At 53.2% G+C, this 69,690-nt stretch overlaps 2 protein-coding genes and 1 non-coding gene across 3 annotated transcripts; 2 read left to right on the top strand and 1 right to left on the bottom strand.

The window, feature by feature from the left end:
- The first annotated feature begins 28,677 nt into the window (after positions 1 to 28,677).
- PPP2R2D (protein phosphatase 2 regulatory subunit Bdelta) lies at positions 28,678 to 52,488 on the top strand. Its single transcript, XM_081569962.1, has 7 exons — positions 28,678 to 28,709; positions 37,792 to 37,826; positions 42,814 to 43,310; positions 44,644 to 44,825; positions 44,872 to 44,977; positions 46,828 to 47,248; positions 52,350 to 52,488. The coding sequence occupies exons 4-7, from the start codon at positions 44,754 to 44,756 to the stop codon at positions 52,486 to 52,488; spliced, it is 738 nt and encodes a 245-aa protein (XP_081426088.1). The 5' UTR covers positions 28,678 to 28,709; positions 37,792 to 37,826; positions 42,814 to 43,310; positions 44,644 to 44,753.
- A 72-nt stretch (positions 52,489 to 52,560) lies between these two features.
- On the bottom strand, positions 52,561 to 65,734 carry BNIP3 (BCL2 interacting protein 3). Its single transcript, XM_081572892.1, has 6 exons — positions 65,567 to 65,734; positions 56,896 to 57,046; positions 56,558 to 56,642; positions 55,028 to 55,137; positions 54,807 to 54,959; positions 52,561 to 53,559 (listed from the first exon to the last, which is right to left on the bottom strand). Exons 1-6 carry the CDS (start codon positions 65,610 to 65,612, stop codon positions 53,514 to 53,516), a joined length of 591 nt encoding a protein of 196 aa, XP_081429018.1. The 5' UTR covers positions 65,613 to 65,734; the 3' UTR covers positions 52,561 to 53,513.
- A 2,994-nt stretch (positions 65,735 to 68,728) lies between these two features.
- Positions 68,729 to 68,835, top strand: LOC145540099 (U6 spliceosomal RNA). The gene has a single exon (XR_014078216.1). It is a non-coding gene; the product is annotated as a U6 spliceosomal RNA (small nuclear RNA).
- The last annotated feature ends 855 nt before the right edge of the window (positions 68,836 to 69,690 follow it).

Here is a 69,690-nt window from a genome sequence, read left to right as displayed (position 1 = left end):
GGAACACTCAGAGGGCGGAGAGAGACATGTCTGCTACAAAGCCCGTCTCCCTGTTCCGAGCCAGGTACACGGTCTGATTAGACAGGGAGCCCAGCCCTCTCCCACTCCCCCCAGGACTGAGCTGACCTCAAATGACCACAGGCATGGCAGCAGGGGGCAGGGGACACTCCACAGTCAGAGGCCGTCATCATGGCCATTCAGGTCCAAGGAATAATGACCAAGAGCCACAGGGGGCAAGTTTTTCAAAAAGTGTTTCTTAAATGTGTCAACTTTGTGCAACAAAGAGTGATCCCGGGAGGGATGACAGGCTCCAAAACCACAGGAGCATCTCAGTGGGTTTGCAAGGGGCCCCCCTGGGTGACGGGGACAGAGGGGGGATGGGCGAGAAGTCCAGGCTGCGGCCCAAGGACCTGAGGGTGGGCCTGCGGGCCTGCGAATGCTGAGCCATCAGCAGCTCCCAGCTTTAGGTCGGGGGGCCGCCAGTCAGGGTTCTCCAGAGGAACAGAGCCAGCAGGACGGAGGTGTATGTACTTAGGGCCGGAAGACGGACAGACAGATAGACAAGCAGACAGGCGGATGGGAGGGGAGGCGGGAGAGGGAGGGAGAAAAAAGGAAGACGAGTTTTAAGGGATCAGCTCATACGATAGGGGAGGCTGGCAGGTCCAGAATCTGCTGAGCAGACTGGCAGCCTGGAGCCCCGCGGGAAGGCGTCTGCGGGCAGGAGCCCCTCCCTTGGAGACCTGGGTCCTCTTCTTAATGCCTTCATCTGATTGGGGGAGCCGGCCCCTGACACACACACCCACACAGGGCATAATCTACCTAAATCTACTGATATAAATCTTCCTCTCATCCAAGGCACACCTTCACGCAACACCTAGAATAACATCCGCTCAAACACCACGTACCACGGCCCAGCCAAGCTGACGCTGACGGTACCGTCCCAGGGCCCGTGGTGACCGCGCCCCTAATAGGAAGCGCCGCGCGAAGGCCCGGGAGAGCCAGCATCTCTCTCCAAAGCCCAGGAGGGCGTGTGGAGCTCGCGCAGCTCCCAGGAACTCGGATAAGGCCGGGCCGCAGGCAGTGCGTCCACGTGGAGGGGAGCGGCCAGATGCACATCTGAGTTCTTCTTGTTAAAAAATCTTCCGCACGAGCAGGTAAGCGCAATGCCGCCTGAGTCAGAATCCTAAAGCAATCTTGCCCGTTTTCTTTGCTTAAAGAAGCAAAACGGTGTGTAAAATCACACGGAAGAAAGATGTCTGGAAATAGCTGAGAACATTTTTTTATTTAATCGTGAGATGGGAATCGACCTTTTCAGCTACAAAAACTTCCAGCATCGCCAGCGAATCCTGACCACAGGCCTGAACCCAGGAACCTGCGGGAAGAGCAAGGGCCCCGCAGAGCAGGGGAGACTGGTCCAGATCCCGACGGGAAGGCGGGCTGGGGTGGGAACAGCGGCTGGGCGTGAGCCACCACAGTCACCGGACGGAAGGGGAGAAATGCAGACCCTGTGCCCACCGGGGGTAAAAACTCACTTCATGTGGATGGAGACGTGCGTGGACAGGGTGAGAATAGAAGGGGTGACTGAAGACAACATTTCATCCTTCAAAGAGGAGAGACCTGCCCCCGTAAGACAACTTCTCTGGAAACCATAAAGGAAATTATAATAGTGTTTAACAAGTGTATAGCAGTTTCTCTTTTAAAGTATTTTTATATATCTTATCACATCATTATTTTCATCTTTTTTCTTGTGCAATTTACATACAGATAAAATGCATAACGTTTATATGTATAGTTTAATTGATAATTATAAAGAAAATTCATACACCTATCACCCAGATAAATAAACTACTCCTAAACAATAAAAGCAGATGCTAAAAAAAGTAACTGTCAGCTCACAGTAACAGTAGCAAGAGTGCATGGGGTGATTATGGTGAGTGGAGAGAGGAAAGGCAGGCAGGCTTTGCCAGAGGCTGGGAGCAGGGAGCTGGGGGTACTCTGCTGCGAGGCGCTGGACTACAGGGAAGGAGGTAAGGTGCTATTTGAAGGCAAACTCGGATTTGTTAAAAGCGTGTGTTGAGAACCCCTGGGGCAACCCACTAAGACATTTCTTGAAGGAAGATTGATGCCCTAAAAGAGGAGAGAAAACAGAATCGTACAAAACGCTCATTGAAAACAAGAGCCAGTAGGAAAAGTGTGAAGTCACTCAGTCGTGTCCAACTCTGCAACCCCATGGACTGTAGCCCACCAGGCTCCTCTGTCCATGGAATTTTCCAGGCAAGAATACTGGAGTGGGTTCCCATTTCCTTCTCCAGGGGATCTTCCCGACCCGGGGATCTTCTGCACTGCAGGCAAACTCTTTACCATCTGAGTCAAGTGGGAGAAAAGAAAGAAGAAAGGCAAGAAAGAGAAACTAGTTAAAAATGGTAGGTATCAATATTAGTTCAATAATATCAAACCATTTTAAATGTGAATGGTCTAAACACATCAATTAAAAGCAGAGATGGTCAGAGTGACTTTTTATAAAATGAGGCCTGACTAGCTATTGGCTACAGTAAACTCACTTTAAACAGAAAGACAAGGATAGGTTAAAAGTGAAGAGGTGGAGAAAGATGTACCACGGATCACTAGTCAGAAGAAAGCTGGATTGAGTCTATTTATTCAGATTTCATTCCCTGGTGGCTCAGATGATAAAGAATCTGCAGGCAATGCAGGAGACCCAGGTTTGATCCCTGGGTAGGGAAGATTCCCTGGAGAAGGGCACGGCAACCCACTCCAATATTCCTGCCTGGAGGATCCCATGGACAGAGGAGCCTGGCGGGCTACAGTCCACGGGGTCACAAATATCAGAACAGGGAGAATGATCGGGGACAAGGAGAGGCATTACATACTGACAAAGAGTCGGTTCTCCGGGGCACACGACAACCCTAACAATGAGGCATCAGAACACGTGAGGCCGACACTGGCAGAACCAGAAAGAGAGACTAGGGATCCCAGGGGGACGGATGCAGGCTTCATCGCCACGCCGCCACGCCTGACGGGTCCAGCAGGCTGAAAGCAGCAAGGACACAGCTGACCCCAGCAGCACCATCAGTCACCCGGAATAACTGACCCCTGGGGACTGTCTCACCCAATGGCAGCATCACGCACGCTTCTCACACCAAAAGAATGACAAAGGGCATTTTTTTTCCTACCTACCAGCAATGAACAATTAGAAACTGAAATTTTAAAAATAGCTCCAAAAAACTGAAATACTTAGGTGCATATTTGAATAAGAAAGCACTACAAGATCTGTCTGCTGAAAACTGCAAACATTAATGACAGAAATCAAAGATTTAAATGAGCAGAGGGATGTCTGTGCTCAAAGTCAGAAGACTTCGTAATATGTAAGGTGTCCAGTCTTCCCGACTCGATCAAGAGGTTCAACGCGATTCCAAAGTCACTTGGTAGATACTGACAAACTGATTATAAAGCTTTCATGGAGAGACAAAAGACTCAAAATTGGCCACTCTGAAGAAGGAGGACAAATTTGAAAGTCTCACTCTACCCAACTTCAGCAACTACTGTAAAATTACTGTAATCAACACAGCGTGGTTTTGGCAAAAGAACAGAACACAGACCAATGGACTGAATAAAGGCCTACATAAACATGGTTAGTTGATTTTTTAACAAAAGTGAAAAGACAATTCAAAGGAGAAAACATAGTCTTTTAAAGAATGGAACAATGATGCCCACATGCAAAAAAAAAAAAAAACCTACACACACACTTGACTTCTAATGGGAACTGGATTTCTCTTTGGCATGGTGAACCTTTTCTGGAAGTAGATGGCTTTGGTTTCCTCATCTGTAAAATATAGGATTTATCTCCTAGGAGAACTACAAGGATTAAAAAGCATCCACGTTGGGCACTGAGGATATCCTCTTACACAGAACAGTTCAGTTTAGTCTCTCAGTTGTGTCCCGCTCTCTGTGACGCCATGGACCGCACCACGCCAGGCCTCCCTGTCCATCACCAACTCCCGGAGCTTGCTCAGACCTGTCCATCGAGTCGGTGATGCCATCCAACCATCTCATCCTCTGTCGTCCCCTTCTCCCGCCTTCAGTCTTTCCCAGCATCAGGGGCTTTTCCAGTGAGTCAGCTCTTCGTATCACGTGGCCAAAGTATTGGAGTTTCAGCCTCACCATCAGTCCTTCCAATGAACACCCAGGACTGATCTCCTTTAGGTTGGACTGGTTGGATCTCCTTGCAGTCCAAGAGACTCTCAAGAGTCTTCTCCAACACCACAGTTCAAAAGCACCAATTTTTTGGTGCTTACACAGAACACCCCTCAGTAAATCAGCTGCCATCACAGTTACTGTCTCACCCTTTATAAATGCAGGCAGAGAAGCCTCTTTTGATGAGACAAGGAAAAACTTAATTGTCCTAAAAGGATTTTTTAAAATTATTTGTTGATAGACATATTTTCCCTTATTTTGATACCGACGTATTTTCAATTAAGAGCAAGGAACAGAAAGTAGTTAATAAATAAATGAAACAATCGTGGGCACTTTGTTCTTTCTGGAGGTTAAGGCACTGTCATGAAACGAAATGAGGAACAGAAGAGGGGGACCTGAAGAGACAGAGGCCACTTTGTGGCAAAGGCCTCCTCCGGGTGCCAAGTGCCAGATACCCTGATCCCGTGGGGGACTGCTCTAGGCAGGAACCTGGCAGAAGGCCTAGGACGCGGGCAGCCAGAGCAAGCATGCTCTTCCGGGGTCACTGCCACCTGCCTGAGCTCCTGGCTGCCCACCGGCTGCTCCGGGACCTTCCAGGCTGGCATCTGTTGCAAGCAGGGAGTGTGGGCCTTCTTTATGAGAAACTCCTGTTGGCAGACGCTCCAGGGCTGGGCCTTGGGATGGAGTGGCGTCTGGTACTCAGGATGGAGGACGAGGCCCACCTGCTGGCAGGTGCTCAGAGGCTGAGGGCTCTGCAGCAGAGCTGCCACTGCTGTGCCCCGACCCGAGGGGACTGAGCCCGTGATCACCCCCAGCCCATCGCCGAATCCTGCCCACACCTGAAAGGGACACGGAAATGCTACTGGCTGATCCACCATCACCCACGGGTCCCCAAGGGGCGCAGAGCATGGGGAGGCCTGAGAAGAGGCCAGAGCTGGGGTGCCCTGCAGCAAAAGCACTTCTCAGCTAAGCCGGAGCTCATCACCTGCTCATCCACTGGGTCAGGGCAAGGCCCGGGAGCTGGCGGTGGCCGCTCTGGGGAGCATGTGATGAGAGGGGGTCTGCGGCCCAACCCCCGGTCCGCAGGCCCCACGTCCTGGGCAGACCCTACGGGGCCGGGCTGGCCACGACACCCATCCCCGGGGGTCAGAGCGCCCCACATGGGCTTTGTCAATCGCCAAGAGCTAAATGCACATCAGGGCGGTTAGCATCACTGCTCCTCATCAGACTAACCAGCCATATTCCATGATCGCAAAGTGTTGCTGCAAGGAGCGGGTCAGGACACGAGTGCTCATTAAGAATTCCAAGTGACTTTACGCGGTTCTGCTGACCTTTGCATGAGTTCTCGCTTTTTCTCCCCTCATTAAATCCTATTGCTGGAGGCTTATTAGCTCCCCGGTCTCTCCCCTGATTAAATAATGACCCAAGATCTTTCATGCCAGTTTCCCGTTCTCCCCACGCGGCGGCCTGTGGCACCCCCACTTGGGACGCAGCCGGCTCTGCTGAGGGTGCTGGCCGGTTAGCAGGCGCCTCTCCATCCCCCGTCTGTGTGCACAGACCATGCCTCTCACACCAATTATGAAAAGCTTGCAACTTTCAGGGGGAGAAATTCACTTTTACAAATAATTAGGTTGGGATTTGATGTTCCCCGCACTAATGACTCCCACTCCATCAGCCAGGTTCTTACCCTGAAGTCTGGGACACGGCAGGGAGCTGTTCTCTCTGGCAGTGCAGAGGAGGCCCGTCCGGTTTCTTCTGCACTGAGCCAAGGCCACTCTGTTAGGTGAGCACCCACGTGCGCTGCGACAGAGCGTCTGTCCTCCAGCAGCTCCAGCCCTTTGTACACCCTGAGTGTTCATCAACGTAGATTAGAAACACTTCCCTGATTTCTTACTGGCGCAAGCACTACAGTGAAGATTTCCAATGGGTTTGAAGTTCAAGGTGGGTCAACAATAACAACAACAACAAAAACACTACACAAACCAAGAGAAGACTCTTGAGAGTCCCTTGGACTGCAAGGAGATCCAACCAGTCCATCCTAAAGGAGATCAGTCCTGAATTCATTGGAAGGATCAATGCTGAAGCTGAAACTCCAATACTTTGGCCACCTGATGCAAAGAACTGACTCACTGGAAAAGACCCTGATGCTGGGAAAGATTGAAGGTGGGAGGAGAAGGGACGACAGAGGGTGCGATGGTTGGATGGCATCACCAACTCAATGGACATGAGTGTGAGCTAGCTCTGGGAGTTGATAATGGACAGAGAAGCCTGGCATGCTGCAGTCCATGGGATCACAAAGAGTCAGACATGACTGAGCAACTGAATTGAATTGAACTGAACACAAACCAATTCAAAAGTATGCAAGAGTCTCAAATAGACATTTCTCAAAAAAAACCCAAAAAAACAGACCAATAGCAAATAAGTACATGAAAGGATGCTCAGCATTACTTATTATTAGGGAAATGCACATCAAAGTACAAGGAGATACTCATTAGAATGGCTATCATGGGGGGGCAGCAAAACAGAAAGCAGCAAGTTTAGGCAGGTTTGCTGAAACTGGAAACTTTGTGCATTATCGGCAAGGATGTAAAACGGTGCAGCCTCTGGAGACAACAATAAGGCAATTATTCCAAAAAAATCAAAACTGGAATTACCATATGAACTAGCAACTCCGCTTCTAAGTATAGACCTAAAAGCATTGAAAGCAAGGACTCAAACAGGTATCTGTAGACCTGGGTTCACAGCAAGCCTGATTCACACCCAGGGAAAGGCGGAAAGAATCCCAGCGCCTGTCAGAGGGTGAGCGGAGAAGGACGTGCAGTCCATGCACATCACTGGACGCCGTCCAGCCTCCAAGGGAAGGAGGTTCTGACATGAGCTGCAGCCCAGGTGAACCCTGAGGACCTCAGGCTGCACGCGCCCCGCCAGGGACCCCGTGTGATCCCACCTCAGGAGGTGTGTGGACAAGCCACACTCTAGAGACAGAGAGTACAGTGGACGTTACCAGCGCTGGGGGAGAGGGAGGAAGGTACTGCTTGATGGGGACAGAGTTTCTGTTTGGGACCATGAGACACTTCTTGAGACAGAACTCGAGATGGTTACACAACATTATGCATAAACTTTAATGCCACTGAACTGTATGCTCGAGATACGTTTCATGTTACATGCATTTACCACACTTTTTAAAAAGGAAAAATAAAATGCACTTTTTAAAAATTTCAAGGCCCATCCCGTGACAACCCTTAGACCAGCCTGGGCAGACTGAGACAGGCTGGGACCTGGGACCCTGAGCTGCAGTCCTTGTACCTGGACAAATGTCTCCTTGAGCAACAAATACAAAGAAACTATAAAGGGCAAAAAAAAATAACTTCTTGCCTGAGAAGTTGGCACAAATTCTGGACAAAAGACACTAAAGGACGAGAAAACTCAACTGCCGCTTCTGAAGAGCCTGGGAGCGAAAGCAGGGGACTGAGCACACCCCTGCACACAGCTCTACTGAAGGGGCGGCAAGCCGCCTAAGCCCGAACGACCCCTGGGCGCCCCTACCCCACCCCACGGAGGGAACTGGCTCCCCGCCCCGGGGGAGTGAGGAGCAAGGGGACCTGTCCTTAGTTCTCATCCCCCGATGCTGCAGGGCCTCCGGTAAAGCCTTGTCTGAACTTCTGTCTGGCCTCTAGTCAATTTCTGTTGACTGGGGAGACCAAGGAGCCTTTCCATATCAAGACAACAGGCAACTAGTCAACAGACAAACACCCGCCCAGAGCTGTGAGCAGCGCTGTCGGCCCTGGGAAGAGAGGAAGTCTGCAGGTGGGTCTGCACCATCTGTGCCCAGACCCCCTGAGCCCTGAGAAGGCATCCATCAAGCCAGCCTGGGGAAAGAAGGAGCATCACTAATGTTCTAACAATAATAAACTGAAACTTTAACTCAATTCTATTGAAACTGTCCCATATTTATAACCCACCACATTTTGAGATCGCGGCAAAACAGACTCTGAGAGTTTCTGCTGTGACTGCTCGGCTTCTGCCCTTTTGGGCCACAGAGCACGCTTGGAGGCCCAAGGCTGCCCTTTCACAGAAGGGACTGCAGGATGCTCTGTGGTCTGAAAAAGGCCTCTTTCTGAGATGTTGAAAAGGTTCTGTACCAGCCTGAAGACCTAAGCAGGAGACTCATGTGAACTCTTTAAGGATCATTAACATAAGCAACATGAAAATAGATGAACAGCAAAAAGCCTTCCAAGCAGATCTTTGGACCCTAAGGCCTGGTAGATGGGTTGGCTTCCCCATCCTCCACACAGAGCAATGCTGTTGCCGCCCTGGGGCTCTGGGAAGGAATGACTCTAGGTTTCTTGAGAAGGTGAGGACAAATGGGATACAAGTCACCAGGGGCTCCCTGATAAGAACCATTGTGAATTCTATCCTACACTCATGAGTGTGAGAAGATTTAGAGGAGGCGTAGTCAATAGGAGAAAGATGGACTTGCCAAGAGAAGGCAGTGGTCATACAATGCCCCCTCATCTTCAAAAGCCCTTCAAGATAGCCCTATTCTCTCAGCATGCATGGGGTGGCTAATACTCCCCTGATCCTGGGATTCTCCCAGCATACACAGGGATGGCCTGGACTCCCCTGATCCTGGGATTCTCCCAGCATGCACAGGGATGGCCTGGACTCCCCTGATCCTGGGATTCTCCCAGCATGCACAGGGATGGCCTGGACTCCCCTGATCCTGGGATTCTCCCAGCATGCACAGGGATGGCCTGGACTCCCCTGATCCTGGGATTCTCCCAGCATGCACAGGGATGGCCTGGACTCCTCCTGATTCTGGGATTCTCCCAGCATGCACAGGGATGGCCTGGACTCCCCTGATCCTGGGATTCTCCCAGCATGCACAGCAGTGGCTGGACCCTCGCTGGAGGTGGAAATGCAGACCAGCTGCCCCAGAGGCTCCTTTGTTGCTGTTGTTCAGTCACTCTGGTGTGTCTGACTCTTTGCGGCCCCATGGACTGCAGCACGCCAGGCTCCCCTGTCCTTCACCATCTCCCGGAGCTTGCTCAAATTCATGTCCACTGAATCAGTGATAAAGACCAGGGGATGAGTTCTAGGCCTCCTACTAGAGTTTATCACCCAACACAGTAGCCATTAGTCACATAAGCTATTTCAGTTAAATTTAAATGAATTAAACTTAAATAAAATTTAAAACTCAGTTCTCCAGCCACACTAGCGACGTTTCCACAGCACCATGTGGCTAGTGACAACTGTAGTGGACTTGCCAGGTGGCTTGTGGTAAAGAATCTGTCTGCCAAGCAGGAGACGTGAGTTTGATCCCTGGGTTGGGAAGATTCCCTGGAGGAGGAAGTGGCAATCCACTCCAGTATACTTGTCTGGGAAATTCCATGGATAGAGGAGTCTGGCGGGCTACAGTCCATGGGGTCGCAAAGAGTTGGACACGACTGAGCTGCTAAACGGTAGCAACAGCAAAAGTAGTGGGCAGCGCAGATCTAGAACAGTCCATCTTGGCGTGAGGTGCTATTTGCGGAGTTCTCCTGTCGGTGGCCGTCTGGGTATGGAGGTCACCTCAAGGCTCAATTGCGTCACATCTACTCAGTGGCCCCTGAGCACTGAGCAGTTCCAGAAGCAAGAGGGGAAACTCCAGAGGGCTCCCCCTCCTGCCCACGTGCTCAGCGGCTGTTTCTGGAATATTCCCCAGTGTGTAAGCAACAAATGAAGCCACAGCCATGTTGGTGTCCCAGGAAAACAGAGGGAAGCTTGAGAAGCCTGGTCCCAGAGAATGGCATTGCCACCCCCCTGCTGGGGCATACTCTTGGGTGACAAAACCCATGTTTAGTAATTAAAGCTCCAGCATTATCCATTTAAGGCACGGAGCTGACTTTTCACCTCCTAGAGCCTCCACAATCGCTTTTATTATTATGCCGGAATTGATCTCAGTTGAAAGTTTCTTTTTTTGCGTTCTACTGTAAGTGTCAGTAAGCTGTATTTAAGACCTCACCTTGCAATTATGTTGAGCAGACTAAATAAATCAACACTGGCTCTTCGTCCATTTAAGGGAAAAACTTGACCTGCTGCTAATTTAACACACACTTGGAAAGTCAGAGCTGATGAACCTTTTAACGCTGTCCAAAGTAAGCATTGTTGATCTACGGTGATAAGCATAGGGTGGCATTACCTGCAGAGCCCTGTGTCGGGGGGCAGGGGAGGTGAGTGGCTGGGCCTCGTGCTGGGACAGAAAGACGGGGTCACAGGAGAGGAAAAGGCACCGGGGTGCTTGGCGGGACCCAGCATCCGAGGTTCAGGGACCCGCCCGCCTGTGCTTCTCCTTGCGTTTATGAGCCCACGGGCTCGTCATTCCCAGTGAGGAGGCTTCTGTCTCCCCTGGCCAGACACAGTGAGCGCTGCCTCGGAGGAGGGCACGGCAGCCCACTCCAGGGCTCTTGCCTGGAGAAGCCCTCGGGCAGGGGAGCCTGGCGGGCTGCCGTCCGTGGGGCCGCAGAGGGGCGGACACGACTGAGCATGCGTGCACGAGCGCTGCCAAGGGATGGAATAAGCCCGGAGACTAAAGTCTAAGTCGGCTTCCAGACAAAGCTTCAACACTCGGACGGTCACATGTCCAAATACCACCACCAAAGGCCTGAGCCGCTGAACCGGGGGACCCCCTCCTGGCTGGTGGGCAGGAAGGAGAGGGGCAGGGGAGGCCTGCCAGGCACCAGGCCACATCCCCTCGGCTGCAGGAAGCGAGGCCATCAGACGCTGAACCGCTCCCCCAGCGTCATCCAGGGAGAAGCCAACCATGCCAGGTGGGATGGCACCTAACCCGAGGCCGCTTGAACTTTCTCCAAACTCAGAGACAAGGAAGCTCACCACACCAGCAGGCTCGGGTGTGACCTGGGGCTGCCTGCCGCACGCAGAAAATATGCAATTTTATTCACTGTTTTGCAATTCCAATGTTTCACTCTATCTAGATACGCTTTTGCAAAAGGCCAGCAAACATTCAGGACCCTGAACAGAGGCGGCTCCCCGCCCTTTAAATGAGGTGCAAGGGCGCCACCCGGTGGCAGCCCGCTCCCGTCAGCCGTGTGCAGTGGGATTTGGTTCCGCAACCCGGGCTGAACCCAGGCCCAGACAGTGGGAGCGCCCCAGGGAATTTCCAGCATCTTCCTCCTAATTTTACTTATTTGGGTTCCGGTGACGTCCGCACACCACCCCTCCAGCATGTAATCCGGCCAGAAGTGTCCGGGGGAGCCAGGTGGTCAGCGGACAGCTCCCCAGCTGCTCCCCGCCTTCCTTCTGCCCGGGGAGCCCAGATCCTGCCCCACCCTGGCCAAGGGGGCATCCCCCGAGAGCGTGTCTCTGGATGGCTCTCCCCACGGGGCCCGCCCAGAGCTCCGGCCACGGAGCCTGGAGGATGGGTGCTGGAGGGAGCTCCCTGGTCAGGGAACTAAGCCCCCACAAGGCACACTGCCTGCTGCCTGTTAAGTCCCTTCAGTCGTGTCTGACTCTTTGCAGCCTCATGCACTGTTGCCATCAGGCTCCTCTGTCCATGGAATTCTCCAGTCAAGAATACTGGAGTAGATTGCCAGTTCCTCCTCCAGGGGATCTTCACAAACCACACAACACAGCCAAAACAACAACAACAAAAAGAAAAAAAAAATTTCTTCAGAAAGAACATTAGATCCACGTGGCCCCAGGCATTTATGTGAGTCTGTGATGACCCAGCCTGTGTTCCCGTCTGGATGTTTATTGACTGTACTTTGATGGCACACAGTCCCTTTGGATCACAGCAAGGCTGACTTGTACGCGTGCTCTCCTCCTCACTACATACACGGCCTGACCGTCCTGCTTACCCTTGACCCAAGCCTGGGGCAGGCTCCCCCAGGCCACTGAGCTGACCTCACTGGCACTCACACGGGCCCCATTTCCGCTAAGGATGTCTGGCGGCTTCCTCCCGGCGGCCTGCCTTCCTGGGTGGCCCTGGACTGGACCCATATGTCCACTCCCCGCTGGGCTAGGAGCGCCTTGAGGATGGAGACCCCTCCCCACCCGACGTCTCCAGCTGTGGAGCCGATCTCAGAGCAGAGCAGGGCCCGAGCCGATGTGCGACAGTGGGACCCCAATTCCCGCATGTCTTGCTTTAGAAGGAGGTCCCAGAGGCACGCCAGGAGGGACCCGTCTCTGCTGGGCACCTGGGCCCCTGGGCCCCTGGGCAGAGGAGAAGCCCGGCTCAGTAGGAGGGTGGGGCTGGCGGGCCCTACACGCCATCACGAGGGAGGCGGAGAGAGGCCGCCACACAGAGCGGAGGCCGTGTGGGGCGGAGGCCGAGACCGGAGCGGGCGCCAGCAGCCCCTGAAGCTGGGGCGGGCACGGACTCTCCCCTGGGGCTCTGGAAGGAGCGTGGTCCTGCCGGCATCTCACTTTGGTCCCCGCGGTCCTGATTCTGGAGCTGGGCCTCCCGGGCTGCGAGTGAGCAAATTCCTCTTTTTCCAGCCAGCAGGTCTGTGGTGCTTTCTCACGCCGTCTCGGGGCACCCGCTCGCCCCCCTGTCTAACTTGTCTGGACTCCTTTGTGCTTTTCGGATACAAGTCCTTCACCAAATGTTTCTTTTGCAAATACGTTCTCCCAGTTGGTGACTTATCTTTTTATTCTCTTAATAGCGTTTTTCACAGAGCAGAAGTCTTCTTTTATTCTAGTGAAGTCTACTTTATCCGTTTTTCTCCCATCTGCTCTGTAGACGCCCCTTCCATTCCCCCTCTGCTCTGGGGCCCTTCCTCACCCCAGTCAGATCCACCAACTTCCGCCCATGAGCGCCCCTCCACCGCCCGCCCTTGACCGCTGCCCCATCGCTCTCAGGCCTCCTCTGCCCAGTGCCCTCGGCCACGTGAGTCTCTGCTTTAATCTGGAGAAGCACAGTGGATTTAATCAAACCACTCTTTTCTTTTTCTAAAGGAAACATTTCCTTTCTAAAGTAGACTTCAAAATTGCCCACTATATGCTGGGTGCTGTAATACCTTCGTAGGCTTGTGCATCTGTGGGCACCTTCTAGGTACAAACAGGGGCCTGCATTTTGCCAGGACTCAGGACACCCTTGCCCAGAGCGAGCTCCTGGGGTCTCAGGAGGTGGTGGAAGGTGGCCTGGATGGGTCCCCAGCACCTCCAGAGCAACAAATGTGTCGGGTCCCCAGGACACCCCTGCCCCAAATCCCCCCTACCCGCCTCCCTCCGGGACTGACACCCTTGTAGGGGTGGCAGACACCCACAGGGAGGTGGCAGGCGGCACCAGCCTCCACTGTTGGCAGCAAAGCCACCTCCCGGGGGCTCAGAGACCCTGATCTCCCTCTTCCTTGTCTCACGGGCTCACCTTGTGTGTCCCCTGCCCCAGATCCAGGGAGCAGCGCCCCCCTTAGCGGGAGCGGATGCTAAAAACCAAGAGCAGACACAGGGGCCCCAGGCCGTTTCTGTGGGCGGGCCAGGAAGCACCTGGGGGGGGGGGTGTCTGTGTGTCTGTGTCTGTGTAGGGTGTGTGCATATGTCTGTGTTGTGTCCGTGTGTCTGTGCAGGGTGTGTGCATATGTCTGTGTTGTGTCCGTGTGTCTGTGCAGGGTGTGTGCATATGTCTGTGTTGTGTCTGTGTGTCTGTGTAGGGTGTGTGCATACGTCTGTGTGTTTGTGTGTCTGTGTAGGGTGTGTGTATATGTCTGTGTGTGTGTGCATATGTCTGTGTGTGTCCGTGTGTCTGTGCAGGGTGTGTGCATACGTCTGTGTGTGTGTCCGTGTGTCTGTGTAGGGTCTGTGCATATGTCTGTGTGTGTCTGTGTCTGTGTAGGGTGTGTGTATATGTCTCTGTGTGTCTGTGTCTGTGTAGGGTCTGTGCATATGTCTGTGTGTTTCTGTGTCTGTGTAGGGTGTGTGCATATGTCTGTGTGTGTGTCCGTGTGTCTGTGTAGGGTGTGTGCATATGTCTCTGTGTGTCTGTGTCTGTGTAGGGTGTGTGCATATGTCTGTGTGTGTCTGTGCATATGTCTGTGTGTGTGTCTGTGTCTGTGTAGGGTGTGTGCATATGTCTGTGTGTGTCTGTGTCTGTCTGTGTGAAGAGCACATTCATAGGGCTTCCCTGGTGGTCCAGTGGTTAAGAATCCACCTTGAAATGCAGAAGACACTAGTTCAATCCCAGGTCCAGGAGGCTCCCACATGCCACAGAGCACCTAAGCCTGTGTGTGCAGCAACTACTGAACGCTCGCTCTAGAGCCTGGGAACCGCAGCTACTGAGGCCATGCACCCTGGAGCCTGTCTCTGCTCCCCAACAAGAGAGACCCCTGCAAAGAAAGCCCATGCCCTGCACCTGGAGCGCAGCCCCACTCTCCACGACCAGAGAAAAGCCCGCACAGCAACGAAGACCCAGCACAGACAAAGATAAATAATTTATTTTAAAATCCTTTTTAGAAGACCACATTCATAAAGATACAGCTTGACTCTCAGGTTTGCATTTAACGTCTTCAGTTGACATTTGCATCTCACCTTGGCTCTTACCAGCTCTACCAAATGGCTCATCTGCTTCGTCCCATGAGGAGGGGCCGTGGCGACCGCGGGCTTCCAGCTCTGCTCCCTGGCAGGGACAACCAGGAGGGGAGGTGGCGTTCCAGAGGACAGGCAGCCAGCACCCTCCAGCCCCCCACTCCCACCCCCTGGCCCTTCAGACTCCCCACCCCCACCACCACCACCCCCGAGCCGGGGCAGGGCTCGAACCCTCCTGATGAGCCTTGAGAAGACATCCAGGCTGCGTTTGGCCTCAACCCTGGGGCAGCGCAGGTATCACAGAGAGAATGGGGGCCTGGCTCCGCTCCGCCCTTCTCAGCCTGAGCCCTGAGCCTCGTACAGAGCAGGGCAACTCACACCTTCTCCTCCTGCGGTGCGCACTTGATTTTTAAAATTTAAATAAAAGTAACTGAAAGGATGTGTTTCCTCCCAGAGTGGCTCACATTCATCAAAATATCAGACTCACAAACACTCTGCAAGACACTGGCCGTGGTGCAGCCCCGGCTCTCCAAGCAGAGGCTCTATTTCAACCAGTGACCGAAAGACCAGCGCGGCCTCCCACGGGGCTAGCCGCAGCCCTGAGCTCAGAGACCCCTGAGGAGGGAGGGCTCTGCTTCTGCTTTGCTGTGATGCTTCAGTGCCAGTCAGGTGAACCGTCCACCCCAGGCGGGCCTGGTCCTCACCACCGCCGGGCAAGTCCACCCTCAACAGGCGGCCCCACGGCCTCTCCCTCCATGGCGGACGCAGACACAGAGCTCTCTGAACCTGCTGCTCGACCACGGTGCTCACCGGCCCAGCAAGCCGAGCCCCCCGTGTGAGCCCCGCCCCGAGGGTCTCCCCATTTCCAAGATGCTTCTGGGGTCACAGTGCCCAGCTCCAAGAGCAGCCCCAGGCTTGTTCCCCCAGCGGCCTTGCGCTTCCCCACATGGCCAGCAGAGGGCAGCCCCGGAAAGGCCCAGGTCCAGCCAGGACCACCACCAGCAAGCGGCCAGGGACCCTCGCCGCATCCTCCAGCTGACCCCACTTTGCAGTAAGGGCTTGGGACGGGAACATGGTCGCCCTCTCTCTAAAGCTCAGTAACAAAAACCACCCACAGGTAGACACAGCGACAGTTTGCAGAGCTTCCATCTGTCTTTCCTGTGACCTTGTGACCTCCGTGGCCGAGTGGGGATGACTGCGCCCGTCTGCCAGGAGGAGGAGACAGACTCGGACTGGGAACCCTGAGCACCTGCGGCCGGAGTTGCAGGGCAGGCTTTGGGAACTCATGACCCAGAGTCCGAGCGCCTCAGCCCCGTGTCCCCGGGGAGGGACGGGTGGACACCAGCACCCACCCTGGGGCTGAGCACCCGGTCACCAGGCTCCCAATGCAGGGGCCGCCTGGGGCGCGCGTTCACCCCAGCTGCAGCTACAGTGCTTTGGAGTCATTCCTGGAGTTGCTGTATACTAGGGGTCCATGCCCCAAGTTCCCCACCACGTACTGGGACTTGTTCTCAGAGCTCAGACTGGGCTCCGGGGAACGGGCACTGTCCAGAGTGGGTCCTGGGAGGGATGCCCTCGCACTGTGCATTTCCAGTTGGTGCTGGAACGCAGCCTGAACTCCTGGGCGTCAGGCCCAGCTGTGTGCCCGCGAGTGAACCCCTCTGTGTAATCTGTGGTCTGCACTGGGCGCCCCGCGAGGCCAGCGCCTGAAGTTTACCATCGCCCCAGCAGAAAGAAAGCGGTCAGGAAGAGGGAGTCCATCAGGAGGCAGCAGGGAGCTGATGCAGGAGACAGAGGAAGAGGTGCAGGGTCTGGGCATGGGGTCTGGGTGCAGGGTCTGGGCATGGGGTCTGGGTACAGGATCTGGGTGCAGGGTTTGGGTGCAGGGTCTGGGGCACGGGGTCTGGGTATGGGGTCTGGGTGTGGGGTGTAGGAGCAGGGTCTGGGGTGCAGGGTCTGGGGTGCAGGGTCTGGGCACGGGATCTGGACATAGGGTCTGGGCATGGGGTCTGGGCATCGGGTCTGGGTGCGGGGTTTAGGTGCAGGGTCTGGGGTGCAGGGTCTGGGGCGCAGGGTCTGGGCACAGGATCTGGACACAGGGTCTGGGCATAGGGTCTGGGCATCAGGTCTGGGTGTGGGGTCTGGGCACGGGGTCTGGGCATGGGATCTGGGCATTGGGTCTGGGTGTGGGGTTTGGACACGGGGTCTGGGGTGCAGGATCTGGGCGCAGGATCTGGACACAGGGTCTGGGTGCAGGGTCTGGACATGGGGTCTGGACATGGGGTCTGGACACAGGGTCTGGGTGCAGGGTCTGGGTGCAGGGTCTGGGTGCAAGGTCTGGGGTGCAGGGTCTGGAGTGCAGGGTCTGGGCGCGTGGTCTGGGGTGCATGGTCTGGCACAAGGTGTGGGCACGGGGTCTGGGCATGGGATCTGGGCGCAGGGTCTAGGTGCAGGGTCTGGCGTGCCAGGGCAGGCGGCCCTCCTCAGGGGCCTCCTGCAGGCTCCAGCCACCCCATCAATCAGGGAGACTGGCTCCCACAGGAGACCAGGAGACTCAGATTGTCAAGGAGCCTTTGAAGAACAAAGATCTTTCTCAATATACAGAATTCCTAAGTTACTGAGATAAATGGGGGGAGATTTGACATTTACTGCGCATAATTTAAAATTCAAAACAGCTCCCAGCAAAGGAAAATCACCAGATATTCTCAACTGCGTGCTTTGGAATCTGATCCCTCTGCTGACAGGAGGGCTCCATGTCGCCTTAGATCTGCCTTAATTTTTATAATCTAGAGAACAAAAACCACATTGCAGAATATCATGAAGTTCATGTTTTTGCTTTTGAAAGGAAGTTATCCCCATTGTGAATTATTTCTTTAAAAGAAAAAACACAGTGAGCAAGGGTTTTCTCAGGTTTAAAATCTGATTCAGAGAGAACGCCGCGTGACCGACGGTGAGAGCGCCGCGCGACCGACGGCGTCCAGAACACTGAGAAACACACAGGTGCAGGTGGGTGTCTAATTCAGAGAGGGATTATTTTTTCACCCCAGGAAAATGTATGAAGTTTCTCCCAGACCCCGCTGTTCAGGGACACTCGGAGACGGAGGGTCCAATCACCTCACACCCATGACCTTGGTCTGTTGCTCCAAAAAACACAAAGGGCAGACAAGCCCCTGAGTATTTCTAGACAAGACCATGGTGGGAAATCCCCCGGCCGCCTCCAGGTCTGGGGGTCTGGCCAGGCCGGGTCCCTCTGCATAGGCTGGACTGGCCCGGCTGCCCCCCAGGTCACAGGGTGCAGGCGCTGGGCTCTGGCTCCTCCCTTGTCCTGAGCTCATCCCCTCAGGGGAACCCACAGGGCTGGGGGCTCCCAGGCAGGTTAAGCTACAGGGAGCGTTTCCTCCTGTGAACCTTTGTCATGGGCGTCTCCTGAAAAAGTTAAAGAACCAGAGGAAGAGAAGAGAGCGATTGATTCCGGCTGTGAGCAGGGTGCTGGGGGGGTGGGGGGGGCGGACAAGTGTGAGCCCCTGGCTCAGAGGAAGGGCTTGGTGACCTCTGACCCGGCAGTGACACGCATGTCTCCCCAAATGTCACATTTTCTGTAACCTGCCTGCAGTGTTGCCGAGATGCTGTGACACTTGGCCTGTCCTATAGCTACAGAAGTAGCTGTGCTGACTTGGGACTCACTCGAATCTGGGGCACACCTAAACTCCCCCGAATCAGGATCAATGATGACTCTGTCTCCCATCAGTCTGGACCACGAAACACATCGTCTGCTAAACACAAACATGTTTGCTCCTGCCAGTCCCTGAGAGCATGGCCTGATGCACCTGTGTCCTCGGCGCTGCCGGAGAGTGCCGGGTGGGGAACCCGAAAGAGGAGTCCACGCCCCAGACCGGGAAGTGCGAGTGTGACCTTGTTTGGGAAAAGGGTCTTTGCAGAAGGGATTACATTGCAGATCTAAGATGAGGTCATCCTGGCCCCCGAGTGGCCCTAAATCCAGTGACAAGTGTCCTTACCAAAGAGAGACAGAGGGAGATCAGACAGAATGGGGCGGGGGGAGGCATATGATGGAGGCAGAGGCTGGGAGGATGCCCCACAACCCAGGGACGCTGGGGCCAGCAGAGCCAGGGAGGCAGGAAGAACCCTCCCCTGGAGCCTTTGCAGGCAACGTGGCCCTGCTCACACCCAGCCTCAGGCCGTGAGCACAGGGTCAGTCGTGTGGAGCCTGTCGGGCTGTGGTCATTCCATACAACCGCCAAGGAAGCCCTGTGATTGCCTCCTCTGGGCTTCGTGCTCACAGAATCAGCCACATCCCAGACCTGCTCCTCCAGGTTCAGCCATTTGGCAACCTTCCCTTTGACTGTCTCCTCGCTTCCTAAGTTAGGTGATGACAGCCCTGCTTGCCTGGGGCTGCCTGGTTCCAGGACTGAGAGTCCTGCCTCCCCTGACAAGTAGGACAGCAGGTCAGAGTATCAGTGAGGCTCCTCCAAAGTGGGGCCAGGAGGTGATGGCAATAGATAGATGGATAGATAGATAGATAAGAAGAAGACTCTTGAGAGTCCCTTGCACTGGAAGGAGATCCAACCAGTCCATCCTAAAGGAAAGCAGTCCTGAGTGTTCACTGGAAGGACTGATGTTGAAGCTGAAACTCCAATACTTTGCCCACCTGATGCGAAGAGCTGACTCATTTGAAGAGACCTTAATGCTGGGAAAGATTGAAGGCAGGAGGAGAAGGGGACGACAGAGGATGAGATGGCTGGATGGCATCATCGACTCAATGGACATGAGTTTGAGTAAACTCCGGGAGTTGGTGATGGACAGGGAGGCCTGACGTGCTGCAGTTCATGGGGTCGCAAAGATTCAGACATAACTGAGCGACTGAACTGAACTGAACTGAATCAGGGGTCTCCCCGGGGGCCTGGTCTCAGCTGCTCGAGGCTGCCTGCACTCTTTCCTGTTCTTCCGACATGGTCCCTCCAGCATGGACAGGTCAAGGCCCTCACACACCTCGAATCTGACTTTCCTGTCTGTGTGTCTCTGACTCCAGCTGGACAAAGTTCTCTGCTTTCTTACACCCTGTGTGGTTAGACTGGGTCCACACACTTGGTCCTAGATTATCTCCCTGTGCTCACGTCTGTAGCCTTTTCTTTCTCTTTGTTGTTACTGTTGCCATACCTCTCAGCTTGCAGGATCTTTCCAGGGACTGAACCCACACTCCCACTGCCCAGGGACTGAACCCGCGCCCCCTGCAGTGGGAGCACAGAGTCCTAACCACTGGACAGCCAGGAAGTCCCTAAAGTCTGTAACAATTCCATCTGCAAAGTCTCTTTTAACATGTAATGTACCATAGTCCTTTGACTTCTCCTTCCTTCCTTAATCATTTTGGGAAAAATCCAGGGATCCAGTCATTGGTGGGAGTAAAGACAGAAGATGGAATGACCTGGAATGCTAGTGGAGCTCCAGCAGTAAGGAGGCAGCAAGTTACGAAGAGTCAGGGATGTTTACATCAGTTTTATTCATAATTACCGAAATTTGGGAACAACTAAGATGTCCTTTCATGAGTGAACAGATTAGTAAACTGTGGTCCATCCAGACAAAGGAATATTATTCAGCAATAAAACAAAATTATTTATCAAGCCATGAAAATATATGGAAGAACCTCAAATGTATACTACCACATGAAAAAAAGCTGACTATAAGACATTCTGGAAAAGGTGATACCATGGAGACACTGGAAAGATCAGAGGTTGATGCAGGAAAGGAGGGAGCACAGAGGATTTTTAAGGCAATGGAAACACATGGTGTGATGTCACAGTGATGGACAAGTCACGACGTGTTCATCTAAACCCACAGGACGGACAACATCAGGAACAAGCCCCAGTGTACACTGTGGACCCTAGGAGGTGATGTATCAACATGGGTTCATCCTTGGTCTCGTATGTACCGTCCTGCTGAGAGATGCTGACAAAGAGGGAGGCTGCACAGGTGTGGGAACCCAGGGTATAGGGGAAACCAGCAGTTTCCTTATCAATTTTACTGTGAACCTAAAGTTGCTCTTACAAAGCTGTCTTAAGAGTCAGAGCCACAACCCAGCTGCTGCACTCTGACCCAGACGTCACCCCAGGGTCACATGATGAGCATGAAGGGCCCAGGGGATGCACGCTGGGGCTGCTCCCACAGCCCGCCTGGCCCCAAGCAGTCCAGGGGAGGAACCAGAACACCCAACCCCAACGAGTTTCTGAGTCCAGCATAGCCTAGAGGAAGGCTGCTCTCCTCCAGTGGGGTGTATCTCTGGGCTGGCGACTATGTCTCAGCTGGAAAGCAACTCTCATTTAGCATGTTAAACAGCATTTAGTCCCTGAACTCTGAATAGCTCAAAGAAATTGTTTCTAAAAAATATAAGCCTGCAGGGAAGAACAATTAACAGGGCATGTTTGTATATGATTTCTTCCAAACTTTTAAAACACAAAGTCCTCTTTAGGCTTGGTGAAAAAGTAGATATATTTTATTGAGATATAGTTCAGTTCAGTTCAGTTCAGTCGCTCAGTCGTGTCCGACTCTTTGCGACCCCATGAATTGCAGAATGCCAGGCCTCCCTGTCCATCACCAACTCCCAGAGTCCACCCAAACCCATGTCCATTGAGTCAGTGATGCCATCCAACCATCTCATCCTCTGTCGTCCCCTTCTGCTCTTGCCCCCAATCCTTCCCAGCATCAGGGTCTTTTCCAATGAGTCAACCCTTCGCATGAGGTGGCCAAAGTATTGGAGTTTCAGCTTCAACATCAGACCTTCCAATGAACACCCAGGATTGATCTCTTTTAGGATGGATTGATTGGATCTCCTTGCAGTCCAAGGGACTCTCAAGAGTCTTCTCCAACACCACAGTTCAAAAGCATCAATTCTTCGGCGCTCAGCTTTCTTCACCATCCAACTCTCACATCCATACATGACCACTGGAAAAACCATAGCCTTGACTAGATGGACTTTTGTTGGCAAAGTAATGTCTCTGCTTTTTATATGCTATCTAGGTTAGCTATAACCTTCCTTCCAAGGAGTAAGCGTCTTTTAATTTCATGGCTGCAGTCACCATCAGCAGTGATTCTGAAGCCCAAAAAAATAAAGTCTGACACTGTAAAGATGTCCTTTTCATTATAGGGGACTGGAATGCAAAAGTAGGAAGTCAAGAAACACCTGGCGTAACAGGCAAGTTTGGCCTTGGACTACAGAATAAAGCAGGGCAAAGGCTAATAGAGTTTTGCCACGAGAACGCACTGGTAATAGCAAACACCCTATTCCAACAACACAAGAGAAGACTCTACACGTGGACATCACCAGATGGTCAACACCGAAATCAGATTGATTATATTCTTTGCAGCCAAAGATGGAGAAGCTCTATACAGTCAGCAAAAAAAAGACCAGGAGCAGACTGTGGCTCAGATCATGAACTGCTTATTGCCAAATTCAGACTTAAATTGAAGAAAGTAGGGAAAACCACTAGACCATTCAGGTATGACCTAGATCAAATCCCTTATGAGTATACCGTGGAAGTGACAAATAGATTTAAGGGACTAGACCTAATGGACAGAGTGCCTGATGAACTATGGACAGAGGTTCATGACATTGTACAGGAGACAGGGATCAAGAAAATCCCCCTGTAAAAGAAATGCAAAAAAGCAAAATGGCTGTCTGAGGAGGCCTTACAGATAGCTGGGAAGAGAAGAGAAGCGAAAAGCAAAGGAGAAAAGGAAAGATATTCCCATCTGAATGCAGACTTCCAAAGAATAGCAAGGACAGATAAGAAAGCCTTCCTCAGCGATCAGTGCAAAGAAATAGAGGAAAACAACAGATTGGGAAAGACTAGAGATCTCTTCAAGAAAATTAGAGACACCAAAGGAACATTTCATGCAAAGATAGGCTCGATAAAGGACAGAAATGGTATGGACCTAATAGAAGCAGAAGATATTAAGAAGAGGTGGCAAGAATACACAGAAGAACTCTACAAAAAAGATCTTCACGACCCAGATAATCACGATGGTGTGATCACTCACCTAGAGCCAGACATCCTGGAATGTGAAGTCAAGTGGGCCTTAGGAAGCATCACTACTAACAAAGCTAGTGGAGTTGATGGAATTCCAGTTGAGCTATTGAGATATAACTCACACACAATAAAACGGACCCACTTGCAAGGGCAAGGTTTGGTGTTTGATGAGTTTCGACGGCTGCATACGCTTGTGTAATCTCTTCTCCAGTAAGACCTGGAACATCTCTACTACCCTAGAAAGGTCTCTCTTGCTCTTTCCCAGTCAACCCCCTCCCTGCTCTGCAACTACCACCCCTATCACTAGAGGGTTGTTTAGCCTGTTTTATTTTTCAACTTTTTATTTTGTATCAGGGTATAGCCAATTAACTGGAGGAAGAAATGGCAGCCCACTCTGGTATTCTTGCTTGGAAAATTCCAGAGACAGAGGAGCCTGGTGAGCTACAGACCATGGGGTCACAAGAGTCGGACACAACTGAGCGACTGAAAAACAACAACAACAACAACTGTAGCCAATTAACAAACAACGTCGTGATAGGTTCAGGTGAACCGTGAAGGAACTCAGCCATACATGTACAGGTATCAATTCTCTCCCGAGCTCCCCTCCCATCCAGGCTGCCACACAACACCGAGCAGAGCCCCCTGGAGGTTCAGCCTGTTTCAGAACTTCAGGGTTCTCCAGAGAAACAGAGCCAACGGGATAGATGAGACACATTAAGAGACTTATCTTAAGGCAACAGCTCACCTGATCACAGGAGCTTGCACGTCTGAAATCCCTATGGCAGGCTGGAAACTCACACAACAGGGGATGTTGCAGTCTTGAGGCAGAATTTCTCCCCTGAGAAACCCCAGTATTTGTTCATAAAGTTTTCAACTGATGGGGTGAGGTCCACCTACGTCATCAGGGGTCACTTTCTTCCCTTAAAGTCAGCTGATCCCAGGTGTTAACCACGCCTACGAAATACCTTCACAGCAACACCTAGATTTCCATGTGACTTAATGCTGGTCCTGTGCCCTGGTGAAGCGGATACAGAAGACTCAAATCATCCTGTAGACGGAATCACACAGCATGTGCTCCTCTGTGTCTGGGTCCTTTCCTTCTGCGTAAAATTTCTGAGTCGTCCCTGTTTGTCTCAGTAGTAGGTTCCCTATTATTAGTATTGATCTCCTTTAGGATGGGCTGGTTGGATCTCCTTGCAGTCGAGGGGACTCTCAAGAGTCTTCCCCAACACCACAGTTCAAAAGCATCAATTCTGCGGCGCTCAGCTTTCTTTATAGTCCAACTTTCATATCCATACATGACCACTGGAAAAACCATAGCCTTGACTAGACGGACCTCTGTTGGCAAAGTAATGTCTCTGCTTTTTAATATGCTGTCTAGGTTGGTCATAACTTTCCTTCCAAGGAGTAAGCGTCTTTTAATTTCATGGCTGCAATCACCATCTGCTGTGATTTTGGAGCCCAGAAAAATAAAGTCAGCCACTGTTTCCACTGTTTGCCCATCTATTTACCATGAAGAGATGGGACTGGATGCCATGATCTTAGTTTTCTGAATGTTGAGCTTTAAGCCAACTTTTTCACTCTCCTCTTTCACTTTCATCAAGAAGCTCTTTAGTTCTTCTTTGCTTTCTGCCATTACAGTGGTGTCATCTGCATATCTGAGGTTACTGATATTTCTCCCAGCAATCTTGATTCCAGCTTGTGTTTCTTCCAGCCCAGCATTTCTCATGATGTACTCTGCATATAAGTTAAATAAGCAGGGTGACAATATACAGCCTTGACATACTCCTTTTCCTATTTGGAACCAGTCTGTGGTTCCATGTCCAGTTCTAACTGTTGCTTCCTGACCTGCATAAAGGTTTCTCAAGAGGCAGGTGAGGTGGTCTGGTATGCCCATCTCTTTCAGAATTTTCCACAGTTTATTGTGATCCACACAGTCAAAGTCTTTGGCATAGTTAATAAAGCAGAGGTAGATGTTTTTCTGGAACTCTCTTGCTTTTTCTATGATCCAGTGGATGTTGGCAATTTGATCTCTGGTTCCTCTGCCTTTTCTAAAACCAGCTTGAACATCTGGAAGGTCACGGTTCACATATTGCTGAAGCCTGGCTAGGAGAATCTTAAGTATTACTTTACCAGCGTGTGAGATGACTGCAATTGTGCGGTAATTTGAGCATTCTTTGGCATTGCCTTCCTTCAGGATTGGAATGAAAACTGACCTTTTTCAGTCCTGTGGCCACTGCTGAGTTTTCCAGATTTGCTGGCATATTGAGAGCAGCCCTTTCACAGCATCATCTTTTAGGATTTGAAATAGCTCAACTGGAATTCCATCACCTCCACTAGCTTTGTTCGTAGTGATGCTTCCTAAGGCCCACTTAACTTCACGTTCCAGCATGTCTGGCTCTAGGTGAGTGATCACACCATCGTGAATATCTGGGTCGTGAAGATCTTTTTTGTAGAGTTCTTCTGTGTATTCTTGCCACCTCTTCTTAATATCTTCTGCTTCTATTAGGTCCATACCATTTCTGTCCTTTATTGAGCCCATCTTTGCGTGAAATGTTCCCTTGGTATCTCTAATTTTCTTGAAGAGATCTCTAGTCTTTCCCATTCTATTGTTTTCCTCTATTTCTTTGCATTGATCGCTGAGGGAGGCTTTCTTATCTCTCCTTGCTATTCTTTGGAACTCTGCATTCAAATGGGTATATCTTTCCTTTTCTCCTTTGCTTTTCGCTTCCCGTCTTTTCACAGCTATTTGTAAGGCCTCCTCAGACAGCCATTTTGCTTTTTTGCATTTCTTTTTCTTGGGGATGGTCTTGATTCCTGTCTTCTGTACAATGTCACAAACCTCCATCCTAAAGGAGATTAGTCCTGGGTGTTCATTGGAAGGATTGATGTTGAAGCTGAAACTCCAATACTTTGGCTACCTGATGCGAAGTGCTGACTCATTTGAAAAGACCCTGATGCTGGGAAAGATTGAAGGCAGGAGGAGAAGGGGACGACAGAGGATGAGATGGTTGGATGGCATCATCGACTCGATGGACATGAGTTTGGGTGGACTCCAGGAGTTGGTGATGGACAGGGAGGCCTGGCGTGCTGCAGTTCATGGGGTCGCAAAGAGTAGGACATGACTGAGCGACTGAACTGAACTGAACTGATTATTAGTATTCTCTAGTATGAATACTAGAGAGAAGGAATACTTGGAGAAGGAAATGGCAACCCACTCCAGTGTTCTTGCCTGGAGAATCCCAGGGACCGCGGAGCCTGGTGGGCTTCCGTCTATGGGGTCACACAGAGTCGGACACGACTGAAGTGACGCAGCAGCAGCGCAGCAGTGTGAATACAGTAAGCTAGGTTCTAATACACACCAGCCATTTCACAATTTAGCCATGAGATCTACAGATAATAAAACAAGAAAATTGCTTTGTGATGCCCAGGGACTTGTAAACACCAGTTAGAATCCACCAGAGTAACTCGCTGGATATTTATAAAGTTCACTGGCATTATACACCAGAATGGTTTAAAATCTCTTAATATCAGCTGAAGCACAATGGGACACAAAGGAGGCAGCTCATCCCTTTCAGGAAAACATTCATTTTGTGTTGTTTTTGTTGTTTTAGGATTTTAATTTAGTGGCAGCTAATTAACCAAAGAATACAGTCTAAACTAAAACTAATTCTCTTGTGGTCACTTCAAAAGACTTCTCTTCAACACACATTAAAGCAATTGCATACAGGAGAGTCTGAGGGTGAACTTGGGTTTCCAACTGCCCGGGGAAAGATCGGCTAAATCTGTCAGTTAAAGAGGAGGTTACCGCCCACTTCTCCACTCCGCCTCACGAAGGGCTGCTGCGCCTCACGGCCTCCACTCTTCTCTGCCTTCCCTTCAACCCTCTCAAAGCAGCACGCACCGGCCACCCTAGAGTGCCGGCTCTCAGGTCAGTGAGAGCACGCAAACTGCCACAACCACACGGGCCTCTCTCAGAGCTCCTCCCCAGGGGTTTGCGAGCGGCCCCTCCCCGCCCCGTCTGCGCCCCGCTCCTCCCACGCGGCTCCTCCTCAGCCTCCTCCTGGGTTCTGCTCTCCCTCCCAGGGTGAGGGGCTCAGCGGGCTCTTCCGGCCTGAAATGCCTCTACCTGCCAGTGCCTCCGGAATCTACACCTCCTAGCCCTCCTTCCCCGAGGCTCCAGATCTGTACCTGCAACCTTTGCGACCACTCCGCAAGTTCATGACCAGTCTCTCAACCAGTCTGCACACCGGCACCGGCCCACCTGGGGCCATCTCGGGGCGGGGGGGGGCAGGAAACTCGCTCGTACGGGGCACTCAGACCAGGGAGTGCAGTGTCCCTGAGTCCCTTCTCTCTCACACTGCACCTACTTCACCACAGCCCCAAGCGCTCCGCCTTCAAAATGCCGATCTCTTATATCTGACCAGTTCTCAAGTCCTCACCGTACAAGCACCACATCCACGATGGCTCAGCCCTCGTCCCTCTGCCTGGAAGACCTTGGCCCCCTCCAGTGTAATCTCAGCAGCCACAGTGGCTCTGTTAAATGCCAAGTCATCCATGAGCCTTCTCTGCTCATGGCCCCACAGCTTCCTGTCTCGCCTAGACTCCATCCCGCCTCCCGCACACGCTCCTCCGGTCAGCGTGGCTTGCTCCCTCATCCTCCTGAGGTCTTCCCCAGGCACCATGTTTAAAACTGCCATCCTCCCAACAGGCGCTCCCTCGCGATCCTACCGCCTCTATTTTTCTGTCCAACTCCATCTGATCTACTACATGCTTTGCTATATTCCTATTATTTTCTGTATCCCTAAACCAAGATGCATCTACCTGCAACCTAGGAGACCCCGGTTCGATTCCTGGGCCAGGAAGATCCACTGGAGAAGGGATAGGCTACCCACTCCAGTGTTTTTGGACTTCCCCGGTGGCTCAGCTCGTAAAGAATCCGCCTGCAATGTGGGAGATTTAGGTTCAATCCCTGGGTTGGGAAGATCCCCTGGAGAAGGGAAAGGCTACCCACTGCAGTATTCTGGCCTGGAGAGTTCCATGGACTGTATGGACCATGGGGTCGCAAAGAGTCGGACACGACTGAGAGACTTTCACTCACTCAAACCAAGACGTGCGCTCCCTGAGGGCAGGCATTTGCTCTGTTTACCCTCACGTCTTCCGGGCCGTGAGCAGGGTGGCACACAACAGGAGCTGATCAAAATATACGATTTGTGGGGGGTAAAAAAGTACTATTTGTGGACAAATGTTCCTGATGTAGGAGGACCATCTTCTAGCGGTGCCACACGGTCACCATCAGCTTTACAACATCACTGAAAGTTATGATTTCAGACACATAAACCCCACAAATGAACAATCTCTGTGCAGCCCACAGCAAACACACCCACGAATGAAGGAAGGCTGGGCCGCGTTGCGTTGCCACACCACTTCCCCAAGATCGTACACTGACGGGGGCGGGGAGGCCGAAGGAACCCAGGCAGACCGGGCTGCCGCCAAAGGTGGACACCGACCCCCGGGCGCCGGAGCCGTGCGCGAGCAGCGACCCGCGGCGCGGCCAGAGTCAGCGGGCCGGCAAGATGCCCTCAGGTGAGGGATGCCCCAGGTGGGCCAGGCGGGCCCGGGGCCGTCTCGCGGCGCCCAAAGCTGCCCAGAGGGGCTGAGGGCCAGCAGCAGCCCCGCAGCGGACCCTCAGGGAAGCGCCAGGCTTCGAGGAGCAAGCTCGCGCGTCAGCTCCAGCGCGCGCGGCGGCGCTGCTGAGCCCTCCCCTCGGGGGGCGGGGCGCGGCGCAGCGCGCGCAGGCGCAGTCCGAGCTCCCGCGGTCCCAGCGCCGGTGAGCCCCGCCCCGCGCAGGCTAGCCTCCCGGCGGACCCGCACCGGCCCGGGGGCCTGAGGAGGCGGAGACAATGACGTCACCGCGCTGAGCGCCATTTTGGAAAGGTATAAAAATCCCGCCGCGGCAGCTGGGCTGAGGTGCTTGGGCGGAGGCAGCGCGGCGGCCGCGGCAGCTGAGGGTCCTGCGGCGCGGGGGCTGGAGCGCCTGAGGGGCGCGGGCGGGGAGGCGCCCGGTGTTTCCGCGGGAGCCGGAGGCTGCCCGGCGGGCGGCACCGACTTGCCGTGGGGCTTCCCGCAGGTCCAGGGGGCCGTGGACAGGACGTGGCGGACGGTGAAGCCGCACACCTGGCGCGGCGCCCCCGGGCCCGCGGAGTCCGGCCCGAGGGGAGGAGGCGGCCGCGGGGTTACCTGAGGAGCCCAAGATCCCTCGGAGCGCGAGGGGACCCCGGGCTCTCTCCGCTGGAGGGGGCTGCCGCCTGCGCTGGGCCGCTCGCTCCGGGTTTCTTGTCCGTGCTTCCTCCTCCTCCAGGGATGCAGTGTCAAGTTCCCACTCCAGGCTACACTCCTGGACCTTATGGGATTACTTGAAGCCGGGTGGTCCTTCCCTTAGTCCCGGCTCAGAGCTTTAGGGCGGGGGGCGCTTCCCGCCGCGCTGTGTGTCCTCCCAGACTGTCCCCCTACAGGGGCCGCGGTTTAACTGGAGTCGTGTAGTGACTGTGTTATGTGCAATCATGTTACTCAACCTAGGGAACCTTCGGCTCAGTTTAGTCTCTCAGTCGTGTCCGACTCTTTGCGACCCCACGGACTGCAGCACGCCACGCCTCCCTGTCCATCACCAACTCCCCGAGCTTGGTCAAACTCATGTCCATTGAGTCGGTGATGCCATCCAACCATCTCATCCTCTGTCCTCCCCTTCTCCTCCTGCCCTCAGTCTTTCCCAGCATCAGGGTCTTTTCCAGTGAGTCACTTCTTCGCACCAGGTGGCCAAAGTATTGGAGTTTCAGCTTCAGCATCAGTCCTTCCAATGAATATTCAGGACTTATTTCCTTTAGGATGGACTGGTTGGCTCTCCTTGCAGTCCAAGAGACTCTCAAGAGTCTCCCCAACACCACAGTTTAAAAGCATCAATTCTTTGGCACTCAGCTTTCTTTATAGTCCAACCTTGAAGCATCTTTTTAAAAAGTATTTGTCTTTCCGTGAAATATACCTTCTTTGCCCCAAGGAAATAACAGCCTCTGTTCAGGTGTCTGGTCCCTCTCCTCCACCTTGCCCCCTCCCATGACCTTTGGCTGCGTCCTTCACTCTGCACCTCTCCCTGGTAGAGTGACATCTGGACACCCTTGGCCTGGGAGCAGAACAGTGCCCAGATTACTAAGCAGGTAAACCTGTGCTTGGGACGTTTGTGAAGATCTATGTGATTTGAGATCGAACTGTTTCTTTGTATTCATTTAACACATTTTTCATTTGCAGTCTCAAATAGGTAACTTCAACTTACTGAAAATTGCTTTTGGGAGTAAAGCAAAACCCATTTGTTTACAGCTAGAGAGGTGGGACCCACTCCAGTACTCTCGCCTCGAAAATCCCGTGGATGGAGGAGCCTGGTGGGCTGCAGTCCGTGGGGTCACTAAGAGTTGCACACGACTGAGCGGCTTCACTTTTACTTTTCTCTTTCATGTGTTGGAGAAGGAAATGGCAACCCACTCCAGTGTTCTCGCCTGGAGAATCCCAGAGACGGGGGAACCTGGTGGGCTGCCATTTACGGGGTCGCACAGAGTCAGACACAACTGAAGTGACTTGGCAGCAGCAGCAGAGAGGTGGGAGGGCTTGCTGTCTGTCTTAACTTCTGGTTTCTTCTCTTTTTATAAGAAGGTTTAGTTGATAACCTGAGTGAATTAAAATTTAAGTCTAACTAAAACAATCTATTTTAAGTGTTGATGTTATACTTTGAAAATGGTGTTTTTACTTGTAAAAATCTTGACAAAAATATTTTATTCTCTGAACTAAACTTGGGACTTTTTTTTTGTGACTCATCCAGTCTGGCATTTTGCATGATGTGCTCTGTGTACAGGTTGAACAGGTGACAGTAAGCAGCCTTGTTTCTCCTTTCTCCATCCTGAACCAGTCAGTTGTTCCATACAGGGTTCTAACTGTTATGTCTCGACCCTCATACAGGTTTCTCAGGAGACAGGTAAGATGTCTGATATTCCCATCTCTTTAAGAGTTTTCCACAGTTTGTCATGATCCACACAGTCAAAGGCTTTAGCGAGTCAATGAAGTGAGACTCAACCTTGGTGAAGAAATGTTGATAAGAGATGGTTAATGGCAGATTCGTAATTTAAGGGAGGTTATTGTACACTGATCCTTGGACTTTTGGACTAGAGGTGCAGTGAAGTTTTTTGTTCAGATTTGTGGCTGGTGAGTGTTTTGTTCCTTGAGGTTTTGTCCTGTCCCAAGCTGTACTTTGAAGAGTCCTCTGGTAACCTTCGAGTACGGAGGTCGTTCTGCTTTCTGCTGCCGTGGAGGACAAGAAGGGGAGACTGAGGTGGACCTCTCTTGCGCCAAGTGAGCGTGAGGCTGCGGGCCAGTGTGGGCTTCCCTGACTTCTAAAGGCTGAAAGGTCGGTACAGTGGGGAGAGGCTTTTGATTTCCTTTCTGCTTTTGAAACTGTTAGTTTTGGGGGACTCCTGAAGAAAGTCTTGTGATGTATAAGATTTGATGATGGCTTTTTTTTTTTAAATAACAGGGTATTGTTTGTGGGTCAGCTCAGCCATTGTGCTCCCCTCAGGCAGGGATAGAGGTGGACTCAAGAGGAACTAGTCCGTGTCTGCTGCTGGTGACAGGCTATGTGAGTGACAGTCACTGGTGGCCTGCCCTCTCTCCTCCCCCTACAACAAGCTGGCCCTGGTGGTAGGCATCACCCCTGAAGGTGGAGTAGGTGAGCAGGCGTCAAAGTAACAAAGCCAGGAGGAGGCTTCCAGAAGGAAGTGAGGAGAGCTGTCAGCTTGTGGTCCAGGTCCTTACGCCTTAGACAGTGACTGCTCTTGGGAAGTTGTTCAGAACTGGGGCAGGTTCTTCACACACGGTGTTTACTCACCGCCTCCCAGCACCCTCCCTTTCCTTGGGCCACTCTCACCGCGTGAACGTCTTTTGCAGGCGTCCCACATGTTACAGCTCTTTGCTTGTCCATCTCCAGTGCTGTGCGCTCTACTTAAAGCTGGAGGCCTAGGTGCCCCCTCCCGCACCCCACCACCTTACAAAGCCGAGTCCCCAAGCTTTTTTGGCAGCAAAGGCCGGTTTTGTGGAAAACAGTGTTTCTGCAGACTGGGGGTGAGGTCAAGGTGATCCAAGCGCATTACATTTATTGTGCACTTCATTTCTAACCTGATGCCACCACTGGTCTGACAGGAGGTACTGGTGCGTGACCCGGAGGGTGGGGACCCGTGTTGTAGAAGACCCAACCCAGAGGTACAGACGGCTAACGGTTGTTGAGTCTCTTATGTTCCAGAGCTTGCTTCACGTGCCTTGTGTCTGTTCATTCAGCCTTCACACAACCCTGGGAAGGAGGGGCTCTTGTTCTTCTCAGGTTTAGACACAGAAGCCAAGGCACAGGGGCAGGAAACTTGGTCGGCAGGATGGCCAGGCCAGGGTTTACAGCCGGCCCGCTGGCTCCAGAGCCCGCGCCTGCTGGCCTGTGTCCGCGGCTGCTTGTGGTCAGCACTGATGAAGCCCCTGCTGTGGGGATGTGGCTGCCCAGCTTTGGGATTGCCCCGCCCTTCAAAAGCTCAGGAGAGATCTCCCCGCCAAGAACTGTAGAAAGTGACCTCTGAAAGAAAATGAAAATGAAATGTCGTTAAAGGAGGTTCCTATCAAAATGATGTGAGATGAGTAACAAGGGTTTCAGAGAGGCCATTCTCAAAGTCCTGGGAGAACACACAACACAGACGCGTCAGACGGGTGACAACATAACCTCTCCTGCCGAGTCCTCTCATGGGAATGTGGCTGCCCTCCTGGAGGGAGCTCTGTGTCTGTGCTTCCGTACGTGCACTGCTTTCCTGATTTTCTGGAGGAACAGTGGGAAAGAGGTAGAGGAGGGGCTTGTCATGAACCGGTTCAGTTCAGTTCAGTTGCTGAGTCGTGTCCAGCTCTTTGCGACCCCATGGACTGCAGCACACCAGGCCTCCCTGTCCACCACCAACTCCCGGAGTTTACTCAAACTCATATCCATTGAGTCAGCGATACCATCCAGCCATCTCATCCTCTGTCGTCCCCTTCTCTTCCCACCTTCAATCTTTCCCAGCATCAGGGTCTTTTCAAATGAGTCAGTTCTTCGCACCAGGTGGCCAAAGTATTGGAGTTTCAGCTTCAACATCAGTCCTTCCAATGAACACCCAGGACTGATCTCCTTTAGGATGGACTGGTTGGATCTTCTTGCAGTCCAAGGGACTCTCAAGAGTCTTCTCCAACACCACAGTTCAAAAGCATCGATTCTTCGGTGCTCAGCTTTCTTTATAGTCCAACTCTCACATCCATACATGACTACTGGAAAAACCACAGCCTTGACTAGATGGACCTCTGTTGGCAAAGTAATGTCTCTGCTTTTTAATATGCTGTCTAGGTTGGTCATAACTTTCCTTCCAAGGAGTAAGCGTCTTTTAATTCCATGGCTGCAATCACCATCTGCAGTGATTTGGGAGCCCAGAAAAATAAAGTCGGTCACTGTTTCCACTGTTTCCCCATCTATTTGCCATGAAATGATGGAACCGCATGCCATAATCTTAGGTTTCTCAATGTTGAGCTTTAAGCCAGCTTTTTCAATCTCCTCTTTCACTTTCATCAAGAGGCTGTTTAGTTCTTCCCTTTCTGCCATAAGGGTGGTGTCATCTGCATATCTGAGATTATTGATATTTCTCCTGGCAATCTTGATTCCAGCTTGTGCTTCATCCAGCCCAGCGTTTCTCATGATGTACTCTGCATATAAGTTAAATAAGCAGAGTGACAATATACAGCCTTGATGTACTCCTTTTCCTATTTGGAACCAGTCTGTTGTTCCATGTCCAGTTCTAACTGTTGCTTCCTGACCTGCATACAGATTTCTCAGGAGGCAGGTCAGGTGGTCTGGTATTCCCATCTCTTTCAGAATTTTCCACAGTTTATTGTGATCCACACAGTCAAAGGCTTTGGCATAGTCAGTAAAGCAGAAATAGATGTTTTTCTGGTACTCTCTTGCTTTTCTGATGATCCAGTGGATGTTAGCAATTTGATCTCTGGTTCCTCTGCCTTTTCTAAAACCAGCTTGAACATCTGGAAGGTCACAGTTCACATATTGCTGAAGCCTGGCTTGGAGAATTTTGAGCATTACTTTACTAGTGTGTTAGATGAGTGCAATTGTGCGGTAGTTTGAGCATTCTTTAGCATTGCCCTTCTTAGGGATTGGAATGAAAACTGACCTTTTCCAGTCCTGTAGCCACTGCTGAGTTTTCCAGGTTTGCTGGCACATTGAGTGCAGCCCTTTCACAGCATCATCTTTTAGGATTTGAAATAGCTCAACTGGAATTCCATCACCTCCACTAGCTTTGTTCATAGTGACCCTTCCTAAGGCCCACTTGACTTCACATTCCAGGATGTCTGGCTCTAGATGAGTGATCATACCATCATCATTATCTGGGTCATTAAGGTCTTTTTTGTACAGTTCTTCTGTGTATTCTTGCCACCTCTTCTTAATATCTTCTGCTTCTGTTAGATCCATACCATTTTTGTCCTTTATTGAGCCCATCTTTGCGTGAAATGTTCCCTTGGTATCTCTAATTTTCTTGAAGAGATCTCTAGTCTTTCCTGTTCTATTGTTTTCCTCTATTTCTTTGCATTGATCACTGAGGAAGGCTTTCTTATCTCTCCTTGCCATTCTTTGGAACTCTGCATTCAAATGGGTATATCTTTCCTTTTCTCCTTTGCTTTCCCTTCGCTTCTTTTCACAGCTATTTGTAAGGCCTCCTCAGACAGCCATTTTGCCTTTTTTGCATTTCTTTTTCTTGGGGATGGTCTTGATCCCTGTCTCCTGTACAAAGTCACAAACCTCTGTCTGTAGTTCATCAGGCACTCTGTCTATCAGATCTAGTCCCTTAAATCTATCTCTCACCTCCACTGTAAGGGATTTGATTTAGGTCATACCTGAATGGTCTAGTGGTTTTCCCCACTTTCTTCAATTTAAGTCTGAATTTGGCAATGAGGAGTTCATGATCTGAGCCACAGTCAGCTCCCAGTCTTGTTTTTGCTGACTGTGTAGAGCTTCTCCATCTTTGGCTGCAAAGAATATAATCACTCTGATTTTGGTGTCGACCATCTGGTGATGTCCATGTGTAGAGTCTTCTCTTGTGTTGTTGGAAGAGGGTGTTTGCTATGACCAGTGCGTTCTCTTGGCAAAACTCTATGAACTGTTACCTGGATTTAAATAGTTTTTTGTATAATCAGTTTCTTAATCCGTAGTCTAATCTGTTCCTTTGAATTAGGCATTAATCTTTTTCTAAAGAAATAGTGCTTAACAAAATTAAAGGTTCATCTGCTAAGCTCAAGCCGGAGTCTGGGAAGTTGTATAAATCATTATGGGTATCTGGGTAATCTGGTATGGCTAGCCTTCCTAAATGGGTTTGCATAGATGTTATGAAAGAAAGAAACATTTAAATTGGGGAAGGATAACAAAAATTAAGAGCACTGGGGCATCAGTAGCAGGAATGTTCAGTATGTTTCATCGACAGATACATGTGATTTCACAGCCGCTAAAATGAGAGGAAATGGGCTCTTTAGAATCAGTGAAATACCATATTTGTGAAGGGAGAAGTTTTCAGTCAACGTCATTATTTCTGGAGTATTGAGTTGTTTCCTGTGAAAAGAAAACAGAGATGTAGTGTTTATCATTGATCTTTTTTTTTTAAGTCACAGTGGGACACCTTGTCTGATTATTTGAATCGTTTTCAGTCTGGTGTCTACCTTCCGTTTCAGAATTCCCATTTACTTAATATTTATACCTGTGTCACTAAAAAGGCCTTCAGGAAAGCATCTTGTGGGGAAGGCCATCAAACAAGAAAACAATCTGGTAACATTACTGCAGTTTCATTTAGGAGATTCTGCCTTTAGGAAATCAGAGATAGATGGTTTCCTTAAGATTGAAGCATTCACTGTGCCTGCTGAGCACAGCGCCCTTGTCAGTGTCTGCAATCAGGCTGTGCAGTAAGGAAGCTGGACTGATCCTAGTTGTACAATCAGGTGCAGGTTTACAGGATTCATGGTAGGGTCAGATCATATCCCTTGACTTTTAAAATCTGTTCTTTTGATGGGAAGTTCTGGGTTCAGTTTGTATCTGCTATTTATCAAGTTTGAAGGCCCTTTCTAAAACCTCAGCTTGCTTATCTGGAAATCACATAATAAGGTGTTTGTTGAGATCATACAGTGCGGTGCTTTTGACCCTGTAAGGCGTTGGAGTGTCAGGTCCAGCTGTTCGTTAATTCTCATGTATTCTAAGGTGTTTGGGTTTGGTTGTACCTGTTTTTAAATGTGAAAGTAGCAGCTTCTTATTTTCCCTGACGTCCCTCCCCTCACCCGGGTCCCTTCTGTGGGGCCTGGCCTCTTGGTTTTTCTGTTGTTATTTAATGATCTTTCCCATCCCTCACTCTTGGCTCCTGTTGCTTTCCCAGTGGAGAATGCTCGTTTCCCCTGCCATCCTAGCTGGAAGAGCCTGTCTACAGAGCCCATCCCATCTGCAGAGCCTTCCGTAAACAGAAGTGGTATGAAGGGAAAAGGCAGTTGCTTAAGACACATGTTGCTGACAGAGGCACAGAGGAGCCGAGGTGGAACCCCGACACTCAAGAGTCCAGAGCTCCGCTGCCTGACACTGAGGTGCTGAGTGTAGTTCCTGGAGACGGAGCTGCCGGGGCCCCCCTGCTCAGGGTGTGCCGCCTGTGTGATCAGTTCCTGCAAAACAGCCGCTGAAGGCTTTTTTTTGCAAAAGTGAAAATCTTTGGGTATCTTTGTTAGCAAGGACAGGCTATTGATGCAGGGCTTTTGTTAAAGTGAAATGATATACAGCAAGCTTTCAAAAAGTGGGGAGTTTCTCGGGAATTCCCTGGTGGCCTAGTGGTTAACAGTCCAGGCTTTCACTGCTAGGGGCTCAGGTTCGATCCCTGGCCAGGGAACTAAGATTCTGCAAGCCAAGTTGGGTGGCCAAAAAAAAAAAAAAAAAACCGAAGTGGCGGATTTCTGTACTGTTTAGCTTCCTGTCTTCATTCCACACCTGCTCATTCGTCTACGTCCGTTTCAGATTCCACTTTATGAATCACTGCCCAGCTGCTCTTCACACCCAGCGTTCTGTCTCAGAACCTGACCTTCCTGTCACGTAGCAGGTCATGGTGTTTAGCACTGGCTGTATCCTGCTTGTTTTCCAGTTTTATCTTATAGGTTAGGCTTGCTCTTCAACTTGGTGTTAATCAAGATGCAGACTTTGGTACAAATCCCTTTCAACTTTCTTACTAGCTTTGTGTTAACCTGACAGGTTACTTACCATCTGTTCCTCATGTGTAACACAGGAGTGCTGTTTCCTGTGTCCCTTACAGGTTTGTTAGATTCCAGATAATGCAGGGAAAGCTTCGGCAAACTGGCTCACAGTAACTGATAACTGTTAAGATGTTGGTGTCTTTTAAAAAAAATTTTATACAATTTTTAAGGGTTACTTTCCATGGACAGTCATTACAAAACGTTCACTGTATTCCGCATGTTGTACAGTACATCCTTGAGCCTGTCTTTTACTGAATAGCTTGTGCCTCTCACTTCCCCGCCCCTAGATCCCCCTTCCCCGCCCTGTAACCACTAGTTTGTTCCGTTAGTCTCCTTAATTTTTGTTACATTCATTAGTTTGTTGTATTGGTTAGATTCCACATGTAAATGATAACATACAGTGTTTGGCTGACTTGCCTCAGTAAGCGCAGTGCCCTCCAGGGCCGTCCGTGTCGCCGCAGGTGGCGGCTCCCATCCTCTGCGGCTGAGTCATCCTCCGTGGAATGTATGCGCCTCGTCGTCTTTGTCCGTCCCCTATGAATGGACACGTAGGTTGCTTCCCTATCTTTTCTATTGTAAATGATGCTGCCGTGAGTATCGGGGTGCGTATATCTTTTCAACTTAATGTCTTTGTTCTTTTCAGGTAGATACCCAGTGGTGGAATTGCTGGATCATATGGTAAGTCCATTGTTAGTTTTTTGAGACACCTCCTTGCTGTTTTCCACAGTAGCTGCCCCAATTTACATTCCCACCCAACAGTGTGTAGGGTTCCCTTTTCTCCACACCCTGGACATTTGTTGTGTTCTCTTTGATGATAAGAAAATGTTGATTTTTTTTTTTTTTTTTTAAGAGACCCTCTTGCACAGGAGAATAACTTACTCTGGTGGTGATTTAGTCACTAAGTTGTGTCCGACTCTTACAACCCCATGGACTGTAGCCAGCCAGGCTCCTCTGTCCATGGGATTCTGCAGGCAAGAATACTGGAGTGGGTGGCCATTTCCTTCTCCATAACTTACTCTGTTACTTAATAACTTACTCCAGGAAGCCGGCCTGGGAAAGTGAAGGGTGTTGTGGGGGCTGACTTCCAGCTTGCTTCCGCTGCACAGCTCGAAGCGGAGTCCTGAAGGGCTGCTCGTGTTGGGACAGAGAGGCCCAGTGTCCGCCTCGGAACCTCCGTTTAGACTGGGACTGGCAGGCAGATGGGTCCTTGCCCCACGGTGAGGGCAGTGTGTGCAGAGGGAAGGTGCTCATGTGCCTGGTACACAGACTCCGGTGGGGAGTGAAAGGGAGCCTGGGTGTCAGGAGAGGGAGGAGAGCGTCCAGGCTGAGGGCTGAGAATGGAAATTGGAGATGGTGAGGTGCATGCATTCTGGGAAGTGGGACCTGGAGTATTTGACAGGAGGGGAGGGCCCGAGGGGTAAGGGGGCGCCTGGAGTTCAGTGTTGAGGACCTGGAATGTGCTCACGGACCTTTCAGATGCTAAGCAGAGGCGCAACATCAGCTTCACGGAAGGTCACTCTGGCCTTTGGCAGATGGGTGGTGATGGGGTGAGAGTGGATGCTGAAATGCCTAGGGCTGCGTTACTGCAGCAGTAAAGGCTGGGGATGTGGGCTTAGTCTAAATCAGGTTTCCAGTTCTTTTTAAAGGGCCAAAGAGTAAGTCTTCCAGACTTTGCAGGCTGGTCTTGTCTTTGTCTCATCTGCTCAGTTCAGCTATGCCTTTGTAGCAGGAAAGCAGCCGCAGGCCCCAGGCGCATGAGGCAGGGACCGTGAGCCAGTACCACTGCTTCCAGACCAGCAAGGGCGGGGCTGTGGGCCAGTACCGGTATCTACTGAGCAGCAAGGGCCAGGTTTTGATTTCAGGTGGTGGTTGCCTGCCCTGTGCTAAGCCAGTGTTCTCAAAGCCTTTTGGTTCCAAAACCTCTTGGTTTTATATTCTTAGTAATTTTTGAAGACCATAAGAGTCATATCTATCAATATTTACTGTGTTGGAAATTAGGACAACTGAAAATATTTACTATTTCCCTGTGATAATCTATTACATTATTAACATATTTTAATGCAAAACAGCTTTCTCAAAACAAAGATAGAGATGAGTGCCTTTGTCTTATACGATGCAGGCATTTTAAGTGTGGGGCTTAATAGGATGCAGCTGGATTCCCAGATCTGCTTCTGCATTCAATTTGTTAACAGTTGTTTTATTAAAATACATGAAAATTTGGCCTCATACATGTGTGTTGTTAGAAAAGGGAGGGATGATTTAATAGCCTTTTCCTATGATTATGGGTATTCCACTTTGTTGACTTGTTTTATATTTTGACCATGCTGCATGGCATATGGGATCTTAGTTCCCCGACCAGGGATTGAACGTATACCCCGTGCAACGGAAGTGGGGCGTCTTAACCACTGTACTTCCAAGGAAGTCCCTAATACTCCACTTCGCTACCAGTACTGCAACAAAACCGGGCACATGATGGCTTTAAGTTATACTTTGGATGTGTTGGTATTCATTCACATCTTCTAAGTGTTGATATAGTTCATTGTACAAGATTGAGACAATGAATACTGATCTCATCAGAAAAGTCTTAAAAGTGGGAAGCTGTCAAAGTAGTAGTAGTCGAAACACATTTTCAAGAATTCTGATTCTCTCAAAAGCTTGGATTTTATCATTGGCAACAAACACTGTCCAGTTCCTGTGTAGAGGGTAGCTCACTTTGTTCATTTTTCAGAAAATTTGTGCCAGGTGTCAACGTCTGCCGTTTGAGACAAGCGGCGCTCTGAGCGGTGGCCGCAGACTGCGGCGCTGCCGCCATGCCGGACGCCCCCTCGAGCCTGGCGCTGTGCTCGGGGCTCGGTGCACAGACCGCGTGCAGATCGCACGGCGGACCGCAAAGACCCTGGGGAGCCTCACGCTCAGGCACTGGGATTGAGAAAAGCAACTCGTTTGACAGGTCATTAAGAATGTTCCTGAGTAAACTGGCTTTTTTCCTTTCTTCCTGCCGTGGGTGAGGTGACCAGCAGCACTGCTGATGTGTGCTGGACCCCGGCTCCAGCCACTGTTGCTGTTGGTCATTCACGCAGCTGACAACACAGGGAAGCTGGCACACGCGGTGTGCACGTTATCCTGAAAATCGTTGTGACCGCGTAGCCCTCAGAGAGGTTCTTGGGTGCCCCCGGGGTCCCCAGACCACACTTTGAGAACGACTGCTTTAAAGCTGGCCTCTAGCAGTAGGAGGAACAGAACAGGGCAGACGTCAGGATTGTCTGCTGCCTCTCGTCTGTCCTGGAGTTTGTTGGTTTTGTCTCAGAATACCACAGCAGAGCGCTCACTGTTTAAAGTAACTCAGACGACGCGGGTGTGAGAAAGAGGGAAAGCAGACATTCCCCTCATCCCTCCCCAGGGGTGACTGCCCTGAGCAGGCTGTGTATGTTTCTTAGAGCATTTTCTGTTCATGTATCTCTGTGCACTTTTGCTTTAGAGTTGAGTTTGTGTGTGAGCAGCGGTTTCTAAGTCCCTTACACAGTGTGAGTCCTGCTGTAGGTGGTGTTTTGCTGCTGCCCGTTTGCACCCCCAGTGTGTGATGTGAGATGTACAGTGACCCAGGCTTGGTTCTGAGCTCTGTGTGCCCTCTGCCCATCCGACCCTGCATACAGCCCCGGAGACCGGAGGGCTGCTGTTGCTGTGTGTACAGACGCACGCTGGGGATCTCAGAAGGTGCGGTCGCCTGCCTGGGGACACGCAGCTGGTGGTGCTGAGGGCAGGGTTTCAGCCCAGCTGTTCCGGGGCCAGAACCCAGCTGCTGCTGCTGCTGTTGTTCAGCCGCTAAGTCGTGTCCGACTCTGCAGCACACCAGGCTCCTCCACCCTTCACAGTCTCCCGGAGTTTGCTCAGTCGTGTGCATTAATGCCATCCAGCCATCTCTTCCTCTGCCACCCCCTTCTCCTCCTGCCCTCAATCTTTCCCAGCACCAGGGTCTTTTCCGGTGAGTCAGCTCTTAGCATCAGGTAGCCAAAGTATTGGAGTTTCAGCATCAGTCCTTCCAATGAATATTCAGGGTTAATTTCCTGTAGGATTGACTGGTTTGATCTTGATTAGAATGACGTTTAATTACCCAATCCAGAAGTGACTTCTCATGTAAGAATGACGTTTTAGAAGACAAGTTGTGTGCAGAATAGTCAAAAATTAGGTTATAGGTTTCTCTAGAAAGTGAGGGACCCCTGTGATACCCTGCATTCTGGAATGACGTCTGCTTGGCCAGGCCGTAATTGCGGCATCTCATGCATCACGTTTATTATTTTTGTCCTTTTGCTTGGTGTAGTTACTCTCTGTATGAAGCAGCGCATGCAGCGCTGGCGTCCCTGTCCTGCCGGCACCGGGATGAAGTGTCCCTGCGGTCAGGAGGGTTCCGAGGCCTGGGTTCACTCAGTGACCTTGGCGTCAGTCGGTGGGTCTCTTCCAGCTTTTCTCTTCCTCTGTAAGCTGAGGTGCTGGTGGAAACTAGGAGAACAGCTGCAGGCTCCCAGCTCCGCGCCTTGTTCAGAGCAGCGCCCCTGCACTCAGCCTCCGTCTCTCCCATGCTCCTGACACCTTTCCGTGCCAGGAGTGCCCTTCACAGCCACAGGCTCCACGGTGCACGTGGCCTTGATGTGACGCCTGCTCTTGGAGCCGCAGGTCACTTGCAGTGACCCCTGTGGACATGCCTTCGTGTGCTTGGTCAGACTCGGTGCTCAGGCCTAGGACTGGGTGCAGGCTGTGCACCCAGATTCCCCGGCTGCCTGTGTGACTGGGTGCTCCCCGCAGTCGGTGAGTGTTTTCAGCAGAACATCGGAGCTCTTAGAAAAATCATTTCTCAGTTCTGTGAAACCAAACTGGCCTTCGTTTCTTTGTTGGTGAGTTAGGATGTCGTCTGTTAATTGATGTCTATTTCTGTGACACTTTTAGTGTCCTGTATTGTCTTCTCTCCTGTTGGAAGCTCACATTGTCTCTCAGTAATTTGTGAGGACTGTCATTCATGAAGGGTTTGTTTATGCAGTCGCATCTATCGCGGTTTTGGTAAAGAGCCTGTCCCCCATCAGGATTCAGATGCCCTTCTGTGACCGGCACGTGCTTCCCGGGGTCTGTTGGTGCTCCTGTGCCTTGAATCCACTCACAGGGGCGAGCTGCTGCCCTGTGGCTCCTCGCCCCCCTACCTGACTTTCAGCCAGTGCCCAACCACGCCCCTTGGCAAGCTCTCTCGTGAGCTGGGTCACCGTTCTCTCATTTTGGGGGTGGTTCCTCCCCCAGTCGGGGGGCGTCCTCGAAGGCCTGTGCCGACCAGTCCTCCGGAACCCATTGGCCGCTCGGCCCTGTGTGCCCCGTGTGCTTCCCCGGCTCTGGGCTGGCCTGGTCCCCACCCTGCTCGGCAGCCTGGCGATGCCCACGGCCGAGTGCTGGGCGGTGTCGAGCTCCGGCACTTCGGGGCCCTGCACGTGCTCTCTGGTGGCTGCAGACCTGCTGCGGGGCCACCGGGGCTGCCGGCCTCCTGGTTGCCGTTCGTTCCTCCTCTCCTGGCCTGGCCCACGGCCAGCTTCCACTATTCCTCATGTGTTCAGTTGAGCGATGTCTGCGTTTGGCAGCCTGCCGTGTGACCTTGCTCTGACAGCTTAGAGCACGCTCTTGATATCAGATACTTCGACTCTGTCGGGATCCTCTGGAGTCTGGCAATACTCCTGGATCTGCAGCATTTCGTGGCCGTTCGTGCGGGACTCAAGTGCAGTGGGCACTTGCCTGCTTTTTTTCCGTATCTTTTAATGTGTGTTATGTTGCTTTGAAAGTCTTTCATAGAAGGCTAGCAGTCACAATGAGGTGAAGGCAGCCCCCTCTCCCCGGGCGTTGCTGGATCTGATTAGTACATTAACATAGATCCTCTTACCTGGCAGATTAGTGCCTGTAATCGCTTCCTTCATGCCTAAGCTCTTAAACCTCCTGCCTGGAGCCCTGCCTTAACCATGCACTTCCAGACATGGTGGACGGAAGCCAGCCAACATGAAGGAGCTGGTGGAGGTGGTCACAGTGGCAGAGCCTGACCCCATCCAGGGCAGTGAGCCCGTCTACAGCACCAGCAGGAGGGCTGTCCACCCCTTCGACATGCGGTCCTCCGCCCTGCGCTGCTGCACGCCAAGGGTAAGTGAGGGTGAGCTCACGCACCTCCCGTCCGGAGCCCGCCTTGTCCGGGCGCTCACCCACCTCCAGAGACCTCGCGGTGCCTCCTGTCACCCACGTGCCTGCCTGCGCGGAGGCCCTGCTTCCTGGGTGGCTGCGGTGGGACCTGCAGATCACCCCAGCCAGCCCTTCTGTGCACAGGGACCTCTGCTGAGGCCAGAGACCGTCTCCCTCCTCGGGATGGGCTCTGTCCCTGCAGAGCTCTGCTGGCCTGGAAGCCAGTTCCCTCAAGAAAGTCCAGGCTTTAGCCCACTGAGCCTTGAAGTTCTTCTGAGGGAGGAGAGCTTTGGGTTTGTTATTTTTAGTCATAAGGAACAGGCCCTACTTTGTAGAAAACCAAGAATTCTGTGTGTCACATGACACACAGCCTGTGTCCTGGGAACCCTGCCAGCACGCCCCTGGGCACTGAGCGCTGACGGCATCCTGGCCCAGAGCGCCGTGGGTTCTCGTGTTCTGGACATTTTGTCCTGCAGTGAAGTCAGTGTATCGGTCAGTCTGTCCAGAGCATCTCCCGCTGTAAAGTGGAGGCAGCTCCGGCAGAGCCTGCACATTTGGCCTGTGTTTTCAAGACAATACTCGAGTAAACAGGTTTAGAGTCCAAGAATGGTTTTATTTGTCAGCCAAGTTATTTATGTGAGGAAACGCTCAGTATTGCCACTAGGTTGCTTAGGATCAACTTCAGATGCAGAGTCAATAAACATATAGGTTCCTTGTAATACATATATTCTTTAAAAAGCAACAGCTGAAAATGAAAGGAAGTACAGACCTCCTTGCCCACAGTTCCCCAAGCCAGGACAGGCGCTGGGGTCTGGCACCCGGGCAGGCGGCGGGGAAGACGGGCACTCGACTTATTGCTGATAAAGCGAAAGTGTTGGAGAAAGAAAGGTCTGCCCAGGAAGTCTTTAGAATCTTTCTGAAAACAGTAACTGGGTTTTGCTGCAGTAAGTCTTGCCCATCGAATAGTGAAGGAAAACCCCTCTCCTGAATGGCCGTGGCAGGTGGGACTGTTCTGGGTGGAGTCCAGCCGTCCTCAGCTGAGGGCTGGCCCTGCAGTGCCCACAGCTCGGGGTGGCAGAGCAGCCCCGGGCCCACGTTGGCTTGTGTGGTGCCCTTCGTGTGTCCGGCGCCGAGTCTGCCGGCCAGGGTGCACCAGGCCCCGGCCCCCGTGGAGCTGCAGGCTATGCAGGGCGTCTGCAGGGCGCCCCGGCAGTGCTCCGGGTTGCAGGCCAGGGCCAGGTGAGCCTGGGGGTCTCATTTGCACTGCAAAGTGGGTTATTCTCTGGTTTTTAAACAGAAGTGGAAACACTGTGTTTTCCGGTTTTGGAAGAGCCCAGCCGTAGGTCTTTCTCAGAAATTAGCTCCTCCATGTCCGACGTGAAATTCAGCCACAGCGGTCGGTAGGCGATGACCCGGGACTACCTGTTGGTGGAGGTGTGGGACCTCAACACGGAGCGCCAGCCCGTGGAGACCCCCCAGGCAAGGCCGCAGGCACCACCGCCCCAACCTTCCTGTGCTTCGTAAGGTCCATGCGTACCTTCGAAGCAAGCTGTGTTCTCTCTACGAAAATGACTGCACCTTTGACAAGTCTGAGTGCTGCTGGAGTGGCTCCGACAGGGGAGGCCTGCGGGGGGACCCAGCCTTCCAGGGTGGAAACAGGGTGTCTGGGCACGTTCCTCACCTTGCTTGCAGTTCCATCCCAGTCTGAACAGCAGGCACAGTGCTAGATTCACACTGGCTGTTCCTGAAATGCTTAGTGGATAACAATTTCTTATTTTCTATTATTTCCAAAAGGAGTGAAAGGAGGGGGTGAGGAGGCTAGTGTGGGTGGGATGGCTTTTGCTGTGGGAACGAGTGGAGGACAAGACCCCAGCTGCTGGGCGCGGGTGGCAGCGCGGGGGCTGGCATGGCGCCCCGCTCTGACGGGGCTGCGGCCGCTTCGATGCCTCTGGTCGTCTGTACGCACGTGCCTTAGACGTGCCGACCGCACTGGTTCTGCCCAGAGGTCTGTGTTTAATGACATTTGAAACGTCTCCTCTCGTGAGATGGGAGGAGATGCTGCCGCGTGGTCTGTGATGGGATGCTGTGCCGTGCACGTCTGAGCCAGGGACCTCCCGGTGGTGGTGAGGGACTGACAGACATCCCGAGACGCCCTGTGGCACAGACACTGGGAACTGCTGACCGTGACGCCGCCATCCTCTGTGTGTCGGGTTGAGAGTGAGGAGGGAGCGGCACTGGCCTCAGGGGCTTGGCTGGACCCAGAAGCCTGGAGCCTGGGCTGGGGGAAGCTGCGGCTCTGGACCCACAGAGGTTGGCTCTTGAGACAGGGACCCTCGGGATCTGTAGAAGGCACCCATCTGTGTTAGATGGGCCCCAAGGGAGACGTGTGTGTGAGAGACCTTGGACTGGGGTGGATGATGTCCCCTGAGACTTGTGACCGTGAGCATGGCTGTGTGTGTGTGAGTGTGTTGATGGGGGGAGCACGCCCAGCAGGCCGCTCCAGGCATGTGGGGAGTGGACGTGTCAGGTCTGGGCTGCCCCCTCTTCACAGGCTGACATGCCCCGCGTGGTGTCCGTGGCCGGGGAGGGTGTGGCGCCTGGGGCAGGGACAGGACTCCGCCCTCAGGCCTCGGCACAGCCGCCTGGGCACCGTCAGAGCCCTGGAGGGGCCCAGTGTCACGGCAGCATACGGAGCTCGGGGTCCCCCCGTCTTCAGAAGGTGGAAAACACGGATGCAGCCTGCAACGGGCCCAGGTCCAGAGCCCTCACGAGATGCTTTCTCAGCAGGCCCGCTGAGGGCGTGCAGGGCGCCTGGTGCCCACAGAGCATTTGCCCTTCCCAGGGCACCAGGGCCCAGGATTTCCCTGGGTTAAAGCCCGTGAAACCAGAGCTCACAGGCACAGAGGGCCAGGCACGCGTAGGAAAGGCAGCGTACATGTGCCACTGGAAACAATAGAACGTGGAGCTGAGAATCCAGCTACCAGAGTCACGTGCAGCAGAGTGTACCCGGGTGTGGGGAGGAGCTGGGCCCGCCCCGCGCACAGGCACGAACGTGGCCCCCACACTGGGACGGCAGCTGCGTGCCCGGAAACCCACTGCATTCAGCACAGTGTGGTGAACAGTGCAGCTGAAGAGATCTTGAATTCACTGAAGATGAGAAACATTCTAAGGAGAAAGTCAAGGTTTTTACCTTTTTCAAAAACACATTAATATAATTAACAGTGTGAATTCATTTTTTTTCCTTTTTAATTCTGTTGTATTCGTTTTTACTGAGAGACTGTGTATGAGGCTCTGTCAGACATTCTCACCGCGGTTCTCTCCTGGCCGTTAGGATCTCCCGTGTCTGATGTCTGAAGGGGACCTGTGCAGCGCTGGGGTGGGCAGTGAGCCGCTTCATCCGGGTGTGCGGGGCCTGCAGGGCAGGGGGCGGGGGTTCCTCGTCGCTTACAGGTCGTCGTCTTTCACGCAGCGCCGTCCTGACGGTCCTACAACAGCTTCTTCGGGATGTCGGATAGGTCCACCTGGAGGGACGTGATGCTGGAGGCCTCCAGGGAGAACAGCAGGCCTCAGGCCAGCCTGCAGCCTCGCGGGCTGTGTGCGGGCGGGAAGCGGAAGGGCGAGATGAGCCTGGACAGCCTGGACCAGCAAGAAGACCCTGCACACGCGGGCACCCGGCCGAGTGTGGCCGCTACCAGCCACTTGTACACCTTCCAGGATGCGGTCAGGGTGGCGGCAGAGGGTCCAGCGTCTGCAGAATCGCGCCTGCACGCTGTCAGAGCACAGGTGGCCGCCTCTCCTCTGAGAAGCAGGGACGCCCTCCTGCCCCAGCGCAGACTGCCTGGGGCTCCCAGTGGGGACCCCAGCTTCTGCCCCAGGGAGGAGGGCCCTGGGTGCTTGCTCAGGTGAGAAGCCAGCTGGAAGCGGAGTGACGGGCAGGCCTCGAGAGGCTGTGACTAACATAGACGTCTTTATTTAGGTCTGAGCCTTCCTTCCAGTTTAGAGACCAGACATTCCCACCCAAGAGAAGAGTCGTCAGGTGCAAGGCCCTCCTCCTCTGCCGTCACCTGGGCCTCCAGGCGTGCAGCTCTGTCCGCCACCCACCCACCAGCCTCGGCGGCTCTGCGCCCGGCGGGGCCCCAGGCAGCTGCACTCCCCCACTCCCACATGCACCGTCACCCCTTCTGGGGCAACCGCTTAGTCAAAGCAACACACTGTGAAGAGTGTTTTTAAGTCCAAAATAAGCTTCGTCTTTTTATCTGCTTTCGTTGCGCATAACGAAATTATGCAGAATTAAGACTTTACAACTCTTTTATCCTTGTTGACAGAATGGTGGAAAGTGTGTAGTGCTTGAGGCTCTGAGCTTACGTACCCCCAAACTTCTATAACCTTTTTTTCTGTAGAACTGGTACCCCTGACCCAGCAGGTAAGGACTGGATGAAGCCTTAACAGAGAGAAAATCACAGGGAGGTAGTAACAGAACCGCTGCTGAGAAACCAACACGGGGTTTCGAGCGCCTCAGATGCTCTGCAGCTGAAAACTTTTGTGCTTTTTCTAAACCTTTTTTAAAAGTACTAGGTGCGGGGTGGAGGGATAACATACTTTTTTAAAATGCTAAAATTATACCCTGGATTTCACACTTAAAGGCAGCGAAAATTAAACCATTTTAATTTCTATCCCTTGATGATTTAACAGTACGATGTTTGGTATCAGAAATCAAGATTTCCGCCCCCCCCCCAAAAAAAACAGAGGTAACAGTAAGTCCCTGGAGCTTGCTCTGTGGAATCCCATGCTGGAGCCGGAGCCCCAGTCCTCCGGGGGGCGGGCGGCTGGGCCAAGCGCTGCTCGTGGAGTCACTGTGGTGGCGGAGGCTCCGTCAGCGCACATTTAAGTTGCAAATTGAGAACCAAAAGGTATTAGGTGGGTGCAAACATATTTGCGGTTTTTGCATTGTTGAAATTTGCCATTTGATACCGGAATACATCCTTAATGTGGTTATGTTATGTATCATTTCTTGCTTTGTGTTTTTTTGCTCATGACTGATTTGCCATTCCAGTACTCTTGCCTGGAAAATCCCATGGATGGAGGAGCCTAGTAGGCTACAAGTCTATGGGGTCGCAAAGAGTTGGACACAACTGAGCGACTTCACTTTCACTTATATTTATTTTAGACTACAGAAATGATGTTAGACAAAAAGCAAATTCGAGCGTTTTTCTTATTCAGGTTCAAAATGGGTCAGAAAGCAGCAGCGACAGCTCGCAACATCTACCACGCTTTTGGCTCAGGAACGGCTAACAAACGTACAGTGCAGTGGGGGTTCAAGCTTTGCAAAGGAGATGAGAGCCTTGAAGACGAGGAGTGTAGTGGCCGGCCATCAGAAGCTGACAGCGGGCAACTGAGGGCCATCATCCAGGCTGAGCCTCTAACAACCACACGAGAATCTGCCACAGAACTCTGTCAACTATTCTACAGTCATTTGGCATTTAAAGCAAATTGAAAAGGTGAAAAAGCTCGCTAAGTGGCTGCCTCATGAGCTGACCAAAAACTTAAAAAATGGTCGTTTTTAAGTCTTGTCTGTCTTCTCTTATGTATGCAAAACCTATGAACCATTTCTCAGTTGGATTGTGATGTGTGATGTGTGATTGGATGTGTGATGAAAAGCAGATTTTATACAACTGGCAATGACCAGCTCAGTGGCTGGACTGAGAAAAAGCTCCAAAGCACTTTCCAAAGTCGCATTTTCACCAAAAAGAGGTCAGGTCACTGTTTGGTGGTCTGCTGCCCCTCTGATCCACGACAGCTTTCAGAATCCCAGTGAAACCATTACATCTGAGAAGTAGGCTCAGCAGATCAATGAGATACTCCGAGAACTGTAGTGCCAGCTAGCACTGGTCAACAGAAAGGGCCCAGTTCTCCACAACACCCAACCACATATCACACAACCAACACTTCAGAAGTTGAACGAATCGGGCTATGAAGTTTTGCCTCATGCACCGTGTTCACGTGACCTCTCACCAACCGACTACTCTTCAAGCAGCTTGACAACTTTCTGCAGGGAAAACATTTCCACAACCAGCAGGAGGCAGAAGATCCTTTCCAAGCGTTCGTCAAATCCCAAAGCATGGATTTTTATGCTACAGAAATTAATTATAATGATTTATTGCTCCTTGGAAGAAAAGCTATGACCAGCCTAGACAGCATATTCAAAAGCAGAGACATTACTTTGCCAACAAAGGTCCATCTAGTGAAAGCTATGGTTTTTCCAGTAGTCATGTATGGATGTGAGAGTTGGACCATAAAGAAGGCTGTGTGCTGGAGAATTGATGCTTTTGAACTGTGATGTTGGGGAAGACTCTTGAGAGTCCCTTGGCCTGCAAGGAGATCCAACCAGTCCATCCTAAAGGAGATCAGTCCTGAATGTTCATTGAAAGGACTGATGCTGAAGCTAAAGCTCCAATACTTTGGCCACCTGATGCAAAGAACTGACTCACTGGAAAAGCCTCTGATGCTGGGAAAGATTGAGAGCAGGAGAAGGCGACAACAGAGGATGAGATGGCTGGATGGCATCACTGACTTGATGGACATGAGTTTAAGCAAGCTGCGGGAGTTGGTGATGGACAGGGAAGCCTGGCGTGCTGCAGTCCGTGGGGTTGCAAAGAGTGACTGAACTGACTGCTAACGATTTAAAATTCATGGTCTGAAATCACCAACCTAATATACTTACTTTAAAGGTAATTCTTTTACTCTGTGTTGATTGTGATGCAGTTCACAAATCTGAGATATTGAACAATTAGTATCAAGTCAGCCCTGGTCCTTAAGCATTTCTGGAAAGATGGGGTTGTATATATTTGTTTAACTATTTTCGCCAAAAGTTTAATAAATTTCAAATGTTTAGCTGGATTTGTCCTGTGTAATTGGACAGTTTTTTCCATATTTCCTTCAAGACATATTTCCCACCGAACAAGGAAGCAGCCTTCTGCCTCTCAGGGCCCTGAGCTGGGGTGTGCATGGCCAGGCAGGGGCTCCTGTCTTGGGCTGACGGCCCCCGGAAGTGCTCTTGAGAAGTATGTCATCTAAGAGAGTCCAGCACTTCTCCCGTGTTCTTTCAGTTGACTCTTCTGATTCCATTTAAGCCTTTTCTCCTCCTGATGACGTAAACATCTTGTGGTCATCGGACGTAAGTTCCCATGTTTATATTGGCTGCACTGGCTCTTAGTTGGCCGTGCGCACGCTTCCTCTGCCTGTGTCGAGCGTGGGCTCAGGAGCTGTGGCCCGCGGGCTTAGTTGCTCCACAGCATGTAGGGTCTTCTCAGACCAGGGATCGAACCTACGTCCCCTGCATTGGCAGGCAGGTTCTTAACCACTGGACTGGCAGGAAAGTTCACATTCTCAATAGTCAGCTTCCCTTGTTATCACTGACTTGAATTAATGACTTGGGCACTAAATGAAGCAGCACCCTGGCGTAAGAGTAGGTTATTCAGAGGGTCCCTCCCCCATGTTCCCACCCCCTTTCCTGGTTACACCCCATCTGTGGGGACAGCCAGGCTCATTCCTTTCTGGCAGACCCATCCCAAGTTTTTGGCACAGATGAGCAGCTGCGCGTACTCTGGCTCTCTCCTGCATGTTGTCAGTCGCTCAGTCGTGTCTGACTCTGCGACCCCCTGAAACTGCAGCACGCCAGCCTTCACTGTCCTTTACTGTCTCCCAGAGTTTGCCCAAATTCATTTCCATTGAGTCAGTCAGTGATGCTATCCAACCATCTCATCCCCTGCCACCCTCTTTTGCCTTGTCTTTCCCAGCATCAGTCTCTTCCAGTGAGTCGACTCTTCACATCAGGTGGCCAAAGTATTGGAGCTTGAGCTTCAGCATCCGTCCTTCCAGTGAATATTCAGGGTTGATTTCCTTTAGGACGGACTAGTTGGATCTCCTCGCCATCCAGGGGACTTTCATTGAGTCTTCTCCAGCACAATCCAAACATGTCAGTTCTTCTGCATGAATACTATACCGTTTGCACACACGCACACACTTTGTTCCTCAGCCTGCAGTTAGGGCTCAGCAGACTCAGCCCTTCCCCTGGGGCAGCTCAGCGGGGGATGGACCGGCCACACAGCTGCCCGAGCTCTCCGGGCGGGCCTGCTCACCACTGGGGGTTGGGGGAATGGTTTAAAGGCCGGGCCTCAGAAAACCTGGCAGCTGCTTATAAATCTGGGGACACTGGGATGCTTTTCCACCGTGTTTTTCCTTTTATGCTGGAAACCACATGGTACTGGTCCAGGGACCCTGTCACGTTCTCTGAGTTGTCATCTCCGTGCATGCGCATCGCCAAGTGCTAAACCAGAAGTGGCCCAGACACGTGTCGCTGAAGGTGCTGCCCGCTTCCCACCAGGGTGGGCCTGCCTGCCTCCTCCCCGAGCGTGACCCCACAGTCTGCAGGCGCAGCCAGCAAGAGTCTGGTCAGGAAACAGCCAAGCACAGGCTTGAAAATCTTCTGGAGGATGTTCAATATTTTGTGAACTTGCTATTCAGTGAGTAAAATGGACGGTGTGATCTGCGTTAACAGGAGGGTGTGTGGAAGCTGTCACTGTGCTGCTGTCCTCTTGCCCAGAAAGGGAAAACACAGACACGGTCCCACACCTTAAGGGGATCAGATGCCTACTAACATCGCAGTGATGGGAAAGAAGCTTCAGGGAACCTGGTGATCGTGTTCGACAGCTCGGCTGTTCCCGCGACAGCATCAGTCAGCGGGCAGAGCTGGGAGAAAGGATACGCAACCTGGGAGGGTAGGAACAGAAAAAACCCACCAGAAAACAAGAGAGAACCAAGGTTTTAAAAAATGAAACCAAAAGGAAGTTAGTGGAACCAATCCTGAATTAAAACTGGTGTTCCAGAGAAGAAAAGGAGAATACCCTCAAGAGCTTACAGCTCCCCGGCCCGGGCACCACCTCACAGGCGGCACAGAAGCTGCCTCATTCTCCGTCACGGCCCGACTCACCTGTGGTCTCCAAGGTGCGCTGGCCCTGGGGACCCCTGGCCTCGCGGAGGCCCTGAGTGCAGCCTCAACCATGACCGTCTGCAGTTAGACACGCCCCTGGCCAGGGCGGGTCAGCGGGACGCAGGCTTCGCCTCTTCAGGACCAGTCGCATAAAGAAGCTGACACCATGCCTCCATGGAAGCGCTGCGGGCTACCTCCAAGGTCATCGTTTAAATATAAAGCAAGTTTTTAAAAATTAGAACGTTATATTTATTGAACACAACTGGAATTTAGTGTGGAAAAGTGAAGCAAATACAACAGCATTTATACAGTGTATGAAAGGGCATCCTTGAACACCCAGGCAGTGGGGATACACCTGGCTTCTCCAAGAGCTTGTATGCCGTTTGGTTTTAAACCGTATGTTAATACCATAACCAAGGATTTGGCAAAGATTTATTTTTTTCTATTTCCAGCCTTTTAAAGTAGACAGAATAGCTTGGAATGAAGCTGATACTAAGAGCCCACAAACACGGAACACAGGCTGAACTCAGCAATCCAGAGGTGGGAGGAGACAGTGGTTGTTGTCCAGGGGCTGCCGTCCAGGGTGGTGCTGAGTCTCAGTGGGGTCCACCCTGTGCCCAGCCGCTCGGGGCAGGACCACTCAACGTGGCCCGTGTTGCAGCCTGGATTCCACACTCCGCATAACAAAGCCACCAGCACTCTCAGCGCCAAGGGCTGTCTGCAGCGGACGGACACACCCACTGAAACGTCTGCAGCAGGGAGTAAGGCCACATGTTTATTCAGGTAAACCCCTCAGGTCGTCTTTTCAGTATCAGCAGTATTCCTTCTCTCAAAATAGTGTTTAACTCAATCAAGGTCGCAGGTAATTCGTTAAAATACTCCATACAACATAACTAGATATTTTAAAATTATTTATACTTTGATATTTATAATATCTGAAGAAAGGTCACTACCGAATTATTACAGTAGATATTTATCAGTGACATGCTTGTCGCTCGATCCCGTGAGTGTGGTTACGGGAGAGCGTGGTTTAGCGTCTGTGATTCACTGAGTTAGGAACGCGGCGCTGACAGGAGGAGAAGACGCGTGGGGCAGCCGCCCAGGACCACGCAGCTGCTTCTGTGCATGGTGCGGGGCACGGGCCCCCACGGCGTGAGGACACCGGCTCCGAGCCTGCATCAGAACGTGCTGGTGGATGTCGTCAGGCGCCTTCCGATGTAGATCCTGACAGAGAAAGGAGGCGGTCGTTAACCGGCGTCCTGTCTCCCGGGGGAGTGCACAGCTCAGCAGCTGACTGGCCCAGCTTATTTACGGAAGGAGACCGCCTGTCAACACCCACTGAACACTTGTGTTTCACTCTTATCAGCATGCCTCTCAGCCTCCAATTCAGAAAAATCCAGCTGTGCAACGCACACACTCGGCACACGGAGGAGGACTCCACCTGAGCTGAGACGCCCCCTCCCGTTTCTGACCTGATCACACAGCGCCGGAGAGTCGCCCACAGGACAGCTGACGGCCCCAGGTTTATCAGCACATCTCACAAAAACCACTGCTGCACGGGGACGCCCCCAGGGAGCCCGAAACTGAGGGGCATGGGGGGCCGTCCGGGGGGAGGGCCGGGGGAGGACATCAAGAGCCTGCAGCCCACGGGGCGTCTCCGTGGGGCAATGGGACAGGAGGGCTTGATCCTGACCCCTGGGAGGTCTGGGGGCGCAGACACACCTGCAGAAATCCATCCCGAGGTGAAGGCTGAAGCCTAACCCGCCAAGCCCCAGAGGACCCGCCTGCTGGCTCTGGACAAGGCTCCCTGCAGGGCCCTGACAGCCCGACTCTGAAGAGCACTGGCTGACACAGTCGGGGCACTGTGCTGAGAGGGGAAGCCAGGGCAGAGCCGGGGGCGGGGGTGGTGGTGCTGGGCCCCCACAGGAGACAGGGCTGCTGTGGGCCAGGGCTCAGGAGGTGGGGATGGGGGCCCTGCTCCTGCCTCCCTGAGCCAGCGAGCCGGGCGTCCCCTCTGCCACGTTCTCAGAGCCCAGGTGGCCCCAGCCCACGTCAGAAGCCTGTCCTGACATCCGGCAGCCCAGTAAGCTGCCCAGGAGAAGCCCATCCGCCTGCATCAGGACCAGGGAGACCAACGCCTGCCTGGACGGAGGCGGGGTGAGCCCCGGGAGCAGCTCCGGGCTCAGGTCCCTGGGGCCCAGGCAGCTCCTGTGTCCATGCGCCACGGGGACGGGAGACCTGGGCGGTCTCCCTGTCGAGCGGCTCCAACAGGCACACAGCCCAAGTGATGGACCCCCCCCACCTGCAGCTGCCCCCGAGGAGGGACTGCTCTGCACCTGCACCCCACTGTCCAGGCCAGCGGCCCGACCAGCGTCCTCCACGTGCCAGCAGGGTGAGCTGCCCCAGGGGCTCCCCCGCCTGTGCCCGAGGCCAGCACGGGCCCCACGCGGGCGTCCGCAGGCGCCACTCACCCCAGCCCGATGGCCAGCAGGTGGGACAGCAGCAGCGACGGCAGGAAGACCTTGAGGAACTCTGCAGAGAAGATGCCGCCCTTCTTCATGACGCTCGTGTTGCGCATGCTGAGCGAGGGCGCGCGCTTCGGGTGCTTGAAGAGCAGGAACTCCCTGCGGGGAGAGGGCGGTCAGTGGGTGCCCGGCACTCAGCCTGGAGGCCCCCGCAGACGCAGACTCACTTGGCCGGGGGGATGTTCTCTGGCCGACTAGACCAATCCCAAATCCAGTCTGAGTTTTTCTTCAGGATGCTTTCGACCTCTTTCCTCCTCTCCATGTAGTCTTCCTCGGACTGCAGGGAGAGGAAGTCAGTGAACCTGCTGCCTCCACCCCAGGAAGCTCGCCGCCCACCCAAGCCAGCAGCCCAGCCCCTCCCACACCCCCGTGGAGGGCCAGCTGGACTCCAGCGGCCCTGAGCTGCAGGCACTGCCCTAGGGAGGCACCGGCCAGTGAGGACAGACGTCCACAGAGACGCCGGCTATGGTTCTGGGTGTAAAAGCAGAAAACAGAACCCCCCTAAAGACCCCCGACAGGGATGTGCCTAAGCAGATGGCGCAGTGCTCAGCACTGAGAACAGATGCGCTTCCAGCTCTGGCGGGAGAGGAGAAAACCGGACACTGCCGTATACCCCTGGCTTCAGTGACTGCCTTAAAAATACATATGTTATTAATAATACGCTAATTGAGAGCTTTAAAAAGCTGCATTTCTTAGAATTTTAAAAACCTTGTACCTGACCATCAAATTCCTCTTTAAATTCAGGGGGCGAAATTATGGAAACACTCTAGAACACGGTACCAAAACCAACCAAATGCCTGGACACAACAGAGCTGGCTGGAGCCCCCGCGTCTGGGAGCAGGCGGGCGCCACCCTGGGGCAGCCGGGGCACAAGGACTCCCGAGTCCCCGGGAGAGAGAGCCTGAGGGGCGGCCAGCAGGCAGCAGGGCGACCAAGGGGCCCCGGCCAGAAGCTCAGGCCCCACAGCTCTCACAGTGAGTAAGGTAGCCGGTAGCCTTTCCCCTCTCCAGGGGGTCTTCCTGAGTCAGGAATGGAAGCCGGGTCTCCTGCATTGCAGGCAGATTCTTTACCAGCTGGGCCACCAGGAAAGCAGGGCTCCCCAGGTTCCTAGATCCCGACACACCCCCGCGCATCCCAAGGGGCAGCAGGCAGGGAGACGGCCTGGCAAGGCCGCACTGGCCCGACCCAGGGCTGCAGAAAGGCAGCTCAGGGCACAGCCCACCCTGCTCTCCTGGACTGCCCCCCAGCAGGGGCTCTGACCCCAACAAATTCAGAGCTTCGTTAAAGGGACGTCAGAAAACTGAGCTCAGCCTCTGCCAGTCTGGTCAGCTCCTAACCCAAACCACACAAGCGCCAGTCACCGCAGCCCGAGGCATGGTTTCCAGAAGCACCTAGCGCCGTCCCGATGGGGAGGGCCCTGGGCAGGCCTCCAGACCCCCACGGGCCCCCCACGGCTCCCCGCCACTCCCGCTTCCCGCCCCGCATCCCCCAGGAGGGCGTGTGGGGCAGAGGGGGCCCTGGGCACATACCCTGAACCAGATGGCCCTGCCGCCTCCGGGCCACTCTGTGAAGTGCTGGAGATGCCCCCACCCTCCACTGCTGAGAAAAGGTCTGAGGAACCATAAGTCCGGCTTTCGGGCCGGGCCACCCAGCACCCTGTACCGACAGATCCCGGAGGCAGACCGTGCGCACCTTACCTGGGAGCTGTTCTTTTCTCCGAGGCTGTGCGTGTCTGTCTCAGAAGCTCTGTTAGTGTCCTGAGGGGTCTGTGAGCGGGGCGGGCTTGGGGGAGACAGCACACATTCGTCTTCCCATCAGGAGATGCAGACCCCCCCACGCACGACGGCAGCCCGGGGGAAGCGCTCCCGCCAGCCCCGGCGGGGCCCTCCGCCTTCTCAGCTGAGCTCCTGCCCAGCAGGGGCAGGACCCCACGGGCAGTGTCCCCCCGCCCGAGGGCAAAGGGCCCACCGCCTGGGGCGCTGACTGAGGCCGGGCAGGCCCTCAGAGCCACGCCGGGGCACACGTATTCGCCCACCTGTCGCAGTGAGAGCTCTTGGAGCTGCTCCGTCCAGATTCATGCTGCGCGTCCAGCAGTATTTTTTCCATGTCGCCGTTATAAATAGAAACAGAGGCAGGAACACTGCTCCCGTTCCCATTACTGCCGAAGTGTAACTCTACCCAGGAGCCTGACGAGGACGAGAGAAGGACGGGGTTGCAATTTCCCGCCCATCCCAGAGTCTGGCCCTAACACACCCAGCTCACCCCGACTCCCACAGGCCCTCCGCCGGGAATCTGGCCGTAGCGCCCCCAGGCCCGTCTCGGGGCCAGTGCACAGTGAGCCTCCGCAGAGACCCTCGGGAGCCACACCCCAGACCACCTCTCCGACAGCAGAGGCCTGTGGCCAGGACTCCCGCACACTCAGCTCTCAGAAGAGAAAGGGCTCAACCAGCGCCTTGGGGACTTGCAAATTAAGAAAAGGTTTAAAATTTCCCATTTCCACATTCCAGTCTCACGTTCTGACCCTGAGGCCCCACAGATCGGTGAGCGATTACCAAGGCTTAGCTTTGCCCCCCAGTCCGCCACCACGGAGCTGACTTGATAAATTCACCGGGGCAACGGCACGATCACCGGGCCGAGCCCCCTCAGGAGCCCCGTGAGGGGAGGGCTCCCGGGTCGGGCGCCGCGGAGGCGGGACCAGGCGGGGAGGCGGGGCCGCGGGGCCAGGCGGGAGGCAGAGCCAGGCGGGGGGGCGGGGCCAGGCGGGGAGGCGGGGCCAGGCGGGGCGGGGCCAGGCGGGGCGGCGGGGACAGGAGGGGGGCGGGGGCAGGAGGGGAGGCGGGGCTGCTGCTGCTTTCTGTGTGCTGTGGGGGCTGACGCGCGGGGACCTCAGGATGAGAGCAGCCGGGCGAGTCGCACAGGAGGACACGCGTGGACACCAGAGAACTCCTGAGTGAAGCAGGTCCGCCTGCGGTGCGGACCGAAGGGCCCGCCCGGGGCCCCGCAACGCGCCCCACAGCTGCCCGCTTCTCCGCGCTCAGGCGCGTGGCCGGCTGCCACGGGCGCTCACTTCTGAGCCACGCGAGGCGCTGGCTGTGGGGCGGGGAGCCCTGGTGTGCATCAGTGTGGGACCACCGCGGCCCTGAGCCGGAGAGCCGACCTCTCCGCGCCTCAGCCTGGGGACCAGTCCTGCGACGCGGCCACTGAGGGCGGGGGGCAGGTCGTCAACCGCGGGGGGGCGGGTCGGCTGGCTTAGTCAGCATTGCTGCCTTCTCAGGGGTTGGGCATTTTCTCACAGGCTTGCTGGCCATGGGGAGAACTTTTCCGAGTCAGCTGTTGAAACCCGCTCCTCTCTTCTGCTGAGCGGTCCATCTTTCTCCATCTGGCTCTATATTCCAAGACACGCGCCTTTCCTTTTCTTGGCCACACAGGAAGGCTTGCAGGACTGAATGCATCCTGACCACTGGACCACCAGGCACCGCTGCCACAAGCCTTTCTCCACTCCAGCGCGATGCTGTAACTGTGGAGAGACTGCCCTTCCGCTCAGGTCTTCAGGTGAGAAGATGGAAAGTTCTGGCTTTAAAGTCTGTCAAATCTGAGGCCACGAAGGTCCACTGCACCGCCTCCTTCTGGGACCTGGCCCCCCGGGACGTGTGACCGGACGCAGGTGAGGTTATTCCAGGCAGCCCTTCCGCTGCCCCTTCACTGACAACACTGCCGTCCCTGCCCCAGCCTCGCCCAAGCTGGCCGCACGCACAGGTCTCTTCCAGGCCCAGGACCGTCCACTGCGGATCACGGTCCAGGCCTCCCCAGGGTGGGTGCAGGACAGGAGCGCCAAGGCCGGCAGCAGACCCAGGCCGCCTGGCAGTCACTGTCCCTCCAGGGGCCCTGGTCCAGGGCTGCTCTGCACCCACCAGGGCACCACACAACACCCCGGCCCCGGCCCCAGACCCCTGCCTCACCTCCTCCTCAGGAGTCCTGCCTGCCCCGACAGCCACCTACTGCAAACAGGTCACAGACGTGAAAAAAAGCAAATCACAGGTCCAGGAATAAAATGTAAACGTACATTACAGGCAGCCTCCCACTTAGCTGCTAACCAAACGATACCCGTTTTCAAATGAACGCACTGTTTTCCCTGTAGCCTCTCCAGTGACCTCACACCGGCCTGGCCCACACAAGGCCGGCCCCAGTGTGTCCTGGAGCCCAGCCTCCGCAGGTCAGCAGAAGCGACGAGGACTCCGCGCCACTCGGACGACAGCCCAGCTTGAAGGCGGGTGGCGATCCTGGGGGAGGAAAGCCCTGGAGCTCACTCTGAGTGGCTCCATGTAGATGCCTTCACAGCCCCTTCCTTCCCGGGGTGAGGGGACACACGACAGGGACAGAGCCCCAGGCCCTGCTCAGGGCACAGCTCCCCTCTCCCGGTGTCTGTGGGGTCCGGTTCGGGGCCTGGCTGCCCAGACCACCTTTACATATGGCATCTGACACCACCTCTGACATGAAATTGGGGGGGGGGCTTTTATATCAATAACCAGTTTTCCAGCTCCAACTGGCTGTCCAGCAATTTGGTTTTGACACTACCTGTAGTAGTTTCGACTTCACTTTCACTTTTCCCCTTCATGCATTGGAGAAGGAAATGGCAACCCACTCCAGTATTCTTGCCTGGAGAATCCTAGGGACGGCGGAGCCTGGTGGGCTGCTGTCTATGGGGTCGCACAGAGTCGGACACGACTGAAGCGACTTAGCAGCAGTAGTAGTTTCAGATCCCACAAGACTGTCCCCACAGTGGACGCCTCCAACGCCTGACAGACCGAGACTTCAGGGGTCCCTACAGCCCTCCCTCTTCAACAGTTCCCTGGGACAAGTCACAGAACTCAGGACAAGACCGTGCTTACACGGACGCCTCCTCAGAAGGCCAGGTACACAGGCAGTGCTGGGCGAGGGCAGTTTCCACGCCTTCTCCCAGTACCTCCTGTAACCCCACCTCAGCGCCCCTCCCCGGCGGGCTTGAGGAGAGCAAGTGCTGAGTTTCAGGCCGTCCCCACCCCACCCTGAGGCTGCCGAGGGCCTCGGGAGTCACCTCACCAGCACAGACTCAAGTGTTTTCCAAAGATCTCAAGAAAGTCCAAGGGTTCTTAGAGCTGAGCTCTAGATCTGGAACCAGGGACAAAGATTAAATGTATTTTTCGAACTGAAATAAAATGGACATATAACAGTGTCAGTTTCAGGGCTTCCCTGGTGGTCCAGTGGTTAAGTATCCACTCTGCAACGCAAGGGACAAAGGTTGAATCCCTGGTCCGGGAAGATCCCACATGCCCGCAAAGCAACTAAGCCCATGTGCCTCAACTACCGAGCCTGTGCTCCAGAGCCCAGGAGCCACAACTCCTGAAGCCCTGGAGGCCTGGGGTCTGTGCTCCACAAGAGAAGACACCGAAACAAAGAGGAGCCCTGCTCGCTGCAGCTGGAGAAAACCCAAGAGCAGCAACAAAGACCCAGCACAGCCGCAAGACAGAATATTCTTTTAAAAAAATAACAACACGAGGAGTTTCAGGCCTATGTTTAGATTCCACTCCAGACTCCATGGACATAGGCATGCTTTTCGGAACCATCTCACTGAAAGTGTTGGGCATCCTTTAGAAAGACCTCTATCTGGGTTGTCCACAGAAGAGCTCTGGGGCCAGAAGCTGTGATTCACTAACAGACCAGAGTTTATGATTAACCTGCAGCAACTGCACAGGGGAGCAGCTCCCTGGAAAATGAGGACAAGGCACCATTAATCTTTCACCTGCAGTTAAGATCACTCACCTTCCTAAGCAAGAAAGAGGGGATTCAGGTTGCTGTGTTATTTACTCGTTAGGTCATGTCCCACTCTTTTTGCGGCCCTGTGGACTATAGCCAGGCTCCTCTGGCCATGGGATTCTCCAGGCAAGAATACTGGAGTGAGTTACCATTTCCTTCTCCAGGGATCTTCCTGACCCAGGGATCAAACCTGCCGCATCTCCTGCACTGCAGGTGGGTTCTTTACTGCTGAGCCACCGGGGAAGCCCTCGAGTTGCTTTACAACCTCAGATCACTTCCTCAGAACCCCAAACAGCCTGTGAGATAACCAGGATAAGCGGGCCGCGGGAAAAGGGGTGGTGGTGCTGATCCAGGCGAGTCTCGCCCTGACTCAGGCCACTGCCCACACTGGCCTGTAATTCACACTAACAGCACACAGGGCAGGGCTGCTCTACACGGGGTAGCAGGCCAGCAGAGCTCTGGCCCCAGAGCTCTGCTGTAGACAACCCGGATAGAGGTCTTTCTAAAGGATGCCCAACACTTTCAGTGAGATGGTTCAAACATTTTAACCCACGAGCTGGGCAGAGGAGATGGGCGGAGAGCCTAGGCCACTACCCCATCATTGCAGGAGAGAAGGACGAGCCTACACTATAAGCCACTTCTTCAGTTCAGTTCAGTTCAGTTCAGTCGCTCAGTCGTGTCCGACTCTCTGTGACCCCATGAATTGCAGCACGCCAGGCCTCTCTGTCCATCACCAACTCCCGGAGTCTACCCAAACCCATGTTCATCGAGTCGGTGATGCCATCCAACCATCTCATCCTCTGTCGTCCCCTTCTCCTCCCGCCCCCAATCCTACCCAGCATTAGGGTCTTTTCCAATGAGTCAATCCTTCGCATGAGGTGGCCAAAGTATTGGAGCTTCAGCTTCAACATCAGACCTTCCAATGAACACCCAGGACTGATCTCTTTTAGGATGGATTGATTGGATCTCCTTGCAGTCCAAGAAACTCTCAAGAGTCTTCTCCAACACCGCAGTTCAAAAGCATCAATTCTGCGGCGCTCAGCTTTCTTCACCGTCCAACTCTCACATCCATACATGACCACTGGAAAAACCATAGTCTTGACTAGACAGACTTTTGTTGGCAAAGTAATGTCTCTGCTTTTAAATATGCTATCTAGGTTGGCCATAACCTTCCTTCCAAGGAGTAAGCGTCTTTTAATTTCATGGCTGCAGTCACCATCAGCAGTGATTCTGGAGCCCAAAAATGTAAAGTCTGACACTGTTTCCACTGTTTCCCCATCTACTTCCCATGGAGTGATGGGATCAGATGCCATGATCTTAGTTTTCTGAACGTTGAGCTTTAAGCCAACTTTTTCACTTTCCTCCTTCACCTTCATCAAGAGGCTCTTTAGTGCTTCTTCACTTTCTGCCATAAGGGTGGTGTCATCCGCATAACTGAGGTTATTGATATTTCTCCCGGCAATCTTGATTCCAGCTTGTGTTTCTTCCAGCCCAGCGTTTCTCATGATGTACTCTGCATAGAAGTTAAATAAGCAGGGTGACAAAATACAGCCTTGACGTACTCCTTTTCCGATTTGGAACCAGTCTGTTGTTCCATGTCCAGTTCTAACTGTTGCTTCCTGACCTGCATACAGGTTTCTCAAGAGACAGGTCAGATGGTCTGGTATGCCCATCTCTTTCAGAATTTTCCACAGTTTATTGTGATCCACACAGTCAAAGGCTTTGGCATAGTCAATAAAGCAGAAATAGATGTTTTTCTGGAACTCGCTTGCTTTTTCAATGATCCAGCGGATATTGGCAATTTGATCTCTGGTTCCTCTGCCTTTTCTAAAACCAGCTTGAACATCTGGAAGTTCACAGTTCACGTATTGCAGAAGCCTGGCTTGGAGAATTTTGAGCATTACTTTACTAGCATGTGAGATGAGTGCAATTGTGCAGTAGTTTGAGCATTCTTTGGCATTGCCTTTCTTTGGGATTGGAACGAAGACTGACCTCTTCCAGTCCTGTGGCCACTGCTGAGTTTTCCAAATTTGCTGGCATATCGAGTGCAGCACTTTCACAGCATCACCTTTGAGGATTTGAAATAGCTCAACTGGAATTCCATCACCTCCACTAGCTTTGTTCATAGTGATGCTTTCTAAGGCCCACTTGACTTCACATTCCAAGATGTCTGGCTCTAGGTGATTCTAACTTTTGTTTAAAAAACCTCCTGTGACCCCCAGGATACTTGATCCCAAAGGAAGGAAAAGACGATGTCTTGAATGAGATGATTCGTGGGCCCCAAAAAGATCTGTAACCACAATGTCGTCCCGTCTTCAAGCTCTGGAGAGGCCACAGGAATGACCCAGACACAACCACTTACTGGCTGGGCCACAAATGCCATTAATTCAGCTGACCTCAACTGTTAGTAACTGGGCACAAGCTGTGATCACATGTAGCGTGTTAAAACAGTTCCCTGAGCCACTGCTGGGCAGGCTGGGTGGTTGACTAAAGCTTCCAGTTTACCCTAGCCTGAAAACAGATGACAACTGTCTTTCTTAACCTATGGAGCCTTACCCTATCAACTAACCTCAACACAGCACCCACACTTTCTATCCGGAGCACTTGGCACAGGGCTTCTCACAGGCCCTGCCTGCACTGAGACTCCCTGCTCCTGACCCCAGCCTAACATCCCTCTCCAGCACCCCTGTCAGAGCACCCCACACCCTAGTCTGGGGCAACAGGTCACAACCGTGGCTATGGAGGACCACCTCTGGTGCCTTCCCTGTTCTCCAGCCGTCTCATCCACCAGCCAGAAAATCCTGATTTGGAATGCAACAACAGAACCCTGGTACCTTTCTTTTGAAAACACCACAATGGTGACAGTGGGCAGCCAGGGTTGAAAACTACAGGGGAATGACCTACAAGACGCTGTGGTCAGTGTCCTGGGATCTTTGAGACAGGTGGAATCCTGAGGACAGCCCTGGGGCACAGCAGGGGCTGCACTCAGAGGGAAGGACGACCCTCATCAGAAGCCTTCTTCCCTAGGAGAGGGGGACTTGGCGGTTCAGGAAGAAGAGGCTTGATGTCTGAACAGGGACTGGTGGACCCCCCTTCCTTCTGCCTGTCTGAGGCCTTCTGTCACTGAAGCCCGAGGAGCCTGGCACTCCGTGGGGAGCCCTGAGAGCCCCAACTGCTGTCAGCTGCCTGCCGTGTGCTTCGCCTCGCCTCTCAGCCTCACCGTGGCCATCTGAAACACACAGGCTGGGCCAGGATCGCCACGCCTGAAACCCTTTCCCTCTCAAAGTGCAGGACCCCAGACCTGCACATTCTGTCCCTCGTCATACACCGCACCTTCATCCACAGTAGGGGCCTGTGACAACACAGCCCTCTGACTGGCTGCAGACAGACCAGCAGGTGAAGAGGTGGAGCCGTCTCAGGGGAAGCCGGTGCCACGGCACTGATCCCCACTCAGCACAGCATGGGGGGCGCCTCCGGGAAGTCAAGTCTCGCACCCCCTCCCACGATGCTGTGACATAATATTACAAAACTCCACCTCCCCCTCGCATGTTAGGGGTTGTTTATCTGAGACAGGAAAGGCATCTAGGACATCTTACTGCTCGTCAACAGCTTTAACTAGAATGGACCAGGGAGCAGAGGCAGCAAGACTCAGGGAAAGCATCTGGCCAGAGACAAGCAGAGGGGAGAGCATTAGCCTTTGTCTGCGGGCTCAGCGACCAACTGCGCCCAGTTCTTTCTGAGGTAAACAAGAGGTAATCAAATCAAAACTGAGCCCAGGAGAAGTTTCGGCCCACCCACCAATCCCGGCCCGGATTCAGTTTCCCAGGGCAGCTGGGTCCACGTGACCCCTCCCACATTGGCCAGAGGCGCGAGTGCCTGGCTGCACGTACCCAGACGGAGGCCCAAAGACTCCTCGACAGTTTCCACTCAGCGTGTAACCGTCTTTTTATAGACTACACAAAACAGAGCAAACCTTTTAACCCACGAGCTGGCACTCTGTGTTGCCAATGACTCAGCAGTTGGGTCTGCCAACCAAGGACTGGCGATGAAGCCGCTCTGGACACTGCGGACTCTTCGGACCGGTGTGACCACTGAGGGAATACACCTCAGTGGGAGCAGAGTAGTCTGCTAACAGGACTGACTTGAAAGCAGTTCATCAAACACTGTTTAGATCTTTTGTAAGGCAAAGATTCAGTCCCTTAATCTATCTCAAAGAAAATAGCCCATGTCGAAATTTAAGAAGAGATTATAGGGTTTTTAAACTGTGATTGCGGTTTCACACTATACGATGCATTTGGCCAAGTCTTGCCGAGTAAAATGCTGTTTTAACGAATAAAGAAAATAAGTGGCTCAAATTCAGGCAGTGTGAAGATTTCTAAATCTTAATGAACCTTTAAAATTCTCTACGGCGTCCACGGTCCTCTCCAAACCTTATTTACACTCTCCCGCGGCCCACTGAACTCTTGCTTCAGAGAATAAAGGTCGGCGCTCGGCCCCTCCTGCAGCCGCGGCCGGAGCGGGGGTCCAGGCCGCCTCCGTCCGGTTCCGGGGGCGGGTGTCCGTTCGGGGGGCGGCAGCGCCGCCAGCTGCCCCGTGGCCCCCGCCAGGCCAATCCGCGACCCCCGACGAGCGATCACGAAGGAGGGCTCGGCCGGCGCGACCCCCGCCGCTTCCTCTCAGGCCGACCTGCCCCAAGTCCCAGACCCCGTCCTCCTCCGTCTTCCCGGACCGGTACTGGCATCGAAACCAGCACCGGGCTGCGCCTCGGAAGACCAGGCACCCACGGGCTCCGGCCGCCCCGACGGGGAGACCCGCGCCCCGGCCGCCCGGGGGTCCTCCCCGCAGGCTGCCCCCACGCAGAACCGGCCCCTCGGCGCGGGCCCCCAGCCCGGCCCGGCCCGGGACCCGCTCACCGTGCAGGCTCTCCTCCTGCAGCCCGGGGCTCTCGCTCTGCGACATGGTGGCGGGGCGAGGGCGCCGCGGCCGGCGGGTCGGGATCGGCGGGCGCGCCAAGGGAGCGCAGGGGCCGGAGCACAGAGGACGGCAGACGAAGCGTCGTCGGCCCGCGGCCCCGACTGACTGACCGCGGCTGCGGACGCACAGCAGATAAGCGGCGGCACCGCCCATTGGCCGCGGGGCGGAGCCTGCGCGTGCGCGAGGCGCGGGACGCGTGCGGCGCGTGCGACGCGTGCGCGAGGCGGGGGCGAGGCGGGGGCGGGGCGGGGCGGGGGCGCCTGAGGAGAGGACCGCGCGTGCGTCGCCTGAGGAGCTGACCGTGCGTGCGCAGTCGAGGCGGGGGGGGGGGAACAGGGGGGAGTGAGTCCGCGCGTGCGCAGTCGGGGCGGGGGGGGGGGAGCGAGTCCGCGCGTGCGCAGTCGGGGCGCGGCGCAGGAGTCCGGCAGGTACGCGCGGGACGTGCGGGAGCCGCCTGGAAACTGAGGTGGGAGGCGGGCGGGGCCTGGCGGGGTGGCTCAGCCCGGCCATGCAGCCTGAGGCCTGGTTGCCGAGGAGGGACCGGCAGGCTGACGGTAAAGCTGCCCGTAGAGCCGGGCCGGTGCCTGTGGCCCGCGCCCCACGCCCCTCAGACGCGGGCCGGGAGGGGCCGGCTCTCAGCTGCGGGGACCACCCGCCGTCCGTCAGGCCGGCTGCCAGGAGGACAGTCTCTGCGGCGGCCACACCTCGGCCCCCGTGACGGGCGGCCGGGACTTGACTGATTACCGACAGCCCCCCGTCCCTGCCCCCGCCGCCCCCTCACGGAGGCAGCCAGACGTGACCAATCGCAGCCCCCAGCCCCGCCTCCGAGGGCCCGCCCTGGGTCTGTGCAGACGTGGGGCGCCCGCTTCACCTTGGGGTCTCCTTTCTGGGTGAGGCCGCTCCTAAGGGCCGTTGGTCTCCCCGGCTCTCTGTCCGGATGGGGAAGCGCCCGCCTTCTGTCAGCTGGACCCTCATTCCTACCTGCTCACCGTGAATTCACCAAACCCTGTCCCACCGCTGCACTATGCTAGAGGGGACGGCCTGGGTGGCAGCAAGCAGCACCGCGCAGAGGACAAATTAAAAAGCCCCCCCGGACCTCCGGCTCACCCCACCTCCCCCGCAGCGCCCCTCCCAGCGCCTGGCCCTCCATCCTAGGGAGCTTCCTGCCCTCGAAAGCTGCCCTATGGAGCCTTTCAGTCCCCGAACACCTTCTGTTTCCTGACTCAAGCCTTCTTCAGTTTACAGGGCTTGCTCATCTTTTTTCAGATGTATCCCTATTCATACTTTTATAATGTTGTGATTACCATTGTTATATTTCGTTTGATTGCTTACTGATGTGTGCTTAGTCCCGCGGTTGTGTCCGACTCTGCTGCCCCATGGACTGCAGCCCGCCAGGCTCCTCTGTCCATGGGATTCTCCGGGCAAGAATACCGGAGTGGGTTGCCATTTCCTCCTCCAGGGGACCTTCCCTACCCAGGGATTGAACCCAGGTCTCCTGCACTGCAGGTCAATTCTTCACCAGCTGAGCCACCTGGGAAGCCCTTGATATAGAAATATACTGGATTTGTGTGTATTGTCACAACCTGATAAGCTCACTGAAATCTACAGCTTTTGTAAGTCCTCTGAAGTCTCTATAGGCAATTACCTGGAAGTGTTCAAATGCAAATGTTTCTTATTGCACCTGGTTTTCCCTCCCCATGTGGAGCCCTCCACAACTCCCACCAAGTTCTATCACTGGGAGGTGGCCATGAGAGAGGGAGGGAGAGGCCTGAGGCCTAGAGATTGACAGCATCCCTGTAAAGTAACCTGCCTTTGCGAAGGTTAAAGTTGGGAGTGGGGTAGCTTCCCAGGTGGCAAAGAATCCGCCTGCCATTGCAGGCTTAAGAGACACAGGGTCGACCCCTGGGTTGGGAACATCCCCTGGTGGGGGGCATGGCAACCCACACCAGTATTCTTACCTGGAGAATCCCATGGACAGAGGAGCCTGGAGAGCTACAGTCCAGGGGGCGTCACAGAGAGTCGGACTCGACTGAAGCCGCTGAGCACAGCACAGCACAGTCTGCCCTGGGGAAGCCCAAGGAGCCCCAAGTCAGAGTTGGTGGTTCAAGAAAAACAGAAGTGGGGAATGGAAAAGCAAACTCAGTGATTGAAGATGTTTCCCTGTCCTGCTCTCACTTCCCTGCCCTGAAAAGGCAGTCTGGCTTTTGAGGCAGTGCTCATCAAACTTTTTTGCTCCTGTAGTCCCTGAAAAACTGAAGAATTCTTCCTTCCATACTTCAAGTGGACATCTAAGTTTTGCATCATAAAGGTAAATGCTTGTGAAGGATGTTATTTCTGACATACTGTATTTTAAATCAAACTTTGTATCAGTTCAGTTCACTCAGTCATGTCCGACTCTTTGCGACCCCATGGACTGCAGCACACCAGGCCTCCCTGTCCATTGCCAACTCCCAGAGCTTGCTCAGCCTCATGTCCATTGAGTTGGTGATGCCATCCAACTATCTCATCCTCTGTCATCCCCTTCTCCTCCTGCCTTCAGTCTTTCCCAGCATCAGGGTCTTTTCAAATGAGTCAGTTCTTCACATCAGGTGGCCAAAGTCTTGGCGTTTCAGCTTCAGCATCAGTCCTTCCAGTGAATATTCAGGACTGATTTCCTTTAGGATGAACTGGTTGGATCTCCTTGCAGTCCAAGGGACTCTCAAGAGTCTTCCCCAACACCACAGTTCAAAAGCATCAATTCTGCAGCACTCAGCTTTCTTTATAGCCCAACTCTCACATCCATCCATACATGACTATGGAAAAACCATAGCTTTGACTAGATGGACCTTTGTTGGCAAAGTAACGTCTCTGGGTTTTAATATGTTGTCTAGGTTGGTCATAAGTTTCCTTCCAAGGAGGAAGTGTCTTTTAATTTCATGGCTGCAGTCACCATCTGCAGTGATTTTGGAGCCCAGAAAAATAAAGTCAGCCACTGTTTCCACTGTTTGCCCATCTATCTGCCATGCAATGATGGGACTGGATGCCATGATTTTAGTTTTCTGAATGTAGTGTTTTAAGCCAACTTTTTCACCCTCCTCTTTCACTTTCAAGAGGCTCTTTAGGTGCTCGCTTCGGCAGCACATATACTACAATTGGAACGATACAGAGAAGATTAGCATGGCCCCTGCACAAGGATGACATGCAAATTCGTGAAGCGTTCCATATTTTTACACCAATACAGTATACTAATGCATATATATGGAATTTGAAAGATGGTAACGACAACCCTATATGCGAGACAGAATAAGAGACACAGATGCATAGAACAGTCTTATGGACTCTGAGGGAGAAGGTGAGGGTGGGACGTTCTGGGACAATAGCATTGAAACATGTATATTATCATATGTGAAACAGAACACCATTCCATGTTCGATGCATGGGACAAGTGCTCGGGGCCGGGGCAATGGGATGACCCAGGGGGATGGGATGGGGAGGGAGGTGGGAGAGGGGTTCAGGATGGGGATCACATGTAGACCCATGGCTGATTCATGTCAATGTATGGCAGAAACCACTACAATATTGTAAAGTAATTAGCCCCCAAGTAAAATAAATAAATTTATTAATAAAAAAAAAAAGAGGCTCTTTAGTTCTTCTTCGCTTTCTGCCATAAGGGTGGTGTCATCTGCATATCGGAGGTTATTGATATTTCTCCCGGCAATCTTGATTCCAGCTTGTGCTTCTTCCAGCCCAGCGTTTCTCATGATGTACTCTGCATATAAGTTAGATAAGCAGGGTGACAATATACAGCCTTGACGTACTCCTCTTCCTATTTGGAACCAGTCTGTTGTTCTATGTCCAGTTCTAACTGTTGCTTCCTGACCTGCATACAAATTTCTCAAGAGGCTGATCAAGTTATAACACTTTTTGAAAAATATTTATTTGGCTGCACTGGGTCTTCGGAGCATGAAAGAGCTTTATTTGCAGCATGCGAACTCGTTATTATGGCACATGGGATCTAGTTCCCCCCAGAGCTTGAACCAGGGCCCTCTGCATTGGGAGTGCAGAGTCTTAGCCACTAGACCAC

The sequence above is a fragment of the Giraffa tippelskirchi genome, chromosome 2 (assembly GCF_054371585.1).
Source record: "Giraffa tippelskirchi isolate mGirTip1 chromosome 2, T2T-mGirTip1v1.2.pri, whole genome shotgun sequence".
NCBI classification, from domain to species: Eukaryota; Metazoa; Chordata; class Mammalia; order Artiodactyla; family Giraffidae; genus Giraffa; species Giraffa tippelskirchi.
This window is presented reverse-complemented; position numbering and strand designations above follow the sequence as displayed.

Excerpts from the sequence above, each read along its gene's own strand:
- PPP2R2D (XM_081569962.1), top strand. The coding sequence starts at position 44,754 with ATGACCCGGGACTACCTGTTGGTGGAGGTGTGGGACCTCAACACGGAG. Across the intron at positions 44,826-44,871 it reads AGCCCGTGGAGACCCCCCAG|GTCCATGCGTACCTTCGAAG; the intron begins GCAAGGCCGCAG and ends GTGCTTCGTAAG. Across the intron at positions 47,249-52,349 it reads GGCCCTGGGTGCTTGCTCAG|GTGCGCTGGCCCTGGGGACC; the intron begins GTGAGAAGCCAG and ends GTGGTCTCCAAG.
- BNIP3 (XM_081572892.1), bottom strand. The coding sequence starts at position 65,612 with ATGTCGCAGAGCGAGAGCCCCGGGCTGCAGGAGGAGAGCCTGCACG. Across the intron at positions 56,643-56,895 it reads AAGAGCTCTCACTGCGACAG|CCCGCCCCGCTCACAGACCC; the intron begins GTGGGCGAATAC and ends GTCTCCCCCAAG. Across the intron at positions 54,960-55,027 it reads GAGAACATCCCCCCGGCCAA|GGAGTTCCTGCTCTTCAAGC; the intron begins GTGAGTCTGCGT and ends CTCTCCCCGCAG.